Source organism: Dryobates pubescens, chromosome 23 (genome assembly GCF_014839835.1).
Source record: "Dryobates pubescens isolate bDryPub1 chromosome 23, bDryPub1.pri, whole genome shotgun sequence".
NCBI classification, from domain to species: Eukaryota; Metazoa; Chordata; class Aves; order Piciformes; family Picidae; genus Dryobates; species Dryobates pubescens.
This window is the reverse complement of record NC_071634.1, coordinates 5080425-5145352: the sequence shown is the minus strand read 5'-3', so window position 1 is coordinate 5145352 and position 64928 is coordinate 5080425. Positions and strand designations below refer to the sequence as shown.

At 56.5% G+C, this 64928-nt stretch overlaps 1 protein-coding gene across 4 annotated transcripts; it reads right to left on the bottom strand.

The window, feature by feature from the left end:
• Positions 1 to 7788: 7788 nt before the first annotated feature.
• On the bottom strand, positions 7789 to 43486 carry RNF24 (ring finger protein 24). 4 transcript variants are annotated; one of them, XM_054172405.1, is made up of 7 exons: positions 43416 to 43486; positions 35114 to 35182; positions 18681 to 18830; positions 12901 to 12943; positions 11901 to 11942; positions 9366 to 9445; positions 7789 to 8146 (listed from the first exon to the last, which is right to left on the bottom strand). In XM_054172405.1, exons 3-7 carry the CDS (start codon positions 18821 to 18823, stop codon positions 8008 to 8010), a joined length of 447 nt encoding a protein of 148 aa, XP_054028380.1. In that variant the 5' UTR covers positions 18824 to 18830; positions 35114 to 35182; positions 43416 to 43486; the 3' UTR covers positions 7789 to 8007. The 4 variants fall into 4 exon arrangements, with proteins under 4 accessions (XP_054028380.1, XP_054028381.1, XP_054028383.1 ...); XM_054172406.1 differs by lacking the exon at positions 43416 to 43486 and adding an exon at positions 38401 to 38766; XM_054172408.1 differs by lacking the exon at positions 35114 to 35182 and having other exon boundaries at positions 43416 to 43467.
• Positions 43487 to 64928: the final 21442 nt, after the last annotated feature.

The following is a 64928-nucleotide window of genomic DNA, read 5'->3' as shown; positions in this document are numbered from 1 at the left end:
TTGGGATGGGTGGGAAGGAGCGTGGCACGGGGCAGCCGCGCGGCGAGGCGGCCGGGCTGCGGCTGTTGGCGGCGCAGGGTGCGCAGCAGCTGCCCGGGGCTGTGTCGCTGCGCCCGCAGTGGAGCGCCCAGCGCAGGCTCACACAAAAGAGTGCTCTGCTGCCGGGTTCACCCTGCTTGTGAGCTGTTAAGCCTCCTGACAGAGCAGATGGTGCTGTGCACGGCGTCAGAGCTGGGCTCTGTTTTGTCAGCATAGAACCGTACAGTCGTTGTGGGATCCTCCAGTCCAACCATTCTCTGCTGCTGCCGAGCGTGGTGCTGAACCGTGGCCCTCTGCACCACAGCTCTGCCTCTGTGAAACACCTCCAGGGATGGGGATTCAGCCACCTCCCTGGTGAGCCTGTGCCAGTGTTTGAGAACCTTTTCAGCTTCTTTTAGTATCCAACCTAAACCTCCTCTGGTGCAACTTGAGGCCATTTCCTCAGGTCCTATCACTACTGCTGTTACTAGGGAGAAGAGAGCAACTCCCCCCTGGCTCCAACCTCCCTTCAGGAAGCAATAAAGGGAATGAGGGCTCTGCTCAGCCTCTTCTCCAGACTAAACCACCCCAGTTCCCTCAGCTGCTCCTCACAAGACTTGCACTCCAGACCCTTCATCAGTCTCATTGGCCTTCTCTGGCCATGCTCCTCATGGCCTCAATGTCTTTCTTGGAGTGCTGAGCCCAAAACTGAGCCCAGTACTCAAGGTATGTCTTCACCAGTGCTGAGTGCAGGGAAAGTTCTGGGCCCCTCAATTTAAGAAGGACATTGAGACACTTGAAGGTGTCCAGAGAAGGGCAACAAGGCTGGGGAGAGGCCTTGAGCACAGCCCTGTGAGGAGAGGCTGAGGGAGCTGGGGTTGCTTAGCCTGGAGAAGAGGAGGCTCAGGGGAGACCTTCTTGCTCTCTCCAACTCCCTGAAGTGAGGTTGTAGCCAGAAGGGGGTTGGTCTCTTCACCCAGGCAACCACCCACAGAACAATAGGACACAGTCTCAAGCTGCACCAGGGAAGGTTTAAACTTGAGGTGAGGAGAAAGTTCTTCACAGTGAGAGTTGTTAGCCATTGGAATGTGCTGCCCAGGGAGGTGGTGGAGTCCCCATCCCTGGAGGTGTTCAAGAGGGCATTGGATGTGGCACCTGGTGCCATGGTTTAGTAGTCAGGAGGTGTTGGGTGACAGGTTGGACTTGATCTCTGAGGTCCTTTCCAACCTTATTGATTCTATGATTCTATGACACAATCCCTGCCCTGGTCCTGCTGGCCAGACTGGTTCTGATGCAGGCCAGGGTGCTGGCTTCTTGCCCACCTGCCTGGAGCCCTTTTTTCCATCCTCCTTTGCAGGTTGTTCAGACTGCCCCATGGGTGTGAGCTCATTGGTGTGGTGTGTGCCATGCTGGAGTTGTTAATGGCCATTCCTCTCTGCTCCTCAGGGGTATTTTGGTGCAGTTGGTGCTCTCCTGGAACTCCTGGATTCAGCCTGACCCAGGGCAGAGCTGCCCCTGTGAAGCTGTGGGGCACTTCCAGTGTTGCTGAAGCCACGTTTGGCTGCCCAGTGTCTGCCCAGTGACTGCTCAGTGGAGTGGGAGCCACCCTGAGAAGGCAAGGACTGCTCTCTGTGTCTGTGAAGCCACCTTCCATGGCAGCACAGGTTTGGCCAGAGGACTTTGTACCTGGATGTGCTGACTGGAGGTGGCAGCTGTGTCTGCAGCATCCATGAGGGAAGTGTTCAGTGGCTGACATCTGAGAGCCCTATTTATGTCCAGTGATGGGGATGTCCCAGCAGCTGTGCACTCCATCCAGGTTCCTGTGGGTGCTGAGTGTCTGCAGTGGTTTGTGTTTGCACATGGTAGGAAGTTGTCTGTATAGGAGAGGGAGCAGCATGGCACTGGCACCTCTGTCTCCTCTGTGCTCCTTCCTGCCGGACACCACCAGGCTGTCAGGGAGCTCCTGTGCCCCTCCCTGCTGTTCCTCCCTGCTGTGTGCCAGAGACAAGGTGAGGCATAAAGCCTGTGTCTCAGCTTGGTTCCCAGTTCAGCCTGTGGCAGCCTGTACAGACCACAGCACCCCTCAGGAGTCTGTCAGCCTCCCCCCTGGAGACCCACCAGTAGCAAACATGAGGATCAAGCAGTGTTGGCTTTTTGTTTGGTTGTCCTTTTCCTTTCTCTCTTGCAAAACTTGGTTCCACATAACTATACCAAAGAGCTCTGTTCCCCCAGTTCCACACTGGGGATCCTGTCTGCCATGCCTCATTTTGCATTCCTCACCTGGCTGTAGCTCCAGGGGAAGCCTCTTTCTTTCCCTGTGCTCCTGTCCATGTGTTCCCTGCATGCCACCCTGCAGCCAGCTGAGTGCTGCTGTTTGCAGCCCCTGCAGACCTTGTGGGCTTGGAGATGGCTGAATGAGCTGTGAATAAACGTTGCCTGCCCCCAGGGGAGATGCTGGCAGTGGGCAGCAGTTTGCAGAAGAGAAGCAGCAGGCCCAGGGTTTGTTGTCTCATCTTCCTTCCGTGTCTCCTGCTCTTTGATCACGCAGGTTGGGGCTGGAGTGGCGAGGGGAAGGAGATCTGTAGTGCAGAGTGCTCCTGGCCCATGCTGGTAGCACCACTTCCAGCTGCTCTGCAGGCAGGGAGTGTGAAGAGCTGCTCTTCTGGAGAGCCACCTCCACCCTTCCCTTGATGGTGTAACCTAAGTGGAGAGGCTCAGCATGTTCTCTGCAGCACACTGCGCTGGCTTTCCGGCTCAGCAGCTCAGCTGTGGGTAGAAGCTGTCCTTCCACCAGTGGGGTGAAGTGGGCTTCCATGAAACCCCAGCATGGAGGGGGCTGGAAAGGACCTCTGATCATCCAGTCCAGCACCCTGCTAAAGCAGGCTCACCCACAGCAGCTTGCCCAGGACCACAGTGTCCAGGTGGGGTTGGAAACATGCAGAGAGGGAGACTCCACACCCTCTCTGGGCAGCCTGCTCCAGGGCTCCACCACCCTCACACCAAAGAAGTTTCTCCTCCTGTTCAGATGGAACCTCCTGGGTTCCAGTGTGTGCCCATTGCCCTTTGTCCTGCCATGGCACCACTGGAAGGAGATCACTTCTATGGGAGACCTTCTGGTGGCCTTCCAGGACTTAAAGGGGCCTGTCAGAAAGCTGAGGACAGGCTTGTTAGCAGGGCCTGCTGTGACAGGACAAGGGGTGATGGTTTGAAGTTGAAAGAGGGAGATTCAGACTGGAGAGAGGGAAGAAATGTTTTACCTTGAGGGTGGTGAGACCCTGGCCCAGGTTGCCCAGAGATGGTAGATGCCACATCCTTGGAACCATCCCAGGTCAGCTTGTCTGGGGCTCTGAGCAGCCTGTTCTACTTGCAGATGTCCCTGCTGACTGCAGGGGGGTTGAACCAGATGAGCTTGAAAGGTCCCTTCCAACCCAAACCATGCCATGATCCCATCCAGTGCTGCAGCCCAAGGTCTGAGCACTCACCAAGTGCTCCTCAGCTCCCTGGGTTCGTTGTGTGGCACCTGCCTCCCTTTGGGGCCTGGCAGGGGAAGGAGCTGCAAATGCAGAAGCTGTGCTCTTGGTGAAACCACAGCCTGGGGGTGTTTCTCCTCAGCTTGTCCTGTCAGCTCTGCTCAGCCAGGGAACACAGCATTGAGCAAGGGTTTCCTAACCTTCAGCTGGCTGTGGGCCTGGAACTTCCTGCATGGCTCCAGTAGTTTGACAAGAGCAGTAAAAAAGGGGCAAAAAGAGAGCAGTGCTCCCATGGAGCATCCTCCTTGCTGCAGGAGAGCCTCTGGGTGCTTTGCCTGTGCTGCTGGGTTGGGCCATGCCCTGCTCTGTGTCCAGTGTGCTGTGCTGCTGGAGGTGAGGGGGTTGAGCACAGCAATAGAGATTCATGGTGTGGCTTGGGCTGGAAAGGACCTTCAAAGATCCTCTAGTCCATGAGCACCTGCAACTAGACTAAGCTGCTCAGAGTCCCACCCTGGCCTTGAACACCTCCAGGGGTTGGGGCATCCACAGTCCTTGTGCCCAGGAGCTGCTTGGCTCTGTGGTGTGGTGCTTCCATGATGCACTGGGCTGGTGAGGGCTGGGTGGGTTTTACACAGACCATGTCAGTGTGGGAAGGGTCTACCAGTCTCCTCCAAAAGAAAGAGATGCTGCTTGCATTCCATAGCTGCAGCCTGTGGGAGCTGACCCAAGGAAGAAGCAAGCTTGGGACAGCACAGGGCCAAGGTGTAGAGAGCTGAAGAACCTCTGCAGAACTGAGGAACCTCCACACCCCTGCAGCCCAACCTGCAAGAAGTCCTAGCCAGCTGAGGAGCCTCTGGAGAGCTGAGAAACCTCTGTAGTGGTGAGGAACCTCTACAGAACTCAGGAGTCTGCAGAACCAGCCCAGCCTGCAGGTCCCTGCCCTGTAGCACTGGGGCTAGGTGCCAGGCTGGTGTCCCTAGGAGCTGCATCCCACTGTGACTCCTCCACGTTTCTGTGTGTCCCTCCTCCTGCTGGGCTTTGGGAGGCCCTGTGCTGGCTGCTGCCCATCACCACAGTCCCTGCTGTATTTCTTTTGTAAATGGCTTTGGTTTTTCTCTCCTAACCAAAGGTTGCTCTTCTTTTTATATCCCTGAACCCCTCCTTTGCTTCTTGTCTCCTCCTTCCTTGTGCCAGGGCAGAGGGGGGATGCTGAGCTGAAGGGGCACCAAGAAGGTGCTGGTGCCATGGGTGTGGATGAGCCCTTCCTGCTGAGCTGGGGAGTTCACTGGAGACAGCTCAGCAAGCCTTGACCACCCCTTGCTGCCTGCCTCTGCTGGTCTCTGGAGATCAGTCCCTGTGTGGAGGGGAAGGACAACATTCAGAACTTCAGTGTTGGCCTGGTGCTGCGGGTTTGCTCCACGCTTGGGCCTCCTTCCAGGCTCATGGTGGTTTCAAGCAGGCCTCTGCGGCAGGCTTGGCTCAAAGCAGAGCACTGGGTGGGGTCTATGCTGCTGAGGGTGTGCTCTGCTCCACCCCAGGTCCCAGGCCCCTTCTGCAGTTGGCTTCCACACTCAGAGGCTTTCTGAGGGGCACCACCTCTCGTTGGCAGCAGCAGCTCCCAGCCCTGCTCAGTCCAGCCGTGGAGGCTCCAGGGCAAACTGCAGTGTGTTCAGGTCTGATGCTGGTGGGAGGTGGTGGTGCTTTGGAGGCCCCTTGGCCTTTCCTGGGTGGAGGATGGGGATGGAAGTGGAGGGGGAAGCCAGGCACCTCAGAGCAGGATCCGTGGGCTGGAAGTAACAAAAATATCTCCACCCCTTGGTGCTGCCTCGTCCCACCCGTAGGAATCTTCACCCAGCTCTCCCTGGCCATGGCTTGAGCTTCCAGAGGACGGCTCGGAGGGCAGCGAGACGCTAGCTCCCTGCAGGTCCTTCCGGAGGTGAAGCAGAAACACCCACAGGTGGGAGCGGCGCCGGCCAGGCAGCTGCGGCGCGCAGCCGGCGCTAGGGGGCAGCAGCTGCCCGGGCAGGGGCGCAGCGGGGCGCAGCGGGGCGGCGCTGCTCCTCCGCACCAGGTGCCTGCGGGGTTCGCAGCCTGCGATGGGCCCAGCTGGGCCTCCCGGATGGGACAGGCGGAGGAAAAGGACCTCCCTGCCCGCCCTGCGGAGCCCGGGCCCTGCAGGCTTGGGTAAATGAGGTGCTGAGGCCAGGCTCAGCGAGTTGGGGGTCAGCCTGCAGAACAGGACCCAGGCTTTCCAGGGAGACCTTCTGGTGGTCTTCCAGTATGTAAAGGGCTGATCAGAAAGCTGGGGACAGGCTTTTGAGCAGGGCCTGTTGTGACAGGACAAGGGGTGATGGTTTGGAACTAAAAGGGAGATTCAGACAGGAGAGAAGGAAGCAATGCTTTACTGTAAGGGTGGCGAGACCCTGGCCCAGGTTGCCTACAGAGGTGGGAGATGTCCTATCCCTGCAACCATTCCAGGTCAGGTTGTTTGGGGCTCTGAGCAACCTGCTCTAGATGCAGATGTCCCTGCTGGCTGCAGGGGGGTTGAACCAGATGAGCTTGAAAGGTCCCTTCCAACCCAACCCATGCCATGATCCTGTGGTTCTACAAAGAGGGTGAGGGGCTGTGGTTTCCAGCTGCACCCCAGCAACTCCCAGGACATAGCATCACAGAATGGGTTAGGGTGGAAGGGACCTTAAAGATCATCTGGTTCCAGCCCCCTGCCAGACAGGGACACCTCCCACCAGCCCAGGTTGCTCAAGGCCTCATCCAGCCTGGCCTTGAACACCTCCAGGGAGGAGGCAGCCACAGCTTCCATGCCAGGGAGGCTGGGAGCTGGACTTCTCCAGAGCTCAGCTGCTGGGAGCCTGCTCTTGGCCCCTGGGCAGGTTTGGGCTGGGGTGACAGGGTGGTTGGAGAAGACCTCTCCTCTTGGTGAGCAGGGCAGCCCACACCATGCTGGGCCCTGCTGGGGAACTCCAAGGCACCCTTAGGTGATTTCCCCAACCTGGGAGACGCTGACCCTGGGAAACCCCTTCCCTGGGCCCAAAGCAGCTTCCCCTCCAAGCTGAGGGGCTGGGGCCAGAGTGGGCCAGCAGGTGCCAGCCCTGCTGGAGCCATCCTGGGGGGGGGGGGGGTGCCACAGAGCCAAGCCATGATGGCTGAGTGCCAGTCTCCCCCTTGCAGACACAGCCCCACTTCCACAAACCTGCTTTTATTTACATTTCAAGTCCAATCACATGCAAACCTGGGGGAGGGGGCTGGGGGGAGTTTGTTTGTTTGGGGGGGGTTGTTTGTGGTTTGTTTTTCCTTAAGAGTGTGACTAGCAAAAAAGAGGCATTCTTAGACTTTGAAAATAGCAATTAAATATACAAAAATAGAGCTTACAAAAAAACCCCAACAGCCCCAAAACAGAACACCCCCCCCCACCCCCACCCCCCAGCAACTGCTTTACAAAAGATTCTGCTGCAGAACTGGTAGTGTCCAAACACCTCTGTGAGGCTCCTTGCTCCACAAGCAGTCCTGGCAGTCACCTGGGGGGGACAACACCCACACCATCCTGTGCCCTGGGGTGAGGCTGGGAAAGCCACCCCCTGCCCCCCACCAAAAAGAAGCCCACCCAGCCCCAGGAGGGAGGGGGGGTGAAGGCAGAGGGGATGCTGGGGACCATGCTCCAGTGCCCAGCTTCTCCCCAGGAGGTGGCTGGAGGTGAGGTTCCTCCTCTCAGCAGCTTCTCCTGGTGGTGGTGTTTGGGGTGGTTTGGCTGCTGGCTCCTGTGTCCTTCACCAGGGCAGGCTGGGAGCGCCACCCAGTGAGCCCCAGTGGCAGGGTTTGGCCCCAGCCCATCAGAGGCCCCAACAGCCCTGCTGAGGTAGCCCAGCACCCCGAGGGGGGCCAGCCACCCTGTGGAAAGCAGGTGGGAAAGCCAAGGAGACCCCGCGGAGCTCCATCGCCCGGGGGCGACAGCGGCTCCCCCCTTGCCGTTAGCCCTTTGGGAGGAGCAGCAGGCACTGAGCAGGCGCCCGCCCGCGGCACCACGCCCGGCACCGCTGCCCCCGGCATGCTGGGCAGGGGCGGCAAAGGTGCCAGGAGGCCGGGCAGGGGCCATCCGCGATGCTCCAGGGGCCCCCGGCTGCGTTTCGGGCATTGCCGTTGCCACGGCGGGGAGCAGCGGGGCCGGAAGGCGGCGGCGCGCTCGGCGCCGCTCCGTCGTGTCCCACGCCGCCGCCGAGGAGGCGAAGGGATGTGCTGGAAGAAGGCTGTGGTGCGGGAGGCCCCCGGGAGAGGCTCTGAGCCCCTTCACCCCGGCAGGGCCGCGTGGAGGCAGGGTTCAAGGGCGCAAGGCTCTCTCCCCCGGGCCGTCGGGGCCGTGTCCCCCGCTAAAGTGCTGCGGGCTGCGCTCCGGGCCGCCCGCGCCCCGCTGGCCCGGCCCCGCCTGCCGGGGCCGCCGTAGTGCTTTGGTTGTGTCCGAGGGGCCCGGGCCGCTGCCGGGGCGGGCCCTGGGGCGCTGGGGCTGCAGCTATACGATGTTCTCTGCGCCGGGGAGGGGGCCCTGCGGGGGGCCGGGGTCCTGCTTGCTGTGCAGCTGGGCCAGCTGCAGCACCGGCATGTTGCAGAGGGGACAGACTTTCCGCACCTCCAGCCACTTGATGAGGCACCTGTGGGGGGACACAGACGACAAATAAACCCCCAGCTCGGTGCCCCCTGGGCCCCTCCGGGGCGGCAGCTGCCTCGTTCCACCCTCCCCCGCCGGGTGATGGCAGCTTGGATCCCTTGACACCATCCCTGGAGCTCTGCTGCTGGAGGGCAGCACTGAGGTGCCTTTGTGTTCTCTTAGGTGCTTTCTGAGAGCCGTGTCCAGGGGCGTTTCTGAGCACATCTGACATCCTTTAGAGAGAGGTTTACAAAGCATGGGCACAGCCATGAGAATGTCTAGAACAGGAATGCACACACAGGGCCAGAGGTAGGCACAGACACATCCTGCACTGGGGGCACTACAACCCCCTGAAGGCTCCAGGCTCAGGGCAGAGTGGCTGGAAAGTGCCCAGCAAACAGCACCTGGGGGGGCTGGCTGACAGCAGCAGAAGGTGAGCCAGCAGTGGGACCAGGGGGCAGAGAGGCCAACAGCAGCCTGGCCTGGATCAGCAATGGTGTGGCCAGCACTGATGGTGCCCCTGCACTGGGCACTGGTGAGGCCACACCATGAGTACTGGGTTCAGTTTTGGGTCTCCTCACTTCAAGGACATTGAGGTGCTGGAACAGGTCCAGAGAAGGGCAACCAAGCTGGGGAAGGGTCTGAAGCACAGGGCTGGGGAGGAGCAGCTGAGGGAGCTGGGGTTGCAGCAGTGTTGCCAGCTCACCACTGGACCTTTGCTGCTCCAAATCATAGAATCGACCAGGCTGGAAAAGACCTCAGAGATCATCAACTCCAACCTATCACCTAACACCTCCTGACAACTAAACCATGGCTGCAAGTGCCACATCCCTGGAGGTGTTCAAGAGGGGACTGGACGTGGCACTTGGTGCCATGGTTTAGTCATGAGGTGTTGGGTGCCAGGTTGGACTTGATGGTCTCTGAGGTCTCTTCCAACCTTGGTGATTCTGTGATCCAATCCTTTTTGGAAGGCCTCCAGGGACAGGGACTCCACCACCTCCCTCCCTTCCAACCCCCAGATTGCATGATAGACTCTGCCAGGCAAATGCTCCAGCTCCTGTGACTAGGAGCTTTTGCTGCCCTCCCCCTGGAACTGGGGTGGGAAGAACGCCTGGGTGAGGAGCAGCAGCAGCCGGAGCGCTCACACCAGGGCACCCCGGGGCAGGAAGAGGGACAGCCCAGCCCCAGGACAGCCCAGCCCCGGGGCCCCTTGGCACACTCACTTTCTGTGGAAGGCATGTTTGCAGGGACAGATCCCCAGCTCGTCCTTGGGCTTGAACTCCTCCAGGCACACGGCGCAGATCTGCGGAGGCGAGGGGCAGGGTCAGCGGCCAGGCGGCTCGCAGTGCACGCACAGGCTGCACAGATGTCCCCAGACTGGCCACAGCACCCCCCACACCAACCCACCCCCCAGTGCTGCCCACAGCCAGCTCCACCCTTTGCCCAGAGCTCACCTCACCTTTGGCTGGGGCAGAAAGGGGCAGTCTGGCTCCTGGTGCCAGTAAGGAAACGCTGGGAGTGGGGATAACCCCCACCCCCCATGCCAGATGCAAATCAACCTCTCTTTTGCTGCAAGCCCTCTGTTCTGACCCAGAAGCTGCTTGGGTTTTTTCACCCCTCTGTGATGCAGAAGGAATGTCAGGGTGGTTCCTGCATCACAGGGAGGTGAAATCACCCATAAAAGCCTTCCCAGACTTCCCTGCCAGGCTTTGGGATCATAGGCTGGGGTTTGGGGCTCCAAAAGTCCCAAAGTCCCCCCCAGAACAGGGGCAAGGCAGTCTGGAGGAAAGGAGGCTGAGGGGAGACCTCCTGGCTCTCTACAGCTCCCTGAAAGGAGGTTGGAGCAAGGTGGGGGTTGGTCTCTTCTTCCTAGTGCCAGGTGATAGAAGGAGAGGAAATGGCCTCAAATTGCACCAGGGGAGGTTTAGGTTGGAGATTAGGAACAATTTCTTTGCTTCAAGTGTGGTCAGGCACTGGCACAGGCTGCCCAGGGAGGTGGTGGAGTCCCCACCCCCGGCGGTGTCCCAGGAACGTGTGGCCATGGCACCTGGGGACGTGGTTTAGTCGCCTTGGTGGTGTCAGGCTGATGGACTGGATGATGTTAGAGGTCTCCTCCAACCCAAACAACTCTGTGCTTGTATGAGATGCCAGGAGGCTACAGGGTGCACAGGGACAGATGCAGGCTGCTGCTTGGTCTCTGGGACTGCCTGCACCCGCAGGGACACAACTCTGGGAGGAGGGGAAGGAAACTGCTGCACCTCTGCCCCGCTGGCTGTGGCCCCGGCAGGCAAGGGCCCCGGCTGAAATCCCCTTCTCCCATGCCGCCAGCTTTGCCTGACCCATTTGGGATAATCCCAGAGATCTGGGACAGTCCTGGCTGGTTTTCCTAGCCCCACTTCCCCTGGGAGCCTCCAGCAGTGCAAGGGCAGGGCCAGCCCCGCCGCCCAGAGCCCCGCGGCCGATGCCGCCGGCTGGCAGGCACCTGGGAGGCTCCCGGCTTTCCCGGGGCCGTGCCGTCCGTCGATGCTTTCCAGCCACCAAAAGCTCGTTGGAGGCCCCGGGGCGGCCCCTAAGGAGCACACACATCTGGGCAGCTGCGAGAAGCGGCGCCATGGAAAAAAAGGGCAAAAATAACCCCAGGAACGAGAGGCTGAGGAGCGCGGCAGGGGCTTCCCCCCTGCACGGCTCCGGGCCAGCCCCGGCAGCTCCGCGGGGCATTGCAAACCCCTCCCCTCCCCCTGCGCCCCCTGCTCACTGTCCAGAGCAGCCCCCACCGCCCAAACAGGGGGCCCGGGGATGGGAAAGGGGCCTGTTGTGACAGCACAAAGGGGAGATGGGTTGAAACTGAGAGGGAGGTTGAGACTGGAGAGAAGGGAGAAACGTTTGACAGCGAGGGTGGAGACAGCCTGACCCAGGCTACCCAGAGCGGGGAGAGGCCCCATGGCTGGAACCATTCCAGGTCAGGTTGTTTGGGGCTTGCAGCAACCTTTGCCTGTCCTCCATCCCCTCCCCAGCACCAGGAAGAGGAGGGTGAGGAATCACACCATCAGCCAGGTTGGAAGAGACCTCCAAGATCATCAAGGCCAACTGATCACCCAACCCTAACTGATCAACCAGACCATGGCACTAAGTGCCTCATCCAGGCTTTTCTTAAGCATCTCCAGGGACCTTGACCCCCTCCCCCCCTGTGCAGCACTTTCCCATGGCCAGTCTCCCTTTCTGTGAAGAACTCCTAAGATCAAGCCTAATCTTCCCCCAGCTGAGCCTGGCCACCTCAGGCTTGTGCTGATGGGCACCAGTGTTGGTCAAGGCACTGGCCAAGGTTGGGTGGCTCCAGCTCCTCAATCATAGAATCAACAAGGTTGGAAAAGACCTCAGAGATCATCAAGTCCAAGCTGTCACCCAACACCTCTGGACTACTAAACCATGGCACCAAGTGCCACGTCCAATCCCCTCTTGAACACCTCCAGGGATGGGGACTCCACCACCTCCCTGGGCAGCACATTCCAATGGCTAACAACTCTCTCTGGGAAGAACTTCTTCCTAACATCCAGTCTAAACTTCCTCTGGCACAGCTTGAGACTGTGTCCTCTTGTTCTGGTGCTGGTTGCCTGGGAGAAGAGACCAACCCCCACCTGGCTACAACCTCCCTTCAGGGAGTTGTAGAGAGCAAGAAGGTCTCCCCTGAGCCTCCTCCTCTCCAGGCTAAGCAACCCCAGAGTCGTTCTGCTACAGTCCCACCCCAGGGCTGTACTCACCTCATGTAGGTTCAGCTCCTTCACCTTCTCCTTGAGTATAACCTGTAAGACAGAGCAACAGCTTCTTGGCAGGACAGATCTCCACGAGGAGAGCCCATTTGGTGTCCCAGTGGGACTGGACCCCCCCCAGCAAAGCCAGCACAGCATCACACCTTCAGCCCTGCGGCGGCACCGGAGGAAGGCAGCGCCGGCACAGCTGCAAGCACTAACAACACAAGCACCAAACCCAGCAGCTCTCCTCCCAGGTTCAAACCCCCTGGGCTCCCACTCTCTGCAACAAGCTCCTGGGTGGACATCTGCCTCTTCATTTTCACTGCCCCCTGGCTGAACACCTGGAGAGAGAGCTGTAACTCCAGGCTGAGCACGTGTGGCCATACCACATCAGCCCAGCTTCTCCCAGTTGCTTGCTCAAACCACAGACCAGAGGCTGAAACACTGCACAAGCCCTGGAGGGAACAGGAGACTGCAGCAGCAACCTGACCCTCACCTCTTGGCCATGGTTATTCTAACACAAGCCCTGGCACGTGTGGGTGCCTGCAGGTAAGAGCTGGGCACACAGAACTTAACTGGAGGTGGTTCCTAAGACAGCCCCCAAAGCTGTGGGGGGTTCAGAGCAGCCAGGTCCATCCCAGGAGCTGATTCAGACCCCACAAACATCTCTGAATTGCTGGGAAGTGAAGGCATCACTGCTCAGCAGCAGAGAATACAGAGAGGGTTTGGGGAGGTTGGCCACTTGAGGTGATGCCCCCACCTCTCAGGGAGCTTGTCTGAGAGCTGCAAGCTACCAGGTCAGAGATGCTCCTGGAGTGCCCAGATGGCAGGAAAACTCTCAAATCAGTGGGGACAGAGGGTTGACTTGGTGTTACAATTCCTCCTTGAAGGCCACAATCTTCCCAAGGGGAAGAACAGCACAACGTGACCTGCTGGAGTGACCTCTCCAGTGTGGATGTGGTGCTAAGGCCAAGGGAAGAGGAAGACAACTGACTGTGCACCATCTCACCTGTTTGTAGGCATAAAGCTCTTTGTGTGCTTGGTGTCTGAGCCTGCAATCAAAAGAGAGAGAAGCATGAAGCCAGGCCACCCCACCAGGCTGGCTCTAACACCCCAGCCCAGCCAGCCCCTCCTCCCCAGGTTCAGTGAGATGTCTCACTGTCAGAGAGGTCTCATCTTGCCCTTCAGAAAGGAGAATGCCCACATGGCAGGAGGAGTTAAGCAACACCCAGCTTCCCCTGCAGCTGGCAAGGCCACATCTCCATCCACAAGCACAGGACCTCCTCCTCTTTTCCCCTTATGTGCACCCTAATTCTCTGTGCAGACACCACCTGCCCCACACAGAGCAGCAGCAGCCAGTGAGCAAAGCAGGAGCTGCCACAAGCACCCCCAGCTTCCAACCACTTGTGCTGCCAGCCATTGCTAGACTGGCCACAGCACCTCCTCCAGACCCCAGCAAAGCTCCTGCTCCAGCAGGGGTGGGGAAGGAGACCTCCCCACTCACAGCCTTCCCACCAAAGCCCCCAGCCTGCTGCTTGGCTTCCTCAGGCACAGCTTTATCTTCAGTGATAAGCTCAGTTGTGCTGCCTCTGCCTCCCAAACTCTCAGGGAGAAGCATTCAGCAAGAGACCAGCTGGGCTGGCTGAGCAAGCAGAGGAGGAAGCTTTGGAACAGAATCACAGAACTGTTTAGGTAGCAAAAGACCTTTAAGGTCATGGACTCCAACCATGAACCCAGCACCGCCAGCTCACCACTGAACCAGGTCCCTCAGTACCACATCTGCACAGCTTTTCAATCCTTCACGGGATGGGCACTCCACCACTGCCCCTGACAACCCTTTCAGGGAAGAAATTGTTCCTACTGCCCTACCTGAACCTGCCCTGGTGCAACTTGAGGCTGTTGCCTCTTGCCCTGTTGCTTGTTCTTTAGGAGAGACCAAGCCCCACCTCACTCAGCCTCCTTTCAGGGAGCTGTAGAGAGCAATGAGGTCTCTCCTCAGCCTCCTCTTCTCCAGACTGAACAACCCCAGGTCTGCTTCTCCAGGTGGTGTTTGCCTGAAACTCTGCCTGCCCCAAATCTTGTGGCTCTTCAAAGCTGAGGGCTGGGCACCAGTGCAGCTTGGTGCTGCCAAGCCTTGAGCACAGCCCTGTGAGGAGAGGCTGAGGGAGCTGGGATTGCTTAGCCTGGAGAGGAGGAGGCTCAGGGGAGACATTATTGCTGTCTACAACTGTCTGAAGGGAGGTTGTAGCCAGGTGGGGGTTGGTCTCTTCTCCCAGGCAACCAGCACCAGAACAAGAGGACACAGTCTCAGGCTGTGCCAGGGGAGGTTTAGGCTGGAGGCTAGGAAGAAGTTCTTCACAGACAGAGAGATTTGCCATTGGGATGTGCTGCCCAGGGAGGTGGTGGAGTCACCATCACTGGAGGTGTTTAGGAAGAGCCTGGATGGGGTGCTTGGTGCCATGGTTTAGTTGATTAGATGGTGTTGGGTGATAGGTTGGACTCAATGATCTCTGAGGTCTTTCCCAAGCTGGTTAATTCAATTCAATTCAATTCAATTCAATTCAATTCAATTCAATTCTATTCTATTCTATTCTATTCTATTCTATTCTATTCTATTCTATTCTATTCTATTCTATTCTATTCTATTCTATTTCAAAGCCCTCCAGGGATGGGGACTCCACCCTGCCCTGGGCAGCCTGCTTGACAACCCTTTTGGGGGGAAAATTGTTCCTCATGTCCAACCTAAACTTTCTCTGGTGCAATGGGAGGCTGTTTCCCCTCTGCCTTGGGCTGGTGTCTCTGCAGTGCCATGGTTTGACCCATGCTGCACCTGCTTGCTAACACCTCTCCTGCACACAGCCTCCAGGTGCAAGCTGGTTTGAGACAGGGAACAACTCAATTTCAATTCAGGATCTTACTTTGTGTCCCCAACCCTCCTGCTGCAGGGCTGGGGGCATTTGCTTGCCACACAGCCAGGCACTGCAATGCCAGCATGGAGGGGGCTGGAAGGGACCTCTGGAGAGCATCCAGTCCAACCCCCCTGCTAAAGCAGGGCACCCACAGCAGCTTGCCCAGGATCACAGTGTGCAGGGGGGGTGGAAGGGACCTCTGGAGAGCATCCAGTCCAACCCCCCTGCTAAAGCAGGGCACCCACAGCAGCTTGCCCAGGATCACAATGGCCAGCTGGGGTTGGAATCTCTGCAGAGAAGGAGACTCCACAACCTCTCTGGGCAGCCTGCTCCAGGGCTCCAGCACCCTCACAGCAAAGAAGTCTCTCCTCTGTTCAGGTGGAACCTCCTGGGCTTGCTTCCATTGTGCCCTTCCCCAGCTTGTGCCCATTGCCCCTTGTCCTGTCACTGGGCACCACTGACAAGAGTCTGGCCTCATCCCCTTGGCCCCTGCCCTTTAGCCCTTGCTGAGCATTGCTCAGATCCCCTCTGGGGCTGCTCTTTTCCAGGCTCCCCAGCCCCAGGGCTCTCAGCCTTTGCTCCTCACAGAGATGCTCCAGGCCCCTCACATCTCCACAGCCCTATCAGCAGTGCCTCAGTGCTCAATGCCAAACCTTCCCCAGAGCAATTGTTTGGGATGCTCTGCACTTGCAGGCACATGGTCCTCACCCTGCAGGTCATCTACAAGGCTTTCCAAGGCATGTGCAGCTCCAGCTCCTCCACCCCACACAAGCAAAGTCAGAGGAGATGGCTGCTCCTGGGGTGCATCAGCACAGCTAAAACCAGTGGCAGGGCCAAACCCTCCACAAGAGGGGCTGGAGAATTCCAGTTTGGCTCCATCTTGCCAGCAACAGAGCTGGGGGGGTGGTTTGAAGAGCCATTCATAGAGCCTGGGGCTATGAAGGGAATCATCAGATGACCCAATCCAACCTCCCATCTAGCACAGGTCCTTAAGCAGCACTTCATTACTCCTGGTAGTGGGAGCCTCATCCAGAAAGGGGCTCTGCCTTCAGCTAATGACAGGAGGAGACAGGGCTTGCACTCCCCTTGCTGGCTCCTCTCTCCAGTTACTCACCCTCTCTCTTACAACATGCCTCCAGCTTCTAAATATAAAGCTTTTCTGGCTTGATCTCCCAGACATTACTACTTGTTATTTCATCTTTGGGGGAGGACACACCCAGCAAGACCTGGTGCCCAGGAAAAATAGGCTGGAAGTCCAAACACCTCTTCATTTTTGCCAGCCAGCTGTAGAGATCCAGGCTCAAGCTGGGCAAAACACCTCCTGGGGCCTTCTGAACACCATTTATCTGTTGGGTTTGTGCCCTCTCCCACTGGCATCCCAGTCAAAGCATGAACACTGGACACAGAAGCAAAGCCCCAGCACAGAGCTTGCTAACACTGAGCACTAAGGGTGGCCTGGCTGCCCCCTGGATCTGGTTCTGCCCTGTCTGCCTGGGTGGGCAGATGTGCTGTAGCCTCAAATGTCCTTTTCTGGTGCACATCTGTGGGCAAAAGTGAAAACAGAATGCCCAGGCAGTCCAAACCACACCTGGGAAGGCCTGGGTTTGGGCTCACCTACAAGCTGTAGGTGTTGCTTTGTGCACAGCTGAAAATTGGTGGAAATTACTGAATATCAAGAATCATTTTGGTTGGAAGAGACCTCTAGGATCAGTGAGTCCAACCATTAACTCAGCACTGCCAAGTCCACCACTAAACCACATCCTTCAGCACCACATCTACACAGCCTTTCAGTCCCTCCAGGGATGGGGACTCCACCACTGTCCTGGACAGTCTGCTCCAGGGCTGGACCACACTTTGGGGGGAAGAAATCTTTCCATATGTCCAACCTAACCCTCCCCTGGTGCACCTTGAGGCCACTTCCTCTTCTCCCATTCCTTGTTATTTGGGAAAAGAGATCAATTCCCCACCTGGCTTCAACCTCCTTTCAGGGAGCTATAGAGAGCAATGAGGTCTCCCCTCAGCTTCCTCTTCTCCACACTAAAGACCCCCAAGCTCCCTCAGCTGCTCCTCCCCAGCCCTGTTCTCCAGACCCTTCCCCAGCTTGGCTGCCCTTCTCTGGACCTGCTCCAGCACCTCAATGTCCTTGAAGTGAGGAGACCCAAAACTGAACCCAGTACTCATGGTGTGGCCTCACCAGTGCCCAGTGCAGGGGCACCATCAGTGCTGGCCACACCATTGCTGATCCAGGCCAGGCTGCTGTTGGCCTCTCTGCCCCCTGGTCCCACTGCTGGCTCACCTTCTGCTGCTGTCAGCCAGCCCCCCCAGGTGCTGTTTGCTGGGCACTTTCCAGCCACTCTGCCCTGAGCCTGGAGCCTTCAGGGGGTTGTAGTGCCCCCAGTGCAGGATGTGTCTGTGCTTACCTGTGGCCCCCTTGCAGTGAGGGCCCCTAAACTGAACCCAGTATTCCAGGAGTAGGCCTCAGCAGTGCTAAGCACAGGGGGACAATCACTTCCCTACCCTGCTGGTCACACTGTTGCTGATCCCAGCCAGGATGGGTGACACCTGGGCACAGGCTGAGTGAACCTGGGCACAGGCTGACTCAGCTCACGCCTGGCACAACCTTCCCCCCCAGCCACCTTGATTCCCAGGCCCTGTGTTTTTCCCTGTTTGCCTCTCCCTTCCCTTCCAGCAGGAAGAGCTTCACCTCCCCAGGAGTGTCCCAGCTCTCTCCCCAGTGGCCCATAAAACAATTGAAACAAGCCCCAAACCGCAGCAACCTTTAACCCCGGCGCGCAGCGCCCGCCGCCGGCACAGGCAGCTGCAGCCTGCATCATTAACCTGCAAAGGGCACTGTTGAATGAGCAATTGGTGTCCAATAAGCCAGGCAGCAGGCATTAAACATTGCCTCAGCACACAGCCCTCCAGTTACTCATTACACAGCAGAACGTGGGGAAACATTAAGCAGGAGGCAGCCACCATGAATCAGCCCTCTCTCATCCGCCCGGGCTGCGCTCTGAGCCGCCAGCCTCGCTCCCCTGCCTGCTGCAGCACACACAGCCTCCTAGCTCATGTAGGCTGGCCTTGCTGAGTCCAGCACCTGCACAGCTCATGGAGAGAACAGAACAGAAGAGAGCAGAATAGAATAGAACAAAAGAGAGCAGAAGAGAGGAGAGCAGAAGAGAGGAGAGGAGAGCAGAAGAGAGGAGAGGAGAGCAGAAGAGAGGAGAGGAGAGCAGAAGAGAGGAGAGGAGAGCAGAAGAGAGGAGAGCAGAAGAGAGGAGAGGAGAGCAGAAGAGAGGAGAGGAGAGCAGAAGAGAGGAGAGGAGAGCAGAAGAGAGGAGAGCAGAAGAGAGGAGAGGAGAGCAGAGGAGAGGAGAGGAGAGCAGAGGAGAGGAGAGGAGAGCAGAAGAGAGGAGAGCAGAGCAGAAGAGAGGAGAGCAGAGCAGAAGAGAGGAGAGCAGAGCAGAAGAGAGGAGAGCAGAGCAGAAGAGAGGAGAGCAGAGCAGAAGAGAAGAAAGCAGAGAAGAAGAGAGCAGGTTGGAAAAGACCTTGGAGATCAGTGAGGTAATGGGTGTAAACTTCAACACAGGAAGCTCCATCTAAACATGGGAAGGAAGTTCTTTGCTGTGAGGGTGGCAGAGCCCTGGAGCAGGCTGCCCAGAGAGCTGGTGGAGTCTCTGTCTCTGGAGACTCTCAAGGCCTGCCTGGAGGTGTTCCTGTGTGACCTGCCCTAGGTAATGCTGCTCTGGCAGTGGGGCTGCATTCAGTGATCTTCAGAGGCCCCTTACAACCCCTACCTGTCTGTGACTGTGAGGGATGGGTGACAGGCTCAGTGTGAACCAAGGCAGCTCCTGGAAGCAGCTGGGGGGCATTCCCTTACCTGATCAAGTAGCAACAGAAGAGCAGACTGAGGATGAAGACGAAGATGGCCGTGCCGAAAACCACGATGTAGATGTTGAGAGGCAGGTTCTGGAACCCGATGTTCGGCATCCTGAAGCTGTAATGCTGGAAGTCTGAGCTCATGGGTAGGCTGCAGAGACAGGGAGGAAACGCAGGGATGTGAGGGGAGGCTCCTGCAGCAGCATGGGATGTCCTGCTGAGACCAGCAACCCCTCCAAAGGCAGGCAGGGGAAAGGGGAGAGCAGCCAGCAGCGCTCCCTGCTCGCTCATTGAGGTGAAGGAATCCTTGCCCCAAGCCAGACCTTTGGCCATGAACCCTGAAAACAAAGCTGGGGCTGGGATTGGTTTTCCTCCTCCTGTGAGCTTTTCCTCCAGCTCTTGCCCCTTCCTCATCACACACATCATCCTTTAAGTCAAGTGCTGGTGGGGATTTGCAGCTGAGGAGCTCCAGCTGCAGCCAGTGTCCCCCAAGCCCCTCCTGATTAAACCAGAAGACTGAAGGCTTCACAGCAAGGCAGCTTTCCCTCCCCTTCCCCTCCTGGGGCTTTCTCATTCTGTAGAAGCCTCAAAGAGGCAGAGGAACCAGCAGGGGTCCAGCACGCCCCCAGCAGCCAGGAGAGGCCAAGGACCTCCCCGTGCTGCACGGCTGTGCCCCCAAGCAATGGCAGGGGCCATACAAGGCACTGGGCTTGTTTTCACCACCTGAGGCTCAGGCTTGGAGGCCTAAGGGCACTTTTGCAAGCTTCAGCTCTATTCCTCAGTACAAGCCCAGGCTGCTTCCCCCCAGTAAAAGCCCGCAGCGGCCCCGAGCAGCAGCCAGGAGCTCGGCTGTGCAGGGACCACGTCTGGGGCATGTGACTGAGCCCTCCCTCCCCTCCCAGAGACCGACTGGAACCCCGAGCAGCTGCTTGGGCTAACGACTTCAGCGGATCATCTCTCCTGTGCCTTCAGCTCCACGATTCCCCACGGGGCAGATGAGGCTTTGAGCACAGCCCAGGCTAGGAGTCGGGCAGTACACCAGCCCAGTGTCTCTGTACCACCACCCCCGCGGCTGCTGTGAGGCCAGGCCGATCAAACCCTTCCTGGGCAGCACACCTTCAGTGTTCCTTCCCACTGCAGCCACCCCTGAGCCGTTCACCCTTGAACGATCACAACCGTCTGTGGCCCGGCATAAAGTTCAGCCCCCCGCAGCTTGGAGAGGGAAGTTCACCGCTCCGCCTTGTTTGCCTTTGTGCCCCGGGGGAGCGGGCCGGACCCGCACCCAGGTTTCACAACAAGCAGGGAAAGTACCTGAAGTCTGAGCCCTGTTTCCCAAATAGAATTCCCAGGGGATAACAAACCCTTCCCCCAGAGCAGGGAGCTGTCAGTGGCAGGTTCACCGCACGGCTGGGCTCGGCACGGGGTGAGGAGACGGCGGCGAAACCGCCGGGCCTGACCCCCGGCAGCCTGCCCAGGATCACAATGGCCAGCTGGGCTTGGAGCCTCTCCAGAGGGAGACTCCACAACCTCTCTGGGCAGCCTGCTCCTGCCTGCTCCAGGGCTCCAGCACCCTCACAGCAGAGAAGTTTCTCCTGCCATTCAGGTGGAACCTCCTGGGCTTATGCCCATTGTGCCCTTCCCCAGCTTGTGCCCACTGCACCTTCCTGTCACTGGGCACCACTTACACGTGGTCTGGCCTCATCCTCTCATCCCCCCAAACTCAGCTCTTTGCTGGGCATTGAGCAGATCCCCTCTGGGGCTGCTCTTCTCCAGGCTCAACAGCCCCAGGGCTCTCAGCCTTTGCTCCTCACAGAGATGCTCCAGGCCCCTCACATCTCCACAACCCCCCACACCAAGGCATGTCCACGTAGAGCAGGTCACACAGGAGCAGGTGCCAGTGGGTTTTGAATGTCTCCAGAGATGGAGACTCCACCAGCTCTGTGAGCAGCCTGTTGCAGTGCTCCCTCACCCTTAAAGAAGTTCCTCCTCATGTTCAGATGCAACTTCTTAGGTCCCACTTTGTGCCTGTTACCCCTTCTCCTGTCGCTGGGTGCCACTGAACAAGGACTGACACCCACCCTTTCAGGGTTTATAAGCACTGATGAGATTCCCCCTCAGTCTCCTCCAGACTACAGTGTCCTCCAGGCTCCCACCCCGCAGGCACTGCTCATCTTTCCCTTGCTGGAGCAGGAGCAGACTCAGCGCTCACCCACCACCCCCAGCGCCCTCCGCACGGCCTCCCTGCTCCGCTGCCTTCGGTTTCCTCGGCTCCCGGGGAGTTTCCAGGCAATGTCTGCTAAAGCCTGGATTTGATTAAAGCCTCCAGAGCCCAGCACACATGTTCAGAGACTCTCCCAGCCAACGTGGAAAGGCTCTGAGAGCTGGGGGGCCAGCACCCCTCCCCCGGCAAGCGCTGCCGGGGCCGGGATTATACAGCAGAGCGATGGGCTGGCAGCTGAGGCTCCCGCAGCAGCCTTTGCTAGCCCCAGCTGAGCTCCTCTGGCCCCAAACCAGCCCCCAGGCAGCCCCAACCCTTTGTTCCAGCAGTTAATGGGCAGCTCGGCGGCGCTGGGCTGGGTTTGGCTTTCGTCTCCGCACCACTGGCTGGGTCAAAGGCATGTGAGGTGGCGCAGAGCTGGTGCCCTGGGTCACGCCGACGCTCACGCCACCCAGAGTGGCCCCAGCTGAGCCTGGCCACCTCAGGCTTGTGCTGATGGGCACCAGTGTTGGTCAAGGCACTGGCCAAGGTTGGGTGGCTCCAGCTCCTCAATCATAGAATCAATAAGGTTGGAAAAGACCTCAGAGATCATCAAGTCCAAGCTGTCACCCAACACCTCATGGCTACTAAACCATGGCACCAAGTGCCACATCCAATCCCCTCTTGAACACCTCCAGGGATGGGGACTCCACCACCTCCCTGGGCAGCACATTCCAATGGCTAACTCCTCTCATTGTGAAGAACTTTCTCCTCACCTCAAGTTTAAACCTTCTCTGGTGCAGCTTGAGACTGTGTCCTCTTGTTCTGGTGCCGGTTGCCTGGGAGAAGAGACCAACCCCCACCTGGCTACAACCTCCCTTCAGGTAGTTGTAGACAGCAATAAGGTCTCCCCTGAGCCTCCTCTTCTCCAGGTTAAACAACCCCAGCTCCCTCAGCCTCTCCTCACAGGGCTGTGCTCGAGGCCTCTCCCCAGCCTCATTGCCCTTCTCTGGACACATTCAAGTGTCTCAATGTCCTTCTTAAACTGAGGAGCCCAGAACTGGACACAGGACTCAAGGTTTGGCCTAACCAGTGCTGAGCACAGGGCACAATGACTTCCCTGCTCCTGCTAGCCACACTGTTCCTGATGCAGGCCAGGATGCCATTGGCCTTCTTGGCCCCCTGGGCACACTGCTGGCTCCTGTTCAGCCAGCTGTCAATCAGCACCCCCAAGAGGAAGCCAAATGTCCTCCACCTGGGTCAGATGCAGGTGAGTTTTTGCAAGGAAGCAGAGGCCACGCTGGGAGGTCAGGCAGCAGAACCAATCAGCACTGCACTACTGTTTGTTCTTTCCTTTACAACTCCTCTAACTTCCAATGCTCCTCTCAGCAGGGCTTTGGTTCAGCCCTCCCAGCCACCAGGAGATGTCCAAAAGCAGAGCCGGTGAGGAAGGAGGACCCCGGCTGCATTTAGGGCACTAAGCCTCACTCATCAAGCCAGGAAAGCTCCTTATGCTTGTGTCCAGCCAAGCCATGCAGATCTTCCACAGGCTCTCACAGCCTCCACAGCTACAAATCATCCCAGCCTCCAGCAAACACCTGGCTGGGAGAAAGAGAGCTCCATCTCAGCGCTGCTCTCCTCTTCCAGTGGCACCATGTCCCTAACATTTTACCCCAAAGGGCTTTCACCTCTACAGCCATGACCTGCCTGTGGCCATACCACAGGCTCAGCCTCCTGAGGACAACCCTTTGGGCCCTTACACAGGGCAAGCTCAGATTCATCCTCCCCCTGTGTGAAGTAACCTTCTCCACATCAGAGCCACCCTGGTCCTTCCTCCCTCCTGCTCCAACAGCTGAGGAACTGAACAGCAAAACCCACGGAGGGTAGAGGGAAAAATTAAGTTAGCCTGCAGAGGATGCAGGAAACTGTTAACTTTGAAAGCCTTCACTGAAATCTGATGATTTTAAGCAGCCAAGCTCTGGGGCTGGGTTCTTTTTGAGGGGGGGAGGGGACTGCATGTTAATCTGCTTCAGATTTGTGAGAGCGCAGCCAAGGGAAATAAAAAAGGAGCTGTAAAGCAGGATGAAAAGTTTCTGGTGCAGAACAAAAGCCTCCCTGTTGCTCTCACCAGGGCCAAGGCATTGCAAAGCAGGCAGATGCTCCTCCTGGGGCACCCACCAGCCCTCCTGGGGCACTGACTGTCCCTGGGAGGTCCCCGCAGCACTCAGGATGGAGGACACAAGAGGCATGGAGTTGGGGGCACAGAAACCCAATGGAGGGGAGGATTTCCCCAGGGCTGGATGGGACCCTGGCTGTGGCCTGAGGTTACTGGGGAAGGGGGAAGTCATAGAATCATGAACACATCAGGGTGGAAGGGACCCTCAAAGGTCACCCTGTCCAACCCCCCTGCAGTGAGCAGGGATGAGCAGGGACATCCAGCACAAGAAGGACATTGGCCTGTTGGAGCAGGTGCAGATGAGGCCTTGAAGATGATCAGAGGGCTGAAGAATCTCCCCTATGGGGACAGGCTGAGAGGTGTGGGGTGTTTCAGTTTGGAGAAGAGTCCAGGGAGGCCTCAGAGCAGCTTTCCAGTACCTGAAGGGGGCTACAGGCGAGCTGGGGAGGGACCTTCTACAAGGGCCACTCTACAAGAGTGGCTTTCAGCTGGAAGAGGGGAGACTTACACTGGAGATTAGGAAGACATTCTTTCCAGTGAGGATGGTGAGACACTGGAACAGGTTGCCCAGGGAGGCTGGGGATGCCTCCTCCCTGGAGGTGCTGAAGGCCAGATTAGATGAGGCCTTAAGCAACCTGGGCTGGTGGAAGGTGCTCATGGCAGAGGGGTTGGAACTGGATACCTTTAAGGTCCCCTCCAACCCAAACCATTCTGTGACTCTATGATCTGTAACTAGAGCAGGATGCTCAGGGCCCCATCAAGTTTGACTCTGAATGTGTCCAGGGATGGGGCCTCAAGCACATCCCTGGGCAGCCTGTTCCATTATTTTACCACCCTTCCTCTCAATGTCCAGCCTAAGTCTCCCCTGCTCCAGTCTCAAACCACTGCCCCTCATCCTATTGTCCCAAGCCCTTCTAAATGGTCCCTCCCCAGCCTTCCTGTATGTCCCCTTCAGATATTGAAATGCAGCTCTAAGGTTTCCCCAGAGCCTTCTCCCCTCCAGGCTGAACAGCCCCAACTCTCCCAGCCTGCCTTTGTAGGAGAGGCTCTCCAGCCCTCTGATCATCTTCGTGGCCTCCTCTGGACCTGCTCCAGCAGGTCCATGTCTCTGCTGTGTTTCAACAACCCAACAGCTTGCAAAACTGAGAAGGAACAGTGGTGTCCTCACAACGAGGCCATATGAATGATGGAGAGAGGCAGGGAGGGCAGAGCACCCCCAGCTCCAGGCCTCCTCCTTGCTACAGCCCACAGTGAATCAACCCCGCGGGGCCCGGCGCAACCCCGGTTCTTCGACAACCACACAAATGAGCTCTAATTAAAAGCCAGGTCTGGGTTAATGGCCTCTCCAGATGTCAGGAAGTGGTCCAGGTCAGCTTGGCAGAGCCTTGATTACCAGTTGAGCTGGTAAAGGCAAAGCTAAGTAAGCCATGGAGCTACAGGAATCCCTATTATCATCACAGCAAGCGCTTAATGCGCTTAATAACCAAGGTCTCACCCACAGCTTTCATCAGGAGATCTCCAAGGGATTAACAAAGGAGGCAGTGATCTTCTCACAGGCAGGGAAACTGAGGCAGAGTGAGGCAGAGGAACCATAGTCCCTAAGCCCAGGGCTGACAGTGAGGACATGGCTGGTCCACAGTGGATGATGCCCTGAGCATCACTCATGGGCTGAAAGTTGCACAGATTTCATCCTTCAAACGCAGCAGCACAGAACCAGAGAACTGATTGAGCTGGAGCAGACCTCTGAGACCATCAGCTCCAGCCACTGACCTAACAAGCACCCCCACAGCCATTAAACCACGTCCCCAAGTGCCATGGCCACACTTTCCTTAGAATCATAGAATCAACAAGGTTGGAGAAGACCTCAAAGGTCATCAAGTCCAACCTGTCACCCAGCACCTCAGGACTAAACCATGGTACCAAGTGCCACATCCAATCCCCTCTTGAACACCTCCAGGGATGGTGACCCCACCACCTCCCTGGGCAGCCTGTTCCAGTGCCTGACCACTCTTGCAGGGAAGAGTTTTTACCTAATCTCCAACCTAAACCTCCCCTGGTGCACCTTGAGGCCATTTGCTCTTGTCCTATCACCTGATACAAGAGAGAAGAGACCAAACTCCACTTGGCTCCAACCTCCTTTCAGAGAGCTGTAGAGAGCAATGAGGTCTCCCCTCAGCCTCCTTTGCCCCAGTCTAAACAACCTCAGCTCCCTCAGCTGCTCCTCCCCAGCCCTGCTCTCCAAACCCTTCACCAGCATTGCTGCCCTTCTCTGGAAATGCTCCAGCATCTCCATGTCCTTCCTGTGGTGCCCAAACAGATGCACAAACTGCATCAGGTTGCAAGGGACCCTCAGAGATCATCTTGTCCAACCCCCCTGCAGTCAGCAGGGACGCTTCCAACTAGATCAGGCTGCCTGCCCAGAGCCAAATGCAGTCTGCTCTGGAATGTCTCCATTTGCACTCCTTCTCCAGGTTTTACTTATTAAAAGGAGCTGCCCATGGGGGCTTGTTGGTTTATCCTCATTATTTATTTATCCCATCAGAGCACAGAGCAGCCATGCCAGTGCTCTGCATCACACCTAAATATAGCCCAAGCCCTGCCTCTGCTGCCAGAAACAAAGCCCCATTTTCAGAGGAACTGACCTCAGCTTTTCAAGATCAACAACTTCCTCTGCAGGAATTCAAAGCCAAGCCAGGCTCTGGTCTGAACCAAAAGTGGATGGAGCTGGTGGTTTGAGCCCCCAGCAGCATCCCATCAGCTCATCTCTAGGAAATAGGGAGCTTTAAAAACTAGCAGCCAGACACAGGCACGTTCCTGCTGCCCAGTTCACAGAGTCACAGAATGGTTTGGGATGGAAAGGACCTTAAAGATCATCCAGTTCCAACCCTCCTGCCAAGGGCAGGGACACCTCCCACTAGCCCAGGTTGCTCAAGGCCTCATCCAGCCTGGCCTTGAACACCTCCAGGGAGGGTTCATCCACAGCCTCCCTGCGCAACTACCCTCAGTGGAAAGAATTTCTTCCTAATCTCCAGGCTAAACCTGCCCTTTCTCCAGCTGAGAGCCATTGCCTCTCACCCTGTCACTACAAGCCCTTGTCAAAAGTCCCTTCCCAGCTCTCCTGTAGCCCCCTTCAGGTACTGGAAGGCTGCTTAAGGTCTCCCTGGAGCCTTCTCCAGGCTGCACAGCCCCAACTCCCTCAGCCTGTCCCATAGGGGAAGTTCTGCAGCCCTCTGATCATCTTTGTGGCCTCCTCTGGACCGGTTCCAACAGTTCTAGGTCCTTCTTGTGCTGGGGGCTCCAGAACCGGATGCAGTGCTCCAGGTGGGGGTCTCCCCAGAGCAGAGTAGAGGGGGAGAACCACTTCCCCTGGTCGAAGCCAGGGATCTCTGTGCCAGGGGCATGCCGAGCCGCGGCGGAACTGCAAGCGGCGATGTGGTGTGGCCGGGCAGGGCTGCGGGCAGGGCTGCGGGCAGGGCTGCGGGCAGGGCTGCGGGCAGGGCTGCGGGCAGGGCTGCGGGCAGGGCTGCGGGCAGGTGCGAGCAGCGTCTCCGGTTTCAAAGGCGTTTCGCAAGCCCCCGCCGCGCTTTGTCCGGGTTGAAGCACGACGGCTATTAACCGGCCTGGAAGTTAAAGTGTGAGCGGCTGCAACACCCCAGCTTGTGCTGCGGAGCCCAGCGCTCTCCCATGCGAGACCTCCTCAACACGAAGGCTCTCTCCCGGCCGTGTCCGGCAGTTCAAACAGACCCCACAACCACCGGAAGATGTCTCCCGGTGTTGAAAAACGCAGCGGCGGGAGATGCCTGCCTCCGCCTCCCAGGCAAAAGAAAGCCCCCTCGTGAACCCCAAAAGAAAAGTGAAGCTCTGACCTCAAGCAGCTGGATGGAATTTCCTTCAGCTCCACCTCTGGAGCTGCTCCAGGGCAAGGATCTGCAGCACAGCGCTGGGAAAATCATGAGCAGCTGCGGAGCCGGCCCCCAGCCCCGGCGCTGCTCTCGCCCCAGCCGTGCCACAGGGCTGGAGCCAGCTCCACGCTGCTCTGTCCTTCACCATCCAGAGCAAGGGGCAACGTGGGAGCGCTGCCTTTTGCTCTCCAAAACCAGGGGACAACGGGATTGGGGGTGGAGAGAGGGAAAGCTCAGCATGTTGTGCTTCTAGCAGACCCACAGTGCTCCTATGGGGATGGTGCCCAGCCTGGCCACATCCAGTGCCAGCTTCAAACGTGCAAGCAGACCCTCCTTGAGCAGCAGCAGCAGCCAGCAGCGAGCAGAGGAGGATCGTGAGTGACAGTGTGAGCGATTAGCACCATTAACAACTGGAGAAGGGCCCCACAGGTCCTTCGGGGCACGGGGCAGAGCCCCCTGAGCCCCTGCACGGCTGCCCCGGGGCGATGCTGCAGCGCGGCTGGCCACAGAGGAAGCTCTCGGGTGTCGGAACAGAACCTGTTTGTTTCACCCATTTCACTTGGGGGGGAGGGTGGATTTTTGTCGGGTGCCTGGACAACCAGAAAACCAAACTGACCTCCAAGCAAGAACCCCTTGGAACCTTTGATCCCTTCTCCCTGAGAGCAAGTCTCTGATGCTTGTTTTGAGCTGGAATCAGGAAACAACCTGGCTGAGTTCCCTGCCTGGCCAACGCTGAGCCCAAAACCTTAACCCTCTCCACCACCCTGGGGCAGGGGGACAAGGAGGGAGCAATGTGGCAACACGAGGAAGCAGTCAGGCCCTGGGAAACAACAGAGAAGTCTTTCTAATGAAAGCAACACCCACAGCACACAGCAGGTACCTCTGCCACTTGGAATCACAGACCCACAGAAGGGAAGCAGCAAGGCTTTTTCAAGAGAGGGGATTCTGCCCCTTTGCTCTGCTGAGACCCCACCTCAAATACTGGTGACCCCAGCATAAGGATGCAGAGCTCTTGGACAGAGTCCAGAGGAGGGCCATGAAGATGATCCAAGGACTGGACACCTCTGCTATGGGGATAGCCTGAGGGAGCTGGAGTTGCTCAGCCTGGAGAAGGCTCATGGGGGACCTCAGACCTGCCTGCCAGTACCCAAAGGGAGTCTACAAGAAGGGCAGAGAGGGACTTTTCATAAGGGTGTCCAGCAACAGGACAAGGGGGAATGAGTTTTAAGCTGAGGAAAGTAGGGTTAGGTTGGATCTTAGAAAGAAGTCCTTCAGGATGAGGGTGGTGAGACTCTGGAACAGGTTGCCCAGGCAGGCTGTGCATGTCCCCTCCCTGGAGATGCTCAAGGCCAGACTGGATGAGGCCTCCAGCAGCCAAGACTAGTCGAGAAGTGTCCCTGCCTCTGGCAGGGAGGTTGGAGCAGATGATCTTGGAGGTCCCTTACAACCTAACCTATTCTGTGATTCTATGAAGTAACCACAGAGTTACAGAACTGTTGTGGTTGGAAAAGACCTTCAGGATCATGGAGTCCAACCATTAAGCCAACACTTCCAGGTCACCACTAAACCACATCCCTCAATTTTCAGCAAGAGCTTTTGATCCTGGACTGTTTATTAGACAAATGATCCTAAGACCTTGGCACTGAGCCCCTCCAAAGGTGAAGCCATTTTTGCTGCCACTGGAGGAGGTATGAGTAGAAAACAGGTCAGGGGCAGCTTCCATCAAAGGCTTTCCCTCAGCGTCGCTAGCAGCAAACCTCTGGGCTGGCTTGGCAAGTTCCAGGAAAAAAAGGGCAAAAATAAACAAACAAATGGAAAAAAAAAAGTAACATCAATAGATATTTTTAAACTGGGCTGCAGGAACGGGGAGAGTGGAGTTTGGAGGAGAGCCCTGCTCAGGCTCCCACCAGAACGGACCTCACGGCTGGGCAGGGTCTGAAGCCGGCAGCGTCCCGCTTCGGAAGGCGCAGGCCAGCTGCCTCTGCATGGCTCACTTTGCTCCTCAGGATGAAGTCACTCTGCAAGAATTTTTCCCCACTGGCCCAGGGGAATTTTTTTCCCCCTTTTTCCTGGCATGCTCCATCCTGGATCCCACGTCACAACCTGCTGAGCTCACTCTTCCTCTCAAGAGCGTGGTGGGAAAGGATGTGCCGCTGCCTCCTCCTGCCCCCAGCCCTGTCCCTCATCATGGTGGAGGAAAGCACGAGGTGGGAGGCCCCAGTGCTCTGTATGGGGTCATGGTGCTGGGACCTCATCACCCTGATCCTGCCTCCATCCCTGCCTGCTGCTACAGTGCTCCATGGAGCAGCATTCCCCATGAGCAGCACCCTGCCATCCCATGTAGCTCAAATGCTAGAACATTAACAACAGGCTTGGTCTGAAAACTGGAGGGGTTCAGACCAAGCAAAGCACCAAAATCCACAGCTGAAGTCAGGGATCACATCTGCAACTAGAGCAGGTTGCTCAGAGCCCTGATCAACCTGGAATGTTTCCAGCAATGGGGCATCTGCCACCTCTCCAAGCAACCTGGCCAGGGTCTCACCACCCTCAGTGTCAAACATGTCTTTCTTCTATCCAGTCTGAGTCTCTCTCTTTTAGTTTAAACTATCACCCCTTCCCCTGTCACAACAGGCCCTGCTAACAACTCTGTCCCCAGCTTTCTGATGGATCCCTTTCAGGACTGGAATACAACAAGGTCTCCTGGTCTCACACCTGGAAGAAGACTTCACTTTGATCCAAGTCATCTTCAGGCGGAACAAAAGCAAATCCCTTCGTCTGGAGCAGAAGAGCAAACCAGCCTTCTCCACTCTTTCATAGTGAGAAGCAGATGGACTAAATGACCTCCTGAAACCTTTTTGCCTCCATTTCCTAAGCTCCTTTAGTGTGGAACCCCCCACCCCATAAATCAGTGCAAGATCCCAGGATCAATAATCCCTACAAAGTCGCGCTGGAGGCATGGAGCCCGCGCCGGGAACGGCAGCGGAGCTAACGGCAGCCAGAGCAGGCAGCACGATTTGGGATGCAGGAGGGCACAATGCTCTCCTTTGCACTAAGGAAGGTTGCTAGGTTATGGATTTTTTTTTTTGGGGGGGGGGAGGAGGGAGGAGGAGGAACACACATAATCTGAAAGGGGATCCAGATGGCCATAAAGCCTCGTGGTGGCAAAGCAGCATGAGGCCTGAGAGGGAAGAATTCCTCTTTATGCTGCTGCCGTCTGCTCCCGGAGCCTGGCTTGCACTCCTCAGGAATGCTCTGCACGGAGCCCTGTAACCACTCCAGTTACAGCCATGGTGAAAGTGAAGGAGCAGAGGTAGCTGGGTGTAGAAAGGTGGAAAAGCTGTTGTCTGGACACTGGGAAAAGGTCATGAAACTAAACCCCATGGTTGGAGCTGCCCCCAAAGCCTGCGTGGACACTGCGGGGTTGTGTTTTGAGAAGCTGACAGCAGCCAGGAAAAGCCAAGCAGATCCAGACCTCAGCCTGCCAGGAATTCACCCCAATGCCACCTCACTGCCCTCTGCTATTGTCCCTGAGCTGTGCCATCAGCCTGCCCTTCCCCTACTTCTAACCAAAGGGCTGGGCTTTGGGGTTGGGATTTCACATCCTTCCTTCTCCTCTGCTAACAGAGACCCAGGGGGGGATCCTGCAACACTTTAGAATCCAGGAAAAATTCCACCCCAGAGCCATGGGATATGGCTTCATTCCCACAGCATCAACACAAGCAGAAGGGGCTGCAAGGATCACAAACCCCTCACATTTCAGCTGGAAATGGAAAGCTGAACTTTTCCACTCCCAGAAGTGTCCAAGTGAGGTGCCCCATGGAGATCACAGAACCCTGGTAACACAGGGGGTGGAAGGGACCTCTTTGGACCATCAAGTCCAAGCCCTCTGCTAAAGCAGGGTCACCCACAGCAGACTGCCCAGGATCACAGTGTCCAGGTAGGTTTGGAATCTCTCCAGAGAAGAAGACTCCACAATCTCTCTGAGCAGCCTGCTCCAGGGCTCCAGCACCCTCACAGCAAAGAAGTTTCTCCTCCTGTTCAGATGCAGCCTCCTGGGTTCCAGCTTGTTCCTGCTGCCCCTTGTCCTGTTGCTGGCTACCACTGACAAGAGTCTGGCCCCAGCCTCTTGCCCTGCACCTTTTAGCCCTTACTGAGCATTGATAAGATCCCCTCTCAGTTTGCTCTTCTCCAGGCTCAACAGCCCCAGGTCTTTCAGCCTCTCCTTCTCACAGAGATGCTCCAGTCCCTGAATCACCTTTGTAGCCTCTGCTGCACTCACTCCAGTAGTTCCCTGTCTCCGAGGATCCCAGAACTGGACTCAGTACTCCTGATGTGTCCTCACTAGGGCAAAAATAGAGGGGGACAGAGAAAGTCAAAGGACCTTAAAATTCAGGGGTATCCACACCCCAGGGCTCTGTAACCAGGAGATGATAGATAACCATGAGTCAGTGCTCAGCATCCCCTACCCACCCTCCTGCTTGGCCCAAAGCTTTTCACACAAGCTTCTCATGAATTCAGCCCTAAACAAGTAAAACCCCAAGTTACAGCTGTGCTGCTGCTGGACTCATTCATCAAGGAAAACCCCATACCCCAACAAACAACTTTGGAGAGAGTTACATAAACTTTGCACTTTCTTCTTGCAGCTGACTCAACAAAACCTTCTAACCGTTCCCCTGACCGCCTCAAGGTTACTGGGGCCTCCTTGGGCAGCACAGCTCAAAACCACCAAGGGGATTTTCAGGGGTGGAAGAGTCTGCTGTGGGATGGTTCCAAATTCCCTGGTGATGAATTTCCTACAAGAAGGCAAAATAGATGAGTGGCACTAAGGAGTGGGCTTAGCAACATGCAGGCAGACTGCTCTGGTGTCTTCCTAAAGGTCCAGCTAAACACAGGGAGGAACTTATTTAAGAGTGGTGGAGCACTGGAGCAGGCTGCCCTGAGAGCTGGTGGAGTCTCCATCTCTGGAGACATTCAAAACCCAACTGGATGTGTTCCTGTGTGACCTTCTTGGGGTCAACCTGCCTTGGCAGGAGGGTTGGATCTCCAGAGGTCCTTTCCAACCCCTACCATTCCATGATACCATGAAGAGAGCACATGATGCCTGGGAGCCCTCAAGTTTGGTTTTGTACTACAAGTTAACGAAACTGCCAGCCAGCCTGGTTCTTAAATTGCCACCTCACACTGGCCACACATGCACCTGCCATAGCCAGCCTTTAAAATGGAGACTTGCCCCTCCTCCTTCTCGACACACCCACCCTTCAGATACTTGCAAACACTGATCAGATCCCCTCTCAGTCTTTTCTTCTCCAGGCTAAACAGCCCCAGGTCTCTCAGCCTGTTCTCCTCAGACAGATCTTCCAGTCCCTCCAGCATCCTCACAGCCTCCACTGGACTCACTCCAGTATATCCTTGCCCCTCTTGGAACTGGTGAGCCCAGAAGTGGACACAACACTCCAGATGTGGTCTCACCACAGCCCTGCAGACTAAATGAAATTCATACTCTACAACTTATGTGTTATTTTAATGGTTCTAAATTAACTTGCTTTGGCAGACTCAATGATCAGAGAATCACAGAATCAACCAGGTTGAAAAAGACCTCAGAGATCATCAAGTCCAACCTATTACCTAACACCTCCTGACACCTAAACCATGGCTTCTGTGCCCCTGTACTCAGCACTGGTTAGGCCACACCTTGAGTCCTGTGTCCAGTTCTGGGCCCCTCAGTTTAAGAAGGACATTGAGACACTTGAAGGTGTCCAGAGAAGGGCAACAAGGCTGGGAAGAGGCCTCAAGCACAGCGCACAGCCCTCTGAGGAGAGACTGAGGGAGCTGGGGTTGCTTAGCCTGGAGAAGAGGAGGCTCAGGAGAGACCTCAATGCTGTCTACAACTGCCTGAAGGGAGGTTGTAGCCAGGTGGGGGTTGGTCTCTTCTCCCAGGCAGCCAGCACCAGAACAAGAGGACACAGTCTCAAACTGCACCAGGGGAAGTTTAGGCTGGAGGTGAGGAGAAAGTTCTTCACTGAGAGAGTTGTTGGCCATTGGAATGTGCTGCCCAGGGAGGTGGTGGAGTCACCATCCCTGGAGGTGTTCAAGAGGGGATTGGATGTGGCACTTGGTGCCATGGTTTAGTCATGGGGTCTGTGGTGACAGGTTGGACTTGATGATCTTTGAGGTCTCTTCCAACCTTGGTGATTCTGTGATTCAAGTGCCTCATCCAATCCATTTTTGAAGGCCTCCAGGGACAGGGACTCCACCACCTCCCTCCCTTCCAACCCCCAGATTCCATGACAGACTCTGCCAGGGAAGGCCCCGCCAGGGCAGGCTCTGGCAGGGCAGGGCCCAGCAGCGTGGGGTGTGTTGGGTGGCAGCAGCAAGGAGCACCATTGACATTCCAGGGGAGCAGGCAGCTCTGCTCGGCACGGCAGGGGCTGCCACCTCACATCACATTCGGATGCAGAAGACGAGGCTGTGAAAATGCCACCGCGGCGCCTGTTGGCACAGCTCAATGAAAACGCCGTGGCCTCATTAGCAGAGTGGAAATTATGAGCTTGCCTTTGTGTATATTTAAAAGCTTGCCTCTGAAAGTAGATTGGGTCGGGGCCAGACATTCCTGGCCGGGAGCTGCTCCCGCCGGGCGCTTGGGGATCGCCCGGCTCACGTAGGTCAAGGCGCCGCGCAGCCACCCACCCGCCAGAAAAGGCCTTTAAAGAGCACCCTGCAGGGAAAGGCAGGGGTGGGGCTGCACCAGCAGACACAGCAACAGGCTCTGGACTAAGCCCTCCTCCACCTCAGCTCCCTGTCAGGCTTTCCTGTGAGCTACACGCTGACCGCCTCCTAATCGCAGCACAGGTTGGAATTAAGAGGACGCAAGAATGTTGGGCGTGTGGAGAGCAGCATGCTGCCACCAGCGCTGCTGAGAGCATCCCATCCACCCCAAACCACTGTGCCCTGCTGGGGAAAGGCCATGACAGCCCAAATCCTTTGTAATAGAGGGCAGCCTGGGAGGTAACATCAGAGACTGGATGGGGCACTTGGTGCCATGGTTTAGTTGACTAGAAGTGTTGGATGATCAGTTGGACTCGATGATCTTGAAGGTCTTTTCCAACCTGGTTAATTCTATTCTATTCTATTCCATTCTATTCCATTCTATTCTATTCTATTCTATTCTATTCTATTCTATTCTATTCTATTCTATTGTCAGGATCTGCTCACCCCCATGTGGGATTTTCATGGAATCACAGAATGGTTTGGGTTGGAAGGGACCTTTAAAGGTCACCCAGTCCAATCCCTCTGCAGTCAACAGGGACATCTGCAACTAAAGCAGGTTGCTTACAGCCCCAGATAACCTGACCTGGAGTGGTTCCAAAGATGGGGCATCTACCACCTCTCTGGGCAGCCTGGGACAGGGTCTCACCATCTTCAAGGTAAAACAAGTATCTTCCTTCTCTCTAGTTTCAGTCTCCCTCTTTTAGTCTCAAACCATCACTGCTTGTCCTGTCACAACAGGCCCTGAGGAAGTCTGTTCACAGCTTTCTGACCAGCCCTTTAAGTACTGAAAGGCCACCAGGACGTCTCACTAAAGCCTTCTCTTCTCCAGGCTCAACAACACCAACTCTCTCAGCCTGGTCTCACAGCAGAGGGCTCCCAGCCCTCCCAGCATTGCTGTGGCCTCCTATGGCCCCACTCCAACAGGTCCATGTTTCTGCTGTGGTGAGCACTCCAGAGCTGGCCCCAGCACTGCAGGGGGGTCTCAGCAGATTGCAGCAGAGGGGCAAAATCCCCTCCCTGTCCCTGCTGCTCACCCTGCTGGGGATCAGCTCAGGACACAGCTGGCTCTGGGCTGGCAGCATACAGTGCCAGCTCATGTCCAGCTGCTCACTCACCAGCACCCTCAAGTCCTCCTCCACAGGGCTGCTCTCCATCCCTTCACCTCCCAGCCTGTGTTGATCCTGGGAATTGTCCTGACCCGTGTGCAGGGCCTTGCACTTGGCCTTATTGAACCTCATGAGGTTCACACAGGCCCACTTCTCCAGCTTGCCCAGGCCCTTCTAGATGACATCCCATCCTTCAGGCACGTTGACCACACCACTCAGCTGGGTGTCACCCCCAAACTTCCAAGTCTCCACTGTGAAAAGCTTCCGGGTCGGCTCCCTACTTACCCGCACGGGTGCCGCACCGCAGCCGAGCCACACACACCCAAGGTATCTGCTCAAGGGCTGCCGGGGAGGCTGGAAGAAAGAACAAAACAAACCCTAATATTGCACAGAAAGCCCCAGCAAGCGAGGGAGAGGATGGAGAGACTGCTTTGAAAGGCTCCCATTGGCACAAGCTCCTAGGAGCTCTTAGTAACAGCACAGAGATCCCCTTTAAACACACGGCGGTGACATTACGCGGCGCAGGGAGAGGAGAAGGGGGAGGGGGGAAGGCTCAGCTAATCCTCACAGTTTTATAAGCGTCTGAGACACTAATCCGCTGATCTCATTGAAAGGGATTAGAATTACTCCCTCACCAGTAAATTTCAGAGGTTTTCTACCAGCTGTAAACAAAAGCAGAGAGCAGCCCGCAGAGGCGGCTGCCACACAGCGAGTCCTCGCCCGGCAATCCTCCCCGGGGCTGGCTTTGGGGTGGAAAAGGGCAATTTCCATCCCAGGACCACAGAGAGCTGTATGGAGGGGGGCTGGTATCCAAAGGGAGCCCTGTCAGCTCACCTGGCTGCAGCCAGAAGGCAAGAGCTCAGCTTGGGTGAGCATCAGGACACATTTTTGCAGTCCCGCTCTTAAGGGAATGAGGGTCCAGCCAAAACAACCTCCACCCTAAAGCCCCAGCTTGTTCTGCCCTGGCTAAGGACAACCTCACTTTATTAGTACAATAAAAAGAAGGCAAGCTTAGAATGACAGAATTGTTTTGGTTGGAAAAACCTTTAAAATCATGGAGTCCAAGCATTCTCTAACTCTGCTAAGGCTGTTGCTACACCACATCCCTCAGCACATCTTTTAAACACCTTCAGGAATGTGACCACTTCCCCAGGGAGCCTGTTCCAGTCTTTGAGAACCCTTTCAGTCAAGAAGTTTCTTCTGATAGACAACCTAAACCACCCATGGTACAACTTGAGGCCGTTTCCTCTCGTCCCATCACTTGTTACAAGAGACCAACCCCCACCTCACTCCAGCCTCCTTTCAGGGAGTTGCAAACAGCCAGGCAGTCTCCCCTCAGCCTCCTTTTCTCCAAGCTGAACAACTCCAGTTCCCACAGCTGCTCCTCACAAGACCTGTGCTCTAGACTCTCCACCAGCCCCACTGCCATCCTCTGGACATGCTCCAGCACCTCAATCTTCTTCTTGGAGTGAGGGGCCCAAAACTGAGTACAGCACTCAAGGTGTGGCTTAACTGTGCTGAGAGCAGGGGCACCATCACTGCCCTGGTCCTGCTGGTCACACTATTGCTGATCCAGGCCAGGATGCTGTTGACCTTCTTGGCCACCTGGACTAACTTCTAAGCAGCAAATGGGGCAATTCACACAAAACCTGAGCTTCACCCAGCTTCACAGCACCCTTCCCCCCCCTTCCCCCCCCCCCCCCCCCCAGTTTCTCAAGCCACATTATCTAGGTCCTTGTGTGAAGCTGCTGCAGTGAATAATTGATGGTGTCAAAGAATACATCATTTGGGTTGGAAGATGAAGCAGGCAACATGCAGCCTGGTGTGAGATACCAACCACAGCTCACTCCTATGTTGCATGTTCTGGCTCTTAAGAGAAACATTAATGGCTGGAATGAATCAAAACCCAAAAGAGGCTTCAGGCCAAAAGGATTCAGGTGATCCTCTGGTGAGGAAAAGTCACTTTGGTTAGAAAAGTTTTCTAACAAAGAAAGCAAACTTTTGTCAGTTCCTTCTCTACTCAGTGAAATTCCACCCAAAACAGAAACCGAAAGCGTCTCGAGTTTCAATCTCAGGCTAAATCAGGACTCAGCCTCATCAGGGCTTGCCTTAAAGCCACTCCTTTTGGAAGTGTTTGGTGGGATGGCAGCAGAACCCCCCTGCTCCAGCCCATTTTAATGGGGAGCCAAGAGGGGTTTGTCTCCTCAGGCACAGAAAAAAACAGTCTCTTGGCTTTGGAAGAACAAAGCCCAGCTCCTGACATCCTGCAGCACTATGCTCTCAGCTTTAGCATCCAAGGCTCTTCCAGACTGGAACAAACCATCCAGGGCTAGGACCATCTCCAGCCCCATCCCTCTCACCAGGCTTCGAGGGAGAAGATGCCATGGGAGACACAGGGGGAAGGTGCTGCAGGAGACGCAGGGGAGGAAGATGCTGCAAGAGACGAGATGCAAGGGGGGGGACGCTGCAGGAGACGAGATGCAAGGCGGGGGACGCTGCAGGAGACGAGATGCAAGGGGGGGGGACGCTGCAGGAGACGAGATGCAAGGCGGGGGACGCTGCAGGAGACGAGATGCAAGGGGGGGGGGGACGCTGCAGGAGACGAGATGCAAGGGGGGGGACGCTGCAGGAGACGAGATGCAAGGGGGGGGGACGCTGCAGGAGAGGAGATGCAAGGGTGGGGGCGCTGCAGGAGACGAGATGCAAGGGGGGGGACGCTGCAGGAGACGAGATGCAAGGGGGGGGACGCTGCAGGAGACGAGATGCAAGGCGGGGGGACGCTGCAGGAGACGAGATGCAAGGGGGGAGGGACGCTGCAGGAGACGAGATGCAGGAGGAAGATGCAAGGGGAAGCTCTGAGCGCAGCGGGGAGCACATGACAACTGCCAAAGCCGCAGCCACGGAAATGATCCCTTTTTCTCGCTTTTACTCCCAAAGCACCGCCCCCAGCAAGGCTCGGCTCAGCAGTGAGGGTTTTTTCAGTGCGGGGCCAGGGAGCAGGGCTCAGCTGGCCGCCAGCACCCAGGGACAAGCTGCAGCAGCTCTGGGGGCGGATGATCTTTACTATTCAGTCACAAACCCCCCCCGCCGCTGCGCAGCCCAGGCCCGCTGCTGTCACACAGCCTCCAAACCCCTCATCTCGTATTCCAGACGCCGAGGGACCCAGATGCCGGCTCCTAATCCAGCGCTTCTCAGCTCAAAAAAGCGAACAAAACCCACCCCCAGCCCTGCAGCTGCGTTAATAACCAGCGAGCCAGGAAACTGCCCCGGGGGAAGCCCGGCCTGGCAGCGGGTTTTGTATTGAACAATAGCAACATGCGCGTCTTTAAAGCGCCGCGGAAACCTTCCCCTTCTCCTGCTGGCGAGAAGGCTCTGCGCGGGGAGGAGTTTAATGCGATCCCTTCCCTGCGCTGGCAATCCAATTTCGCGCAGGCTGGAAGCACCGAGAGGCCGGGCAGAGGGGTTGGGAGGGAGCTGGGATGAGTTTATTGGAGTTGGAAGCTATCAGGTGGGTGACCACGCTCCCTCCCACCTGATTCTGAGGAGTGATTTGGCTTCAGCCATCATCCTACCTGCTGGGCTGCTCCTCCTGGCTTCAAACAGAGCGATCAAAGAGGCCAAACCTCCACGCCTGAGGATTCCCGTTTTCCCCTAAATGCTCTTCCAAGGTGGGCAGATGGGAAAGCCCCCGCAATCTGTGGGCAGGGAGAGCAGCAGCAACCCCGAGCTGGCTGCGGGCTGCAGGAGGAGTGTGGCTGCTCCCAGTACTTTCAGTTTCTCTCTTGCCAACGCAGCCTCCTGGCACCGTTTCCTCTAAGGCGCTTTGCGAGTCAAAAGCTGCATTAGCAGCGAGATTAATCCTCCACGGGGATAACAAAGTAAACCAGGAGAAGTTATTCCTGCTTCCTTCCCCAGAGCTGGAGCAGAAAAAGCGACTGGCTGAAGGACTTCCCTGCCCGGGGCTTCCCGGCCCTTGCTCCTCCTCCTGCTCCTCGGTGCCTCGCCTGCTTTTTCCGAAGGCTGATCCAGCTTTAGCTCCAGCCTCGGAGCAACCTGAGACCTTGCAGCCCTTGGCTGTGCCAAGGCAGCTGCTGGCAGCTAATCTGGTCCGTGGGCTCCGACCACCCGTCCACACATTGACATTGAGGCTTCTGACTTCTCTGCGTTGTCTGTCTTCCCCAAGTGCATCTTCTCCTCCTCTGCCCCCACTCCTCTTTAAAGTCCCTTCCAGCTCAAGCCATTCTATGACTCCATGATCCCTACCTCAGGAGTTTCACAGCACCACCGTGGCCTCTGCTGGCATTCCTTCAAGGTGCTTTGGCCAGCTGCTCTTTCTTCCTGTTGACATCCCGCTGGCACCATCATCAGCTCATTAACGGGACACAGCCACCCTTGTAGTGTGGTTGGAACTCTTGGGGCTTCTTCTTTTTCTTTGAAGGAAATCAAATGCGTCCATATAGGCAGAGAAATGAGATGTGTGTGGCTCCCATCATCGCTCTTAGAGAGGGTAAAGCATCCCAGACCGATGCAGCTCAACCTCCACCCATCGCAGGGGCTTGGCACCTTCTCCTCCAGCACGCATTTGTCCACCAAGCAAGAGGCAAGGCTGGGCTCAGGTGACAGCAGATAAGCCCCTGCATGGCATCGTCACTGATGTCATTGCAAAGCACTGTCGGTGAGGCAGGGTGGGGCTGCGGGCAGGGTGGCCGCTCCCGACCTGAACTCTGAGCAGCTCCAGGGCGATGTCACCGTCAAGGGGCAGGGGAAGGAAGTCCAGGCAAGGTAGATGTTATCTGATGTCAACAACACTCAGCTTTATGAGGAGTGATTGCAGGACACAAAAATAAACAGGAACCCAGCTCGGCAACACCGACCAAAGCTGACACCCAGGTGCCTGAAGATCAAGGGAAGCTTCGAACAATAAAGCCACCCTCCAGGCTTCCACACTCATGGTTCCGAGGTGGTTGAAGACCACCTGCACCTCCTTTGCTGGCCTGAGGGATGAGGTTGCCTGCGTTTATTGTGTACCCACAGGAGACAGCAAGAGTCTGACCCAGGGGGAGAGGACCTCGTCTCAGCCATGCCAAGCCTGTCATTGCACAGCAGGAGCCTTTCAGGTCATGGTGGAGGGAGCAGGGATGAGGGCACCCAGTCATGCCTCTCTCCACCTTTCCAACATCCAGGTGGTGGTTTATGGTTATGAGCTAATCACTTGCAATGCCTCTTCTGCCACGTGGCCAATGCAGAAGTGACAGCTGGGCCTCCACTGGGAGGGATAGCCTAAGAGGGAACATGTGCTGAGGTGGCCCATGAGTAGCAAAACCCTCCTAGCAAAGCCAGGTGTCCTCATATCATCCAACAAATCATTTAGACCAGGGCATCAGTTGGAAACATCAGTCCTTGTTGGATAAAATCTCTGGGTTCAGTTCACTCTCAGTCTGCAGGCACCCCACAAGCAGCTCAGCCACTTCCTCACCATGTAACCCTCAACCTTCTTCTCTCCATCACCTGCCTCTCCCCCAGAGCGTTGCCAGGACCATTCTCTGGCCAAGAACAGCAGTAGCAACCAGCAGCCATCATCCCATTTCCCATTTGGCACATAGGCTTTTCCTTATTTGAAGCTCAGACAGATGCCACAACATCCAGAGCATGTTAATCAACGTGTCCCTCACAGCTAGTCTATCACAGGTATCTCCAATCATGCTTGGAGGTGAACAGATTGGAGCCTGAGCTGTACAGGCAAGAGGTCCCACCACAGCTTACCCACCTCCACAGCTTGTCCTCCCCAGTCAGAGAGCGCCTTTGACCACACAGCAATGCTGGCGACCCAACCAGCAGACCTAGAGCATCCAAACCCTGATGGAGTTGAGAAGGAAAGTCCCAGCCAGTGGGCCAGCCCTGGCATAAACTTTTACCAGGCTCAGCAGTGACAAAATAAACAAACACCAAGCCAAGACTGAGAGACCCAGAAAGCCATCACCACCCTCACCACCAGCAGTTCTATCACCAGCTCAGGGACCAGGGCCTCCACCTGTGGGCATCAGCTCCCCAGCACCACTCCTCCTGGCTGCTTTCCCCAGGCACTGCAAGGGCAGGAGGAGTTATTTTTCCTTCCTTTTTTTTTTCCCTCCTTTCCCTCATTTAAATACCTCTGTTAGCACATTTTGGGTTCCTTCCACATTGCCCCCAAGCATTTCTCCTGTCAGGGGCCGTATTCTTCTGCTGCCAGTTACTGGAGGCAAAGGCTTGTTATTTTTCCGGGCTGGGGGCCAAATTTGTGTTTAATTTTTGCTCCAGATGGCACAGCACTCTAGATGCATCAGCTGGAGCATCTAACCTGTATGAATAGAGTGATAGAGCAAATAACCTGATTTACTCAGGGGCTGCTCGACACGCTCAGGGTAGCTCTGTTTACCCCACCCACAGTAAAAGGAGCCTTAACGTGGACACTGGCCACGCTCTTGCTATCAAACCTGACAGCCAGGGCAACACAGACAACCACAGGAGTCTAACAAAGAATAATGTTTAAACCTTTACTTTGTTTCCTTGCAAGTCAAGCACAAAAAAAAGAGGCTCATTTCAGCCAGGCCAGACCCTGGCCCTGGGTTTCCTTCTCCTCCCTCAGGCCTCACCAGCCCCCAAGCCGCTGTCAGCAGTGGGTCATGCAACCTGGGTTTGAGCTCCTCCTCCAAGTGAGAAGGAGAAGGGTTGGTGAAGGTGGATTTTGAGGTGTGCTGAGAGCTCGTGGCTCTGCTCACCCAAGGAGACGTGAGAGGACAACCACCAGATGTTCCAGTTTCACTTCTGGCTAATTCTCCTCGCTGCCACATCCCTCTGGCACAGCCTGCAGCCGGGAGATGTTCCCTGCAAACTGGAGCACCCAAAATAACCCAGGGAACAGGGGGAAATCAAAGAGATGAGAGCAGCTGGTTTATCTGCCTGGGCACAGGGAAGGCTGAATAAAATCAGCTGAGCCTGCGAAGGGCTGGAAACAAAGGGCCGGGGGGGGGTTGTGCTTCCCTTTGCTCTGCTCAGAGCATCCTCGGGCTGCGAGAGCCTGTCCCAGAGGCAGCAGAGACAAAAGAAAGCCAGGAGCTGTGGGCAGGAGCCAGCTGGGGAAAACCGGGGTGAGGAGGCACCCCCCTCACCCTCCCTGGCAGCGGCGGAGCCGGGTTCGCTCGCGTGTTGCCGAACACGTTAGACATGGCAGGAAACTCGAGATCAAAGGCGAGGAGTGTGCCAGAGCAAGATGTCATCCAAACCTCCTGCCAAAGGTGCGCAAGGGGGGGGAAGCAAGCCCCAGACACACACGCTGGCACCGCTGAAGGGGCTGGCACCGCGCACAGGCACGCAGGACAACTGGACCCATGGAGATGCTCTCCTCCACACGCCCAGAATAAAACAAAGACATCCTCAGCTGAACAACCCTCCTCCCCGCCCCCAAATCCCAGGAGGTGCATTTGCACCGTGTGCTTTCAGTCCCCTGGGACCCACGCTCGTCCCCCGGCAATGACAGTGAGGCGGATGCTGGGAGGGCTCCCTACGTGCCTGCAGGGCAGGAGCAGCAGCCCTGAGCCGCTCTGAGGAGCAGCTTTTCCCGTTCCTGGGTGTTTTGCTTTTGAAGCCAAGGGAGCCCGCAGTGTCCTGCCTTGGCGAGAGGACAGGCCCGATTCCAAACCAGCAGCTACCGGGAATGGGAGTGACCCAGGGGCCTCCAGCTGAGCCTGCGGTGGGACCTTCAGGAGCTTCCCCCTTGTGAAAGGGGCCCCGGCAGGACGGGTGCTGGACACACACGCACACCTCTGCCCCTTTGTGCCATCCCAGCGCCCTCCTGTCACTCCTGGGTGAGGCAGCCCCAAGCAGGGGCCCGGACTCCGTTGACCCCTCCTGCATGTCCTCTCTGCTCCATAAACAGGCACCTTATGACATCCACACAGGGCTAACAGTCCCCCCAAAAGCACCCTCGGGTCACCCTGAGGAGAGCCTTCCCGACAGGGGTCTGCGTGGGGTTCAGGCTTGCCCTGCAGGGCAGAGTCTGGGGCAGCACCGTTTCCCTGTGGAGCCGGGAGGGGGTGGCCTGTCCCTAGCGGGGAATGCCAAGGAGGGGGTGTCCCTGCCTCAGAGGGGTGCTGCCCCATAGAGCAGTGCATGAGAGGCCTTGCTCCGCAGGGCTGCTGAGGAGGGTCCGTGCCCCGCAGGGAGGGGTACAGGGACGGCCGTGCCCCGTGGAGCAGTGCACGGCCCCTGCCCCACAAAGCGGTGCACAGGGAGGGGGGCTTGCCCCGCAGGGATGCTGAAGGAGGGGCCTTGCCCCATAGGACAACGCACAGGGAAGGGGCTCTGCCCCACAGGAGTGCTGGAGGAGGAACCCTGCCCCACAGGACGATGCACGGAGAAGGGACCCTGCCCCACAGGGGGAGCCGGAGGAAGGGCCTTTGCCCCACGGAGCGGTGCACGTAGAGGGGGCTTTGCCCCACAGGGCTGCTGGAGCGGGCGCCCTGCCCCACAGCGCGGCGCCCAAGGAGGGGCGCCCGGTCCTCCGGCCCCCCAGGGGGCTCCCGCCCCGCCGCGGCCGCCCCGCACTCACCCGCCGCTGTCCCGCCGAGGCTCGCACCGCCCGCACTGCCCGGCGGCGGGAGGGACCCGGATGGAGCCGGCCCCGCCCCCGCCCGGCCAGACCCCGCCCCCAGACCGCCTGGCCCCGCCCCGCCAGTCCCATCCGATCCGTGCATGCGCCAGGCCCCACCCGCGGCGGAGCGGTGACGTCACAGCGAGGAGGGGCAGGGAGGAAGGTGCCTGCGAGACGGGGAGGGGTCCGGGGGGTCCGTGGCGGTCGGCGCTCCGGGCTCGGGAGGGCTGTGGGCGTGATGGGGACAGTGGGGACGGCGGGGACAATGGGAACAGGTGCTGAGGGCAGGGGGGATAGGGGCTGTCGGGGCAGGGGGTGCTGAGGGAACAGGGGGGACAATAGAGACGGGCTGAGGACAGTGAGGTGGGCCGCGGGGACGGGGGACAGTGTACACAGGCAGTGCAGGTGTGACAATGACGATGGGGGCTGTGGGGACATCGCGACAGCAGCGAGGTGATAAGTGGAGACAGACTGTGAGGGCAGGAGGGTGCACTAGAAACAGGGATGATGTAGCGGGGACGTGAGGTGACTGTGGGGTCAGAGAGATGGTGTGGGGACAAAAGGTGGACTGGAAACAAGGTGACACTGAGGACACGGGCATGATATGGGGACAGGTGGTGGCAGTGGCACCAAGGTGGCAAGGAGTGCAGGGGGGCTGATGTAGGGACACGACGTGACTGTGGAACCAAGGGCTTTGGAGACATGAAGTGTGGGGATGGGAGGCAGCAGTGATGACAGGGACGGTGGTGGCAGCAGGTGAAAATGGGGCCAGGGCATGGCAGTGGGCATGGAGCGATGGTATGGTGACAGGGAGATGGTATGGAGCGGGGTGGCAGTGGGCCAAGAGCAGACAGGAGATGACACCGGGGGGGCTGTGAGTGGGCACTGTCCTGCTCTGGTCATCTCTGTCAGCATCCATAACCAGCTGGCTGCACAGGAGGAGAAGAATCCATCCCTGTCCCCATCCTTGTGAGAGAAATGACATCAGCCCCTGGCTCTGGGATGTCAGCCAGCTGGTGTCACCTCCTTGGGGTGAGCTCTCGTTGTCCTGAGAACAAGGTGTTTCCTCTTCCTGCCCTTTGAAGATGAAGCAGGTGGGCAGGAGGATGGAGACAGCACACACCAGCGCAGGAGGGCCTCTCTGTCCCAGCACAGCAGAGCTGGAGCAGAACTGGGTGACATCCAGCATGATGGTGGCATGCCTGTCTGCACCTGTGTCATGAACTGTGGCAATTCATGGAGCCCAGGATCTTGGCTACATCAGTGACTCATCTCAGCATTATCAGAGTTCCTCACGAGGTGTGAGGTGTTCAGTCTTGACTGGAGGATGTTATTAATGAGCAAGGAAAGCCTTATCTTTTTGGCCAGACTCTTCACTGTTGCCCAGCAACAGGACAAGGGGCAGTGGGCACAGACTGAAACCCAGAAGCTCCCATCTGAAGATGAGGAGAAACTTCTTTGCTGTGGGGGTGCTGGAGCCCTGGAGCAGGCCTCCCAGCGAGGTTGTGGAGTCTCCTTCTCTGCAGAGATTCCAACCCCACCTGGACACTGTGGTCCTGGGCAAGCTGCTGGGGGTGACCCTGCTTTAGCAGGGGGTTGGACTGGATGATCTCCAGAGGTCCCTTCCAACCCACACCATGCTGCGATTCTGTGATTCTCTGTTCTCAGCTGGGGTGGGTGAAGACCAGCAAGGGCAGATCCAGTGGTGGGCTGGGCAGGGAGAGGCAGCCATAATTAGCTGCAATAATGAGAAACCCAGGAATAGCATCTTTGGTGTTTCCCTCCTTGGCCCCACGCATGGGGCCGTGCCGTGGCAGCAACCACATGCTGGTGAAATCAGATGACCATCGACGTGGGGGTGGGGAGCTCCTCCTGCAGCAGGGAGCAACGCTGCTCTCCTGCCTTGCTCTCCAGCAGATGGTCCCCAGGCACTGTGAGAGCCTGGGATTCCAGCCATGACCTCGTCCCACTTGCAGTCCAGGCTGTGTGGGATGCCTCGGCACGCCCGGGGGATGCGGCAGGGAGCCGGTTTGCTGGATGCCTTCATGCAGCGGAGCTGTGTTCCTGCTGTGGGAATCCCCACTTCACACAGCAGGCCTCTGCCTGGACATGCTGGAGCTGCTTGGGCTGGGAGTCCTGGTGCCCACACAGAGACTGGAGAGCCAGGGCCTTGTGTGGACTCGCCTCCAGCAGCTAACAGGATGAATCTGGGAAGCAAATGCACTTGGACATCAGGTTCTGCTGTTCTTCCCACCCCAGCCAGCTCCCAGTACCCTGGGCTGAAGCCTGGAGCTGCAGCTGGTGGAGAGCAGAGCTGCTGGCTGTGCACACAGCCTTTGCCTTTGGCAGTTGTAGAATCATAGAGTGTTTGGTTTGGTTTGGAAGGGGCCTTCAAGATCATCTAGTCCAAGCTCCTGCCATGGTCATTTATACCTTCAACTAGAACAGGCTGTTCAGAGCCCTGCCCGACCTGGCCTTGAACAGTACTAGGCATGCAGCATACACAACCTCTCTGAGCATCCTGTTCCAGTATCTCACCACCCTCACAGTGAAGAATTTCTTCCTCATGTTTAAATCTTCTCTCAGTTTAAAGCCATTGTCTCCCTCCTACCACAATACTGCCCAATAAACCATCCTTCCCCACCTTTCCTCTAGGCCCCTTTAAGTGATGAAAAGCCACCACAAGCCTGTGGCCCCACTCCAACAGGTCCCTGTCTGTGCTGTGCTGAGCACTCCAGAGCTGGCCCCAGCACTGCAGGTGGGGTCTCAGCAGAACAGAGCAAAGGTGCAGAATCCCCTCCCTGCCCCTGCTGCCCACCCTGCTGGGGATCAGCCCAGGACAGGTTGGCTCTGGGCTATGAGCTCTCAGTGCCAGCTCATGCCCAGCTTTTCACCCACCAGCACTCCCAAGTGCTTCTCCACAGGGCTGCTCTCCAGCCCTTCACCCCCAGCCTGTGTTGATATTGGAGCTTGTCCTGATCTGTGTGCAGGACCTTGTGCTTGGTCTTGTTTCAGCAAGGTTCCTGAGGCTCAGGTGGGCCCTGTCACTGCAGTCCAAGGATGCTCAGAGCAAAGCCTCCCTGTAGGCTGCTCCTCTGCTTTTATTAGACCTCCCAGATCTGGAAGGATGGAGGGCTGATGGATGGGGGTCTGCGCTGGGGAGAGTGGGATTGCAGCTCAGTCTGTCCACCTTTCCTTAAGTACCATCTCCTCTTCTGGATCTTCTGAGCTGCTGAGACTGAGGAGAACTTGACATCCACCTGAGGTGGTGGCAAACACAGGCATGGTGCAGGTGGAAATCAGGTTGTGACATTTCACCAGAGGGAGAGGCTCCCTGGAATAGGGAAAAAACCTGAAACCCAGCTCCTCAGGCAGAGACCTGCTGCCTCTGGACACCAGCTGCTTGTGAGGGAGGTGTCCTGGAGGGCAGGGTGGCCCTTGGGACTCCAGCAGTGGCACAGGGATCCCAGTCACTGCCCTGCACCCAGGCTCTGCTGCCAGCTTCATCCTGTGATGTGCCATCCTCCCTGTGATGTGCCATCCTCCCTGCCTTCGTTTCCCATTTGGGAAGCCTCTGTAGGTATGTGGCTGAGAAGGTTCCCCTGGTGGAAGGGTGGGATGAGCAGTGTCCTGCTGTTGTGGGAGGAGGGCAGGCAGAGCTGACTCATCTGGGGGAGCAAGGACATGATTCACCACCCTGGCTACAGAGGAAGCCATGCTGGCCACTTTCTCCTTCTCTCTGTATGAGAGGATCCAGGTTATCCTGTTTGATGAGTGAAGGCAACTGAGCTCCAGCCTGGCTGCGTGACTGGACCTTGCAGCAGAGAAATGGTGTCATAAGGAAGGGTGAATTTGTCTGCTTGGGAAGGTGGAAGGTGGGGAAGATGTCTCTAATCTCCTCTCATTCATCTCTGGGATGTTTTTGCTTTGGAAGCAGTGACAGGACAAGAGGAAATGGCCTCAAACTGCACCAGGGAAGATTTAGGTTGGTCACTAGTCAAAATGTCTTCCCCCAAAGGGTTGTCAAGCCCTAGACCAGGCTGCCCAGGGCAGTGGTGGAGTCCCCAGCCCTGGAGGGGTTTCAGAGCCATGTGGTTGTGGTGCCCAGTCCTGAGTTCAGTTGGTGCTGGACCATGAATGCCACAGCAGATTTGTGGTCATCCCAAGACAAATGAGGTAACAATCCTAGGGATGGGACCTGTGAAGCAGGTGGAGGCTGGACTGGTGGCAGCAGCCCTGACTCATCACCTCTTGCACCTTGTGAGGTTCTTCTGCTGCTCTGGGTTTGCCTTGGGTAGATCATGACTGGGCTGTGGGAGAGGGACAGGTGTTTTTCTGTTGGCATTGCAGCTTTGCTTGTGTGTGCTGGCAGAGTTCTGGGTTCCCTGTGGTGAGCTGGACCTGTGTCCACCCACCCAGCACAAGGAAAGCCATGGGCTGTTCCACTGGCCTGGTGGCCCCAGTCTGGTGCCAATGGAGAAGTGAGCTGGGTGAACCCAATGAGGCACTTTTGGTGCTCTCCCCTCTGAGATCCTGATAGCCACCTGGGTGCTGCTCAAAGGTCCTCACTGCAGCAACATTCATCTGGCAGGCAGGAGAACATCAGCTTCAGCAGGGACTGGGGTGTCATTTTCTGTGTTTGGATGGAAACTGATGAGGTGGCTGTGTGGAGGCACACCCCCTGGTTGGCAGCATGGAGGAGATGGGAGGAGGTGTAGCTCTGCAGTGCTACCTCTGCCTGGTGACATATGTCCCCCTGGAGCCCTCCCTGTCTGCAGCCAGGATTTCACAGAGGGCATCAAGGGTGCATGCTTGGCTGAGGCCTTGATGAAATGAGGCAGAAGAAGATGTAAGTGGGTCTCAGAGCAGGACTCCTGTTTGGCCTTCCCTTCTCACCACTGAGACTGACCCTCTGGCTGCTTCCCTGGGGCTTTTTCCTGAGCCATGTTGCTGAGTGAGGTCCATGCTGCCAAAATTTCAGCCCTCACCCCATTTGCCAGCAGCAGCAGCAGATGTGATGTGGGCTCAACTCTGCCAGCAGAAGTGGGCTTTGGCCATCTTGGCATTTGTCACTGGTAGAGAGGACTTAAAAACAGCCTACCTGGAATGCCTATCCCCTCATGTGCCTCTGATGGTCAAAGGGACCTTCAGTGTCACCGGCCTGGCCAAGCTGATCATAGAGGGCTTGTGACTGGGAGACCTGGTGGGCTCCTGCAGACCATCCTTCTCACTGCTCTCAGCACTGCCAGCTCCTGGACACCTTCATGATCCAAGCATCTTCCTGCAGTTCCTTTGCTGGAAGCAATCCCCCTCTGCCCCTTTTTTCCTTCTTCATCCACCACAGCTGTTTGGTCTCTCACTCCTTGCCTCCTCCTCCCTTGTACTGGAGGTCTATGAGGAGGCCTTGCTGGCTGATCCAAGAGGGAACATGGCCAGCAGAGGACACTGGCTTGTGACCATCAGACATGGTCAAAGTGTGCCCATCCTGCCTCTGTTTCTGCTGTGGGATGTGGGGAAGCTCCCTCCCTCCATCCCTGCCACCATGGCGTTGCTCAGCAGGTAGCTCAGGCGTTGCTCCGCGCCTGGGCTGCAGGGTTGCTTTCTCAGAGCTCTTCTCCACCCCTTTGCAGCAGCACTTTGATTTTGGCCTTCACAAGACTGATGTGGGGCAGGGTGGAGCAGGGCAGAGTCTTCCTCTTCCTTGTAGCAGGGCATGATTACCTGGGAGCTTTGACTCACGAATGGCTTTGTGAGTCAAGGAGCAATGCTGCCTTTCCAGGGCTTGCCCGAGGGTGACCCACCTCCTCATGACCCACCTCCTCATGACCCACCTCCTCGGTCCTTGCACCCACCCAGGGGTGGGATCTCACTCTGCATCACGCCCAGCTTGACGAGTGGAGCAGGTATTGCAGCCGGGTGGCAGCCCAAACCCTGCAGCTCCTCTCCATCAGTGCACCGTGGGGCTGAGCTGCAGAGCAGGATCCTGCCAGACCACACAGCAAAGAGGAGCTCTGGGGAATCAGCACTCCCATCCATGCTGGGAAGTAAAAGGCAATGGGAAGTAACCTGTTTTCAGGTGCTTGGAGGTGGCCCAAGGCAGCCTCAGCCTCATCCTCATCTTTCTGCTCTGCCCTCCCAGCCCAAGCCAAAAGCATGCCAGAGAAAAAATGAACAACCTGGCCATGGCTGCTGGGCAGTGCTGGAAGCTGAGGGAGACGTGGCTGCAGAGCTTGGGCTGACCCTGCTGAGAGTGACCAGGCTCTGGCACAGTGTCTGGCATGACCTGGAGCTGGACTCAGCCCAGTCAGGATGGAGAGCTGATGGCCATGGGTGTTTTCCTGCAATTAAGGTCAGCAAAACTTTTCATGTGGCTCCTTCTAGAGCAGGGAGCATTTAGTGGTGGATGCAGGTGGTTTCCTGAGACTGAGGAAGTGCTTGGGAATTCCCATCAGGCAGCCAGACTCTCCCTCACCCCTCCAACACCACTGGGCTCTGCCTGTGCCTTCTGCTCCAGGAAAAAACCCTCATCAAGGCCCAGTGTCCTTGTCCTGTGCATGACCCAGCACTGGTGCGAGCACAGGTGGGCAAAGCAGAGCCCACAAAGCCTCCATGATCTCATCCCTCCAGGCCTGGGCTTCCAGGGCAGCTCCTTGCCCTCACAGAATCACAGGATGGTTTGTGCTGGAAAGAACCTTTAAAGGTCACCCAGTCCAACCCCCCTGCAGCCATCAGGGACATTGCAACCAGAGCAGGTTGCTCACAGCCCCAGACAACCTGACCTGGAATGGTACCATGGATGGGGCATTTCCCACCTCTCTGGGCTACCTGGGACAGGGTCTCACCACCCTCAGGGTCAAACGTTTCTTCCTTCTCTCCAGTCTCAATCTCCCTCTTTTTGTCTCAAACCATCACCCCTTGTCCTGTCACAACAGGCCCTGAGAAAAATCTGTCTCCAGTTTTCTGATCAGCCCTTTAAGTACTGAAAGGCCACCAGGAGGTCTCCCTGGAGCCTTCTCCTCTCCAGGCTGCACAACCCCAACTCTCAACCTGGCCTCACAGCAGAGGGCTTCCAGCCCTTTGTGATGCAGGGACCACAGAGGGATGAGGAGTGGGAAGGGTGGCAGGGGAGGGAGGTCTTTGGAAAGGAAAAATGTGAATCTATAAATAGCAGATGGGAAAGTTCCCTAAATGGAGGCAGAGGCAGTTTGTCCAAGGCACTGCCTGCACTGGCTGCATGGTGACTAACACAAGGAAAATGTGATGCCCTGGTGCCTTGATGCTGCCATGGCCACCATGGCCCTGCTGGGGGTGGGATGGTTGCAGGTAAGGACCGAGCTGAGAGCTGCCACACTCATTGCCTGCAGGGACCAGGCCTGGGCAGAGCTGAAGGAGGGGAAGCAAAATTCCCTTTATCCTTTAGGACTGCACCAAGCATGTCCTCCCACCCTTAGAGGACGCAGGCAGAAAGTGAACACAGAATCATAGGATCCCAGAATGGGATTGGAAGGGACCTGTGGAGATCATTCAGTCCAACCCCGCTGCTAAAGCAGAGCAGCTTGCCCAGGATCACAGTGTCCAGGTGGGTTTGGAATCTCTCCAGAGTAGGAGACTCCACAACCTCTCTGGGCAGCCTGCTCCAGAGCTCCAGCACCCCCACACCAAAGAATATTCTCCTCCTGTTCAGGTGGAACCTCCTGGGTTCCAGTTTGTGTCCACTGCCCCTTGTCCTGTCCCTGGCCACCACTGAGCAGAATCTGGCTCTAAAACTGGCTGAGTCTTTGGTTGCAGCCTCAGCAAAATCCACCAGAACTGGCCTGGCTAGGTAAGGGACACACACAGAGTGGGATGAGAGCTCCTCCTGGCTCAGAGCCGTGATTCATCTCAGTCTCTGTCTGCTGGCTGGGACCCAGGGGAGCTGCTGAGGAGGAGCACAAGGCGAGGCCCAGGCCAGGGAAGTGCTTCCCACTCGCTGTGTTTCCAGCAGTTGGCTGCTTCAGGACTTCCTGAGCCCGAGGCTGCATCCCTGACTTGCTGCTCCAAGGCACTCGGTGGCCTTGTGGGGCTGAGGTGCTCCCATGTGCTGGTGCCTTGGGAAAAACTGTTCAGAGGAGGGAGTGCTGGAGGAGCTGCTCTGTGTGCAGCCTTGGCTCCTCAGATGTGCTTTCAGTGCCAGGAATGCCTGCAGCCAGCCATCTCCAGCCACCCTCCTCCTCCTCTCTGCAGGGTGCAATGTGGAGAGCCCAGCAGGATTCAGCCCCGGGGCCAGTGGCTTTCCGCATCAGCCTGCAACACAAAACATCTGGAGAACATCAGCCCTACAGAGAGAGGAATGCTGCAGACTAGGAAGGGGTCCAGGCTGCCCTTGCAGCCTCAGACAGTCGCACACAGGCACACACTGTCTCAGCCCACAGCTCTGCCAGGGCTCCCATCCGGCTTCTGCTGTCGCTGCATCCTGTCTAGGTGTGGTTGGGGTTTGCAGGTGGAATCCATCCCAGGGGCATTTTTGGAGCCTGCTTGGTCAGGAGCTGGAGCTGGCAGCTTCTGTGATTGGCTGTCTGCTCCATCTCACCAGCATCCCCCCAGGACTCAGCAGTCCCAGGGATCCGACACCCCTCCAAGCAGCTGTGTTGGATACAGAAGGTGATTCCCACCTTACCAGGAGCAGCTGCTTCCCTCTAAGACATCCATTTAGCCATAAGGTGGAGTGAGGGACTAAAATTCATCACTTCCCACAGGGGCTGGAGGGCAATTTTTATTATTATTTTGGTGGAAATGAGGATTTTGCAATCACAGGATCATGGAATTGTTTTGGTTGGAAAAGGCCTCTAAGATTATCAAGTCCAACCATTCTCTGACCCCACCAAGGCTGGTGCTAAACCATGTCCCTGGGCACCACAGCTCTGCCTCTTTGAAACACCTCCAGGCATGGGGACTCAACCACCCACCCTGAGCAGCCTGCTCCTGTCTTTGAGAATCCTTTCAGGGAAGAAGTTTCTTCCAGTGTCCACCCAAAACCTCCCCTGGTGCAAGCTGAGGCCACTTGCTTTTGTGCAGAAGAATTCAAAGCCCACCTGGCTCCAACCTCCCTTCAGGGAGCTGTAGAGAGCAGTCATAGTATCAGTCAGGGTTGGAAGGGACCACAAGGATCATCTAGTTCCACCCCCCCTGCCATGGGCAGGGACACCCCACACTAGATCAGGCTGGCCAGAGCCTCATCCAGCCTGGGCTTAAACACCTCCAGGGATGGGGCCCCAACCACCTCCCTGGACAACCCATTCCAGGGCTTCACCACTCTCATGGGGAAGAACTTCCTCCTCACCTCCAGCCTGAATCTCCCCACCTCCAGCTTCATTCCATTCCCCCTAGTCCTATCACTCCCTGAGATCCTGAGCAGTCCCTCCCCAGCCTTCTTGTAGCCCCCTTCAGATACTTGAAGGCCACAATGAGATCACCTGGGAGCCTTCTCTTCTCCAGACTGAACAACCCCAACTCCTTCAGTCTGTCCTCACAGGAGAGGTGCTCCAGCCCTCTGCTCATCCTTGTGGCCCTTCTCTGGACACCTTCCAGCACCTCCAGATCCCTCTTGGAATAGGGGCTCCAGAACTGGAGGCAGTACTGCAGGTGGGGTCTCAGCAGAGCTGAGCAGAGGGGCAGAATCCCCTCCCTTGCCCTGCTGGCCACACTTCTCTTGCTGCAGCCCAGGCTCTGCTTGGCTTTCCGGGCTGCAAGTGCACACTGAGAGCTCCTGGTGAGCTTCTCCTCCCCCAGCACCCCCAAGTCTCTCTCCTCAGGGCTGCTTTCCAGCCAGTCCCTGCCCAGCCTGGATTTGTGCCTGGGACTGCCTCAACCCAGAGGCAGGACCCTGCACTTGGTCTTGTTGAAGCTCATGAGGTTGGCTTGTGCCCAGCTCTCCAGCCTGTCAAGGTCCCTCTGGATGGCATCCCTTCCCTCCAGTGTGTCTGCTGCACCACACAGTTTGGTGTCATCAGCAAACCTGCTGAGGGTGCACTCAATGCCACTGTCCATGGCACCCACAAGCCTGGTCCCAGGACTGATCCCTGAGGGACTCTGCTTGTCCCTGGCCTCCACTGGGACATGGACCCATGGACAGCCACTCTCTGGGTGCAGCCATCAAGTCAGTTCTGTATCCATCTCATGGTCCATCCACAATCAAAGCAGGAGGAGGTGAGCAGACAGCCCTGAGCACCTTTGTTCAATAGTGTCCTTGCCCCAGATCCCCATGGAGATGCCTCAGTTTGGGATCACACTTGGTCAGCCAGAATAGACTAGACTAGAATAGGATAAACCAGGTTGGAAGAGACCTTCAAGATCATCAAGTCCAACCTATCATCCAACACCACCTAATCAACTAAACCATGGCATCAAGCACCCCATCCAGTCTCCTCCTAAACACCTCCAATGATGGTGACTCCACCACCTCCCTGGGCAGCACATTCCAATGGGCAATCTCTCTCTCTCTATGAGGAATTTCTTCCTAACATCCAGCCTGAACCTCCCCTGGTGCAGCTTGAGACTGTGTCCTCTTGTTCTGAAATTGGTTTAAGATGAGGCTGGAAAAACTCTTGCAGGGAGAGGGGCTGCTGGGTAAAGCTGGGGCCAGCTCTCACATGGAGGACAATTCCCCAGCAGGTGAAAATTGGGGGTGACACACTGGTGGCATGGAGGGGGGCAGTGCTGCTTGGCTTGTGGCATCAGAAGTTAGTCTGGATGCAGGTGGGTGGGGGTGGGAGATGTCCCCTGCCCCATGGCAGGTCAAGAAGAGGTGGAGATGGTGCTGTGAGCAGGAGATGGTATAGTCTGGGAGGAATTAGAGGGGGGCTTATGCAGTGGACAGCAGCAAGGATCTCTGAGTGTGGAGGGCCACCACTGCAGCATCCTGTAAATGGGATGAGCAGAGCTCTTCTGATCACTTCATGCTTTCAAGTTGAGGACACTGAATGTGGGGCTCAGCACACTCTTTTGGTGACCCTCCTGCCTCATGTGAAGAGCAAATCCTGAAGAGGGTGAGCTTTAGGTAGCAAAGCATACAACCATAGACTGGGTAGTGTTGGAGGAGATGTTTGGGGGTAACACCTCTTACAGAGCCCAAATAGAGATCACTGGAAAGCATCTCTTGTCAGGAGCTGAAGTAAAGGTGGTACCCTCAAGTTTCCTGGGGCTATGGAATGGTTGCCAAGGCTTTTCAGGTCAGTGCTGGTACTTTGCTTGGTGGAGCAGGAGCTGGGCATTTGCAGTTCTGAACCTGAGCTCTTCCTGGGGGCAGATAGAGCACCCTGTGAAACATGAGCTGATGGGAGATGTCCCTGCTCACTGCAGGACCTCTGGAGGTCCTTTCCAACCCAAACCATTGATTCTTCATGACATGACACCTTCTTATTGCTTCTACTGGTCCCAGGCCAGAGGGCCCACTTACCCTGTCCCTTTCTTGTTGGAAAAAGCCTGGTGAAGTGGTCATTGAGTGTTGGCTCTTGCTGTGCACTGAAGGGAGGCAGATGTTGTTCCTCTGAAGTTCTCCTTAAGTCAGGAGTGAGGAAAGTCCCCACCCTTTGTACCCAGTGCAGCCTAACCTCCTGCAAGTATGGGCACAGCCAGGACTCCTGATAGCATCAAGCACCAGTCAGCACTGGGAGCCAGCAAAGCCTTCCTGTGGAGCTGGCAGAGCCTGGGCAGGTGAGTGGAGAGGAGGAGATGCTGCATGCTTCAGAAGCCACCCAGGATGGCTCTTCTCAGATCCTTCCTTGCCCCTCTGAAGGGTTTTGTGGGGGGTGTGGGGCTTGGCCTTTCTCAGAGCTGTTTGCCTTGTGGTTAGAGGAAATGTCACCTCTTTTTATAGGAGTCACAGAATGCCTTGGGTTGGAAGGGACCTTTAAATAGCTATCTCTGACTGCAGCTGCTTGCTCAGGAAATATGCAGTCCCTGCCCAGAGCACCTTCCAGCTCCAACTACTGCCCTACCTGGTGTCCAAGGAAGGATCTGAGGACTGGCTGGGTCAGTGAATCCTGCCCAGGGGTGATTTCCAACTGGTTTTTCTCTTGCCAAACCTCTTCAGTGGACCTAGCCACCAAAGCACCCTGCAAGCACAGTGCCACACTGGCAGCAGCTGATGGTTTTGAACCATCACCCCTTGGCCTGTCACAACAGGCTCTGCTAAAGTCTGCCCCCAGCTTTCTCACAGGCCCCACGGTCACCCTGACTGTCCAACCTGAGCTTCAGGCTCTGCCTTTACATCTTGATGGGAGTGTGGAGCTCTCAGTGCTGCCATCACCCCCTCACACCAAAGCAGGCTGAGAGGAGACTTCCCATGCCACCTGTGGCCAGCAGCCATGATGCCTCTGCCAAGCTTCCTGGGCCCTGGCCAGCCATGGAGGGGAGTGGAGGTGTTTTTTGGAGGTTGGCATCAGCATCACAGAGGAACTCAGGAATATTCATGACTGAGCCAGGGGGACGTGGCAGAGCTGAGTTTGCAGCCTGAGCCTGGGCAGAGAAGCTCAGATGTCTTCTCACCGCTCCGTGCTGTGGGAAACATCCCAAGTGATGTCCCCTAAGCCACCCCAGCCCTGTAACAGGAGAAGGTTAGCTCCTCACAGGGATTAAAGCTGCTCACACAGCAGTAAATCACTGTGCAATGGTCCAGCTGGAAACAGCAGTGGGTGAGGAGGGAGAGGTGAGATCCTCCAGCACAGCCCTAGCTAAGGCAGCTGCCCAAGGAGGGACGAGAAGGGAAGGTCCCATCCCTTGCTTTGCATGAGCTGGGCCAAGAAAGTGAGAGAAGGTGCAAGACCTTGGCTGCACCAAAAAATCCTCCAGCACTCACAGAGAGGCAATGGCTTCTGAACCTCTGGCCAAACTGCACTCCCAGGCCTCAGGTTCCCCAGGTGTAAGATGTGGATGAAAACCCTTGAAGGTTTTGGGCTTTGGGCTTCCTAGACAGGGTGATGGAGACAATCACAGAATCAACCAGGTTGGAAGAGACCTCCAGCATCATCAAGTCCAACTGATCAGCCATCTAATCAATTAGTCCATGGCACTAAGTGCCTCATCCAGGCTTTTCTTGAGCACCTCCAGGGACGTTGACCCCACCTTAAGGTGTTTTTGTTCCTCTCTGCCATGAAATGCTCCTGCAAACCTCTCCTCAGCAGGAGAAATCCCAGCCCAGGAGCACCTTCACGAAATGGAAGTCATGCTAGGAAAGGGCTTCACCTCTCCTCCCTCCATGATGTGCAGCTGGCAGGTCTTGTAGGGCAGGTGTGCCCCCAGGACCCTCCACATCAACCCCCTCTGCACTTAACCCCTGCAGATACATGAGGAGACTTGGAAGACCCAGTGCTCAGTAACTGCAGTAATTTCTGGGCACAGGAAACCCTGCATGCCACACATCCACCAGTGATGTCCTTGCCTCTCACTGGGCTAACTGGGGAGGCAAGGCTTCACCAGATCTTCTCTTCCTGGGCAGTGCTGGGAGCAGCCCAGATAAGCTGTTGCCTACGTGATGCTTGGGCTTGCCCCAGTGCTGTTCATTCCTGAGCCCCATGACATCCTGGAAGTGAACTAATCCTCTTCTGACAGCTGGGGAAACTGAGGCACGGCCCTCTGGGGTGACCTGTTCTCCTCAGAGATGTGTGGCTTCATCATGTTGTCCTTCTCCAGACACCCAGCCATGCCCTTTCACGTTGGCCTTGGGAACAGAGGGGGAAAAGGTCAGCAGCTCCCATGGGAAATGTGTGGGACACCACCACATGGAAAGGAGAGAGCAGGAGGGCCTGCAAATCATGTGGCAGCTCCCCCCAGACTGGAGACCTCCAAGCCAGCACTTTGGCTTAAACTAAAAGTGATTATGACTTCTGCAGAGGAGGGGCAGAAGACCTTCAGCTCAGCACAAAGTTGGCCTTGGGAATCAGAGAATGATTTTGGTTGGAAAAGGCCTCTAAGATCACAGAGGTGTCAGCTGGAGCAGCCAGGCTCAGGCTGGACTCAGAGCACCTGGGAAGTGTCCTCAGACTTGGGGGGCCAGCACAGAGCTGTCACACTGGGTAACCTCATTCAGCAGCTGGCCAAAGTCCATCCTGAGCCTGGGTGCTTCAGCAGTCACAGTACTACAGTATCAGAGCACATTAGAGGTTGGAAGGGACCTCCAGAGATCATCCAGTCCAAGCCCCCTGCCAGAGCAGGGGCACCCAGGGTAGTCTGCACAGGAATGCATCCAGGTGGCTGTTGAAAGTCTCCAGAGAAGGAGACTCCACAGCCTCCCTGGGCAGCCTGCTCCAGGGCTCTGTCACCCTCACTGTAAAGAAGTTTCTTCTCATACTGAGGTCAAATCTTCTCTGTTCAAGCCTAAACCTGCTGTTCCTTGTCTCATTACTGTGCACCACTGAAAAGAGCTTGGCCCCCTCCACTTGACACCCACCCCTCAGCTATTGATCCACATTGATCAGATCCCCTCTCAGCCTTTTCTTCTCCAGACTAAGCAGCCCCAGGGCTCTCAGTGTCTCTTCACAGGGGAGATGCTCAAGTCCCCTGAGCATCCTCCTGGCTCTCCACTGGACTGTCTACAGCAGGTCTCTGTCTCTCTTGACCTGGGCAGCCCAAAACTGGACACAGCATTGCAGGTGTGGTCCGAGCAGGGCAGAGTGGAAGCGGAGATGAACCTCCCTAGACCTGCTGGCCACACTTTTCCCCCTCCTTGAGGGGCTCCAGAAGATGCCCTTCACCAGCTGTCCCACCAGCCCCAGGGACAGCCAGAAGAGCTCAGAGTGCCCTTCCAGCCCGAGGGCTTTCCTGTGGGTTAGCAAGGATTATCCATGAGTGATGGAGAAGGCTGGTCCCCTGGAGGAGGCACCTGCCTCCATTCACGTAGCTGATGCCCTGTTTGTGCCTGGGTGAGGAGCACTTGACCTGGGCAGTGCTTCATGTGCTTGGCTGGATGCCTTTCCTGTAAAACTGGGGTGCATCACATCCAGCTGGTAAGTGCTAGGGAGCTTTGACTCAGCTGGCCTCAGCTCCAGCCCTGAAGCTTCAGCCCAGTCCCTTGTGGAACCTGCTCTTCTGGCTGGCAGGAACTTGCTGGGTGAGCCTCAGGTCTCACTGTGTCTTTTTGTAGCTCTGTTTGGATGGAGAAAGCTGAGCCACCATGGCAAAGCCTCACTGCAGACAAAGGGGTCTGGATGCTTGGCTAGATGGTTGTGTCCCCAGCTATGGGGACCTCAACACAAGAGGGACATAGACCTGCTGGAGTGGGTCCAGAGGAGGCCACGAAGATGATCTGAGGAGGCTGAAGAACCTCTCCTGTGAGAACAGGCTGAAAGAATTGGGGCTGTTCAGCCTGGAGAAGAGAAGGCTCCAGGGAGACCTTAGAGCAGCATTTCAATACCTGAAGGGGACCTCCAGGAAGGCTGGGGAGGGACTGTTTAGAAGGGCAGGTGGTGATAGGGTGAGGGGAAGTGGTCTGAATCTGGAGCAGGGGAGATTTAGGTTGGACATTAAGAGGAAGTTCTTCACAGTGATGGTGGTGAAATACTGGAACAGGTTGCCCAGGGATGTGTTTGAGACTGTCTCTGGAGAAATTCAGGATCAGACTTGATGTGTCCCTGGGCAGCCTGATCTGGCTGGAGGTGTCCCTGCTGCCTGCAGAGGGGTTGGACAGGACTTTCTGGGGTCCCTTCCAAGCCAATGCAATCTGTGGCTCTGAATCTGGTGACAGGGGACATAGGGCTGAGCCCCCCCTCTGAAAGCCCCACAGGGTGGGAGACCAGCAGTGCTGCTCCATACTGCTTCTGCTACCACCTGCCCCTCTTTATGGAGAGGGACAACCTCTACCCTGGGGTCAGTGCCTGCTCCATCCCTCCTGTGCTTGTGCCAGCCTGGAGGCCACCAGCATGGCTGCAAGGAGGGAGGTGGGGAGCTGGGATTTGGAGGATCTATTTCCATCCCTGCCCTTGCTGCAGCCCTGGACACCTCCAGGTGTTATGGGAACTGCTTGGCATTAAACCAACAACGTCAGAGTCTTTAATTAGCAGTGGGAAAGTGTTTCAGGAATGCTGTGGGTGGATGCTGTGCCACCAGGTCCTCCTCCCTGGGGAGGGTGAGGAGATATTACTGTGCCTCTCTGGCCCTCACTCAACAGCTGCTGCAGGTGGCCAAAAGATGTTCCTGACAGGTGTGGGGTGCCCCCCACCCAGCCCCCCCTGCAGTGCTGGGGCAGCTCTGGAGTCCTCAGCACAGACAGGGACCTGTCAGAGTGGGGCCAGAAGAGACCACAGCAATGCCGGGAGGGCTGGAAGCCCTCTGCTGTGAGGCCAGGCTGAGAGTTGGGGTTGTTGAGCCTGGAGAGAAGACTCCAGGGAGATCTCCTGGTGGCCTTTCAGCGCTTAAAGAGGCTGATCAGAAAGTTTGGGACAGAGTTTTTCTCAGGGCCTGTTGTGACAGGACAAGGGGTGATGGTTTGAGACTAAAAGAGAGAGATTGAGACTGGAGAGAAGAAAGAAATATTTGACCCCTGAGGGTGGTGAGACCCTGGCCCAGGTTGCCCAGAGAGGTGGGAGATGCAAGGTTCCCTGCTTTCTGCTGGAAGTCACAGCTCTGTACAGAGCCCAGAAGGTCATTGTTCTGCTCAAGAGTCATAGAACCATAGCACCATAGAATCAATAAGGTTAGAAAAGACCTCAGAGATCATCAAGTCCAAGCTGTCACCCAACACCTCATGGCTACTAAACCATGGCACCAAGTGCCACATCCAATCCCCTCTTGAACACCTCCAGGGATGGGGACTCCACCACCTCCCTGGGCAGCACATGCCAATGACCAAAAACTCTCCCTGTGAAGAACTTTCTCCTCACCTTGAGCCTAAACTTCCCCTGGTGCAGCGTGGGACTGTGTCCTCTTGTTCTGGTGCTGCTTGCCTGGGAGAAGAGACCAACCCCCTCCTGGCTACAGCCTCTCCTCAGACATCTGATGGTGGCTGCAAGGAAACAGCAGAGATGGCAGAGACTCTCTGCTGACAGGGCTCTGACTGTCCTGTGGTCACAAAACCTTGGTGGGGGGACAACAGTGACATCTGTCAACGTACCAGGTAACTCAGGGCCCCCTGACCTGTGTCCTGAGGGGCCCAGGGGGCATATTTGGGCTGATCCCCTGTGTGATCTCCACAATCAGTGCCTGATGGGGCTGCCTTTGCTTGGGGTGTGAAGTGGACACAAGTGACATGGGATGGGTGTTTCTGGTGGCCTCAGCTCTGGTGAGATCCCCACAGAATTGCCTAGATTGGAAAAGACCTTTGAGACCATGGAGTTCAATCATTAGTCTGGCACTGGCAAGTCCTCAACCAAACCCTGCCCCCTCAGCACCACATTTACATCACTAATAAACGACTCCAGGGATGGGGACCCCACCACCTCCCTGGGCAGCCTGCTCCAATGCCTGAGAACCATTCGAGTGAGGAAACCTTTCCTAATAGCCAACCTGAGCCTCCCTTGGTGCAACTCGAGACCGATTCCTCTTGTCCATAGAGCCAGTTTTCAGCCCAGGCTCCCTGGCCTGGGACATTGTCATCCTCTAGTGGCTACATCTAGAAGCACAGCAGTGCTGGTGGAGCAGAGGTCTCTAGAGCCACAAGCACCATGCAGGGCGTGTGGATCTTCTCTGGGGGGAGCCAGGCTGGAAGGAGCCTCATGGGTGCTCCCCTTTTACCTCTCTCCATCAGCAGTGAAGGTCGGGGGCAGCTTTTCTTGCCCCCAAAGGTCTTGATGCCCAGTACCATGGGCTTTGGAGAGCTGTGTTTAACACTCTGCTTTGCTGGTGGTGCTTTGCTCAGGGACTGATGCTTTGCCCTTTGCTCCAGCAGGAGCAGGGAGGTCATTCTGCCCTGTACTCAGCACTGGTTGGGCAACAAGGCTGGGGAGAGCCTCTAATCAACTAAACCATGGCACCAAGCACCCCATCAAGTCTCTTCCTAAACACCTCCAGTGATGGTGACTCCACCACCTCCCTGGGCAGCACATTCCCATGGCCAGTCTCTCTTTCTGTGAAGAACTTCCAGCCTGAACCTCCTCTGGCACAGCTTGAGACTGTGTCCTCTTGTTCTGGTGCTGGTTGCCTGGGAGAAGAGACCAACTCCCACCTGGCTACAACCTCCCTTCAGGTAGCTGTAGAGAGCAAGAAGGTCTCCCCTGAGCCTCCTCTTCTCCAGGCTAAGCAACCCCAGCTCCCTCAGCCTCTCCTCACAGGGCTGTGCTCCAGACCCCTCCCCAGCTTTGTTGCCCTTCTCTGCCCAGCAACTCAACATCTTTCCTAAACTGAGGGGCCCAGAACTGGACACAGTAGAAAGGGAATAAGGGAGAGAGACTGATGGGATGGGAAAGAAACTAAACCAGCTGGGATAGCAATCAGAACAATCCAATGACACAGCTACAAATAGGTACAAACCAATATCCAACCCAAGCCCCGATGGCAATGATGTCACCATTGTCACCACTGATGCCTGGGGCAGGCACTGGGGAAGTTCCAGAGTGGACTGGGCAGCAGATGGGAACCACATTCAGGAGCTGGATTCTGGAACTGGACTCAGGAAGATATGGACTGGGATCAAAGGCAGAAGCAACGCAGTTCTCCTTGGACACTGGCCATTGAAGAAGAGGCTTGACCCTGGTGATCCCTCAGCTTTCTCCTCAAGATCATTAGGTGGTGTTGGATAATAGGTTGGATGCAGTGATCTTGAAGGTCTCTTCCAACCTGGTCTATTCTATTCCATTCCATTCCATTCCATTCCATTCCATTCCATTCCATTCCATTCCATTCCATTCCATTCTATTCTATTCTATTCTATTCCTTTCTCTTCTCTGATGTCCCTGAGCTGCAATCCCTTGTTGGTCAGTTGAGGGTCACCTGTCCTGTCCCCTCCTCCTTGCAGGTACCACCTTTGCCGTCCTGCACCTCCAGGTGGCACACAAGACGTAGCAGTGCCCTTGGAGTGCCCAGGAGCAAGTCCCAGCCAGATCCTTTCTGCAGCCCAGCCCTTGGCAGGAGCTCTCCCCATCAGCTTCTCACTGCTAGAAGCAGTTCCTGGCCATGCAAACCTGCCCTGAGCTGCAGAAAGTGCCTCACTGAGCAGAGTCTGAGCTGAGAATTCAAATCCCTGAGCAGAGGCAGTTCTGTTCCAGCTCAGACCTGGAGAGCTGGATGTACTCCAGACAGGCCTTTTGGAATGCTGATCCTCCTTCCCTATCCATCTCCTGTCCAAGGGAAGGCAGGTTTGAATCCTCTCCCAATTCTTGGCTTGCAGCAAATTTGAAACACAGCTTGAGAATGTAGTGGGAATCTCATCCCTTTGCACCAGGAGCTGTTGTGGGGTTTTGCTGCATTGCATCTTGCCTGAGGTGATCCTGGCCCATGAGTGGATCCCTTGGGAACCAAAGTAATGAAATCAATTAACAGGAAGATTGTTGTGACAGCTGATGAAGAGCAACACACCAGTGGGTCAGATGAGGGCTGGGATCTCTGATGATTGTTCTTACTGCCCTGACTTGTGTGAGAATTAGAATCACAGAATCATGGAATTGGTTAGGTTGGAAGAGCCCTTCAATGTCATCAGGTCCAGCCATGAACCCAGCACTGCCAGCTCACCACTAGACCAAGTCCCTCAGCACCACATCTACACAGCTTGGAAACCCCTGCAGGGATGGGGACTCCACCCCTGCCCTGGACAGCCTGGTCCAGGGACTTGACAAGCCTCAAGGGGAAGGAATTGCTCCTGTGCCCAACCTAAACCTCCCCTGGAACAACTTCAGGCCATTTCCTCTTGTCTTATCACCTGATTCTGGGCAGAAGAGACTAGCCCCCACCTGGCTCCAACTCCTTTCAGGGAGCTGTTGAGAGCAATGAGCTCTCCCCTCAACCTCCTTTTGTCCAGGCAGAACGACCCCAATTCCCTCAGCTGCTCCTTCCCAGCCCTGCTGTCCAGATCCTTCCCCAGCTTTGCTGCCCTTCGTTGGACCTGCTCCAACACCTTGGTGTCCTTCTTAGAGTGAGGGCCCCCAATCTGCATGCACAGGAGTGCTGCATGAATTGATCTTCAATGCAGAGAAATACCTCCTCCACTCAGCTGCAAGGAGGGAGATGAGAAGATAGATCCTAATGGTCCAACAGCAAGAAGACAGACCCCTCCCCAAACCCCAAATGAGACACTTTAGCAGTCCAAGAATTCCTGAGTCTGTGTCACTGAGGTCTGAATGGTCTGAGGTCTGATCAGCAGGTCTGATCCTGCTGATCCCAAAGGAGATTCAGATTGGAGGTCAGGAGGAAGTTCTTCCCCAGGAGGGTGGTGAGAGACTGGCACAGGTTGCCCAGGGAGGTGGTGGAAACCTCATCCCTGGAGGTTTTGAAGGCCAGACTGGAAGTGGCCACCTGATGTAGTGTGAGGTGTCCCTGCCCATGGCAGGGGGGTTGGAACTGGATGATCCTTGGGGTCCCTTCCAACCCTAACAGTTCTGTGATCAGATGGTGTTGGGTGATAGGTTGGACTTGATGATCTCAAAGGTCTTTTCCAACCTGGTTAATTCCTATTCTATTCCATTCCATTCCATTCCATTCCATTCCATTCCATTCCATTCCATTCCATTCTATGTAGATGAAAATCCAAAGCTGGTCTTCAGGTTGTTCCCAGCTTTTGCCTCACTAAGTGGTTTTGATGGAAGTCTGCTTCCCTCCAGCTGCCTGTTGCTGGATTACAGGCTCCAGCTGCACATCCCCTGGAGTGAGCAAGCCCAGAGCTCTGCAGGGATGTTTCTGCATGTGCTCAGTGGCTGAGCTGGCTGGAAATGGCCCAGGTCCATCTGTGCAGCTTGGGACTGCATCCTGGTGAGGCTCTGAAAAGGTCTTAACACATACTGGGGGCTTGTGGGTCATGAACCTGCTTTTCCCAGGGTGTTGATCTGTTAGAGGGTAGAAGGGCTCTGCAGAGGGACCTTGCCAGGCTGGACAGATGGGCAGAGTCCAATAGGATGGCATTCAACAAGTCCAAGTGCCAGGTGCTGCCTTTGGCCACAACAACCCCATGCAGAGCTACAGGCTGGGGTCAGGGTGGCTGAGAGCAGAAAGGCAGAAAGGGACCTGGGGGTACTGGTTGATAGTAGGCTGAACATGAGCTAGCAGTGTGCCCAGGGGGCCAAGAAGGCCAATGGCATCCTGGTCTGCATCAGGAACAGTGTGGCCAGCAGGAGCAGGGAAGTCATTGTGCCCTGGTTAGGCCACACCTTGAGTCCTGTGTCCAGTTCTGGGCTCCTCAATTTAAGAAGGACATCAAGACACTTGAAGGTGTCCAGAGAAGGGCAATGAGCCTGGGGAGAGGCCTTGAGCACAGCCCTGTGAGGAGAGGCTGAGGGAGCTGGGGTTGCTTAGCCTGGAGAAGAGGAGGCTCAGGGGAGACCTTACTGCTGTCTACAACTCCCTGAAGAGAGGTTG

Bases quoted from the DNA above. Each gene is read 5' to 3' on its own strand.
- RNF24 (XM_054172405.1), bottom strand. From the start codon at position 18,823: ATGAGCTCAGACTTCCAGCATTACAGCTTCAGGATGCCGAACATCGGG. The intron at 9,446-11,900 runs GTGAGTACAGCC...TCGCCTCCGCAG, and splicing joins AGGAGCTGAACCTACATGAG to ATCTGCGCCGTGTGCCTGGA. The intron at 8,147-9,365 runs GTGAGTGTGCCA...GTCCCCCCACAG, and splicing joins AAACATGCCTTCCACAGAAA to GTGCCTCATCAAGTGGCTGG.